Below are 63,771 nucleotides of genomic sequence, written 5' to 3'. Positions count from 1 at the left end.
TCAGGAACAAACCATCTCTTCCTCCCGGACTGTTCGACAGGCAAGATCTCTACGCAAGAAGAAGATGGAAGCAAGTGCAATACATGGCGGAAATATTCTGGAAACGATGGGCAAGGGAATATTTGCCGCAACTTCAAGAGAGGCAAAGGTGGACCCGTCCATCTCGCAACTTTTTGGTTGGAGACATTGTGCTTATTGTTGACGATGCAGCCCCACGCAACTCTTGGATTACAGGGAAGGTAATCCGTACCATCTCGGACAAGGCAGGAATGGTGCGGCAGGTTAGGCTCAAAACCAAAACGGGTGTACTGGACAGGCCCATTACGAAGATTTGCCTTCTGCAGGAATCGGACTGAAGTAATCAGCTGCAGAGACTGAAGTTTGTGTACTTTGGCTCCACAAGTTTAATTTGGTAATTGTGTAATAGAGTCACAATTAGGGGCCGGTATGTGGGAGCCAAGTTAAGATAGTTCATATGTTTTAGTAGTTATATTTCGCTGTTGTTAAGCTTGCTTGTGTAATTAATAATTTAGGAAGTAAATGCATGTTTATGGTGGAACTAAAATTATTTTATTGCTGTGTTGGTTTGGTTACGTAGTACCATGAATACATGTGCCTTAAGGACTCGTGTTTATAGTAAAATCCGGGCTTCACGGCTGTATGCAAATTAGCGCATGCGGTGCGGGAGGGGGGAGAGAGAAAAAGGAGTTAATACGGTATAAGCTATACGCGGCAGCACGGTAGAACAGAGCCACACGGTTTTCCTACCGTAGTAGGTTATTTTGTTGAGGAAGTTTGAAGTTAAACCTGACCACTCCTGTAAGACGCAAACTGTGGAATAAATTTTTGTTACAAGTTTTTACATCGGAGTCCTGTGGAGTTCTTTTTCCTCTTCAAACTGACCTACGCGAGTGAAGCACGGGAAAACTGGTCTCACGGCTTGTACATACGGACTCCTGTGGTTATTTAACTGAATTCGTTCACACGATACTCTGCAGGTATTCCTAATGTTTATACAAGCAGGGTTACAGAGTGTATTTGTGCCGCTGTGTACCTGCAGGTGCATGTAGGTGTGTTTGTGTAACTGCAACACAGATACAGTATGATAAACACATATACAATGACGAGATTATTGGCAGTCAGACACATCGGGTCCACCCGCTGGCTCATGGCCAGCGCACCTCCCAATGACTGAACTTTGTGTCCTCTTGCTTTGGCTCCCATCCAGCATCCGTCTTCTGCTCTCTTTCAGTCGTTTGTCTTCGCCAGGGATGCTGTCACCGTAGCCGAGCCTGGCATCATCGCTGGCTGTCGCCACTACTACCAGATGGCCGCTGTGTCCATTCTCTCCTTATGATGCTCTGCATTTCCGCCTTGTCTTATTTAACTGTAGTGAGATTAATCTGAATGAGTTTATCTGCTGTGAGGGCCTCAGAGTGCATCACAAAGATGGTTTACTTCTTCATTTTTATTTCACTGATTGTGGATTTCTATAGAAACAGGGACATTCTTTGTGACAGTGTTTAAGGTCACTCAGTAAATCAGGAGCATTGCTTGCCTAAGCACTGAATAGGACCAGAGAAATGACTGAAACTATAATGTACTAGACTATTTTGGTAAATGTAGCATTTCTGATGTGTTTCGGCCTTTCAGGCCACACTACAGAATGAGCTTCTAAAAGTGTCCTTCCAGGGTCAAGATGATCTGCATTTAAATGTGGACAAGAAAAACATCCAAGGCGTGCACCTTTATCTGCTTTTCTGATGTGACTGTACACCGTTTTGTTATTAGTTGGCTTTTTGTGGGCCAACATTTCTAAATAGTTATGTTCATAGTGCCACCTGTTGCTATGGCATGCTCTTGACAGCAAGTTTTTTTGAAGATTAAAATTCTCTGACCCACACTCACACAGCTCAGCTCAATGTCTTGTTTATTGCATCCAAAAATGAGGCTACGGCATGTTCACGGATCGAGCCCGAATCAGTGCTCAGCATTTAGCAAATCACAAATGCACAAACAGCTGGAGCACAGATTACAAGTTTTACAGTTTTACCACTTTTGTCCTGCACTTCCACCATCTTGGATGGTTAAGTCAGGGTTAGCGGGGGTGCCTCAACTTTCCAATTTGGAAATCTGACTTGATGGGATGTTCTGGTGGAATAGGCTGACTCAGAAGTTGAGATTTCTGATTTTTGAGTATAGATGGTGTGAAGAATTAGTCATGCCCCTATCAGCTACCTGTTAAAATTCCCAACTTTGCAGCACACATGTATGGAAGCTTGTTTACGCCACAGATTTTTCTCTTTTTTTTTTCCATCCATAAGTCAGAATTACTTAAATTTATTAAGTAAAATTTTGAGGTACAAACTTTAAGAATCAATTAAAAAATAAATTAAAAATTCAAAGTTCTGCTTCACATAACTAAACGCCCCCTTCATAATGATATAGGGGATGCACTTGACTAATTCAAGTCACTGAACCACACTTGTGCCAGACGCGTGCCTTCTGTTAGCATTTTAAAAGCATTAACATTTTTTTTTTCCTTTTTAATCAAACAGACCAACCAGTTCATCCATGTTCGCACTTTTTTACCATTCATTTTGTAAATATGTGTGTATGCACTGGACACATCTTGTTTATGGATCAATTATCCTGGCTCCTGCTTGTGTAAACTTGTGTAGACCCTGGGTGTCAAATGTTAGGCCTGGGGGCCAGAATCAGGCTGGATGAAAAAATATGAAGGAGGGCATAAATTTGGGACTTTTAACTGTATTTTTACATGGTAAATGGCCTGTATTTGTATAGCGCTTTACTTAATCCCTAAGGACCCCAAAGCGCTTTACACTACATTCAGTCATTCACCCACACATTCACACACTGGTGATGGCAAGCTACATTGTAGCCACAGCTGCCCTGGGGCGCACTGACAGAGGCGAGGCTGCCGGACACTGGCGCCACCGGGCCCTCTGACCACCACCAGTAGGCAACGGGTGAAGTGTCTTGCCAAGGACACGACGACCGAGACTGTCCGAGCCGGGGCTCGAACCGGCAACCTTCCGATTACAAGACGAACTGAGCCACGATCGCCCAGTTCTACAGCTTTTCTTGCTAATGACACACACACACGCACGCACGCACGCCCATTCATGTGTAGTATCAATGATTGGTTTGTTTTGGGTCGTTTCTGTTTTGGCGGCGTCGGGGGGCTTTTACTACTATAGAAATTTTGGCAAAAAACCCCAGAAATTTTTCATCAATCAACAAAAACTTCGATTTAAAAATCAGCTAACAGAACTTTCTTTGTAGTTTTACACATGCATTATGTAGAAAACTGTTGAAACCGCACTTCGTCTTATATTAAAATATCTCTGGTATTAAACGTGTAATCAAACAATTTTAGCTCTTCATAATCAAACACTGAGTTTCACTCGTCTTGCCTACAGTTGTCACAGTTGGCTGACACTTCTGTTTTCAGCTGTATTTTCCAAGACGCATTTACACAAAAAGTGAACTAGCGCCAAAGAGAACTAAAGTGTCAGAAAAAAAAGCAGCAGTGTAGGTTTCAGTATCTTCAGGTGTGGTTTTAGTGCCTTATTTTAATCTTTGGAGGCTTATGGTTGTCTAAACTAGCCTTAATTTTTATTCATAAAGGGAAGTGAGAGCGTGTGCAGGTGCATGTCTGGTCTCTGCGCGCTCTCATTTCTATTAATTCCTTCTGCCAGCCCGCAATCACACCTGGGCTGGGTTTAGTTACTCATCCATCTGTGGACGAAGACGATACAAGATCCCACAGGCGTCAACGGTAAGGACAGAGGAGCACGGATTTATCGGGCCGAGGAAAGCTTATTTAATTAACCCAAGTGCTGAGTGAGAGGGTCGCATTGAATGAGGCAGAGGGAGGCCTTTGAGCGAACACGGTGTTGGTTAAATTCCCGGTCAGACGAGTGATTAACTCCACCGGAGAGCGGCCAAAAAAATCGAGTCAACGATCTTATCAATGGAAGTGGCGAATGTGACTAAGGGAGCTGAAAGACGCCTTTGAAAAACGACCAGGCCATTTTCCTTTCCACAAAACAGCGTGACATCTGCGCTGTGGTCGCAGCCTCATCGAGCGAGCGTGTGTGACTCACAAAGTGTGAGAGGGGCATGAGCCCGTCTGCGTCTGTGGCATTTCTCGCAGATGTTCACACTTGCCTCAGACTGTAAATTAAAGCGTCTTCCGCTCGCAGCTCAGTAGCTCCGTTGTTTTTCTGTCACTTTTTCTTTCTTTTCTTTTTTACCAAATCATCCCCATTACATCAATCACAAACCCAGCAGCCAGTCTCAGACACAAAAGAAACCACAAGTCATTTTAGTCCTTTTGTTGTTTGACTTTTTTTTAATCCTTTTTAGTCAGATTTTGTTTTTCCTCAAGCAATAGAAGTAAACCTGTCTACATCAATGGCAAATCTCACAATATTCCCCATTCAGTACCATCCCTCGGGGGGAACAGGAGGAATACATACAATTCAGAACAGCAGCAGCAGCAGCACCTTCCTGCACATTGAATGAACACGTCTACATCCGCTAACAATGCAATGAATGAAATCATACAGCCGACCTTAAAACTGCCTGAGCGTCTCCCAGCTCCCAGAAGGAGTTCAGTTCATGATATGTGGGTGTGACAATCGAGTACGTCGCCACGGGCAGCCGAAGTTTTCCAGACTGCGGGCAGTTTGACAAGGTAAAAACGTTCATTAAGAAGCAAAAATAAAATAAAAAAAAGAATAAAATCATCAGATGCTCAGAGCTTGAGGGATGGGGGGGCTCTTAATGGCAGGATAATAACGACAGGATTGAAAGCAACTGTGTTTGTGCGCTCTTTCTAAACTCCAAAGTACCATCAAGCATTTGCGTTTTGGCTGAAAACTGCTGAGTTACATTATGAGAACATCTCCAAAAATACCATTAGAAGCATTTCTACTTATTATCGCGTGTTTGCCTGCGAGTCTGGAGTGGGTAAACACGTGACATTCATGTGTTCATGAGTCTGTTTTTTATTCTTATTCTTCCCCCCCTCTCAATTCTGAATGACTATCCTTTATTACCCGCAGTTTCCTACCACTCAAAAAAGCTCAATTGTTACGCTGTCAACCTCAAAAGTCATGTGACCAGAGGGAAAAAGTTCACGAGCATCCCGAGGCAGGCGGGCAAACACGCGAGTCCAAATTTGCAGCTACACACATACATGTGTAATTAGACGTTAAGTTATTTATTATTTTCTCCTTCTTGCTGTTTCTGTGCGGCGGCCTTTTCTTCCTCTTCGTGCACTTGTATTTTTTTTTAAAACCCTCCAGTCAGAGTCACACACAAATTCAAGGTTAAAGCATACACAAATCTTCACAATGAGCAGACAGCGAGGTGAGATATGTCACAGTTTTCCCCTCGCTGCTAAAGAAAACATCAGGGGAGGGAGAACATAAAAGGTTACATTTTTTACATTTTTTTCACCCCCCCCCCCCAAAACAAAAACAAAGCAATGTGTCCAGGCTTGAGAGCTCAAGGTCACCAGAGGAGAACAGCCGGGTTTTTTTGTGTTTTGGCACCGCAGCGATTTAGTCCTCCATTAAGGTCCAACACTTCTGGGATCAGAGCCACGGCTATCAGTCAAGTCATCGGATAGATCGCTGCCACACCGCACAAACAGAACAAGTTATTTCATGAGAACTGTACAGCCAAAAGAGATCCAAAAAAACAATAAGAGACAAAAAATAGTCAGTATACTCTGATAGGATATCTATATTAGTGCTAGTTGCTAAGAGAGAGATAGGACAGACAGGCACTTAAGTTCTAATGCATAGCAGAGATTGAAGCAAGAGCCGAGACAGAAAAGAAGGACTCGGGGCCAAAGCAAAGTGAAAACACCTCTTAAAATGTTTGGTGCTGTGTAAAAAAAACCCCCAAGTGAACAAACTGCAGTTTATTTCATACCGATGAAATGAGAACTGATCCCTGCTCAGCTGCTAAAAAGCAGTGTGCTGACGGCTACAAAGCTAGCATCAGCATGGCTATTGATAGGGCCTCTGTCCTCAGCTGTGTGCACTGTATGCTATTTAGCATCCTGAGATGAAGGGGATTAAGTGAGACACAAGTGTCTGGAGCCAGTAGCTCTAATGGGATTGCTTAGCCGTATATTTGGGGAGGGGGGGGGTCTAACCCTGAGCTGTGGTCAGCAGGACGGCGAATTTACGCCCTGGCACAATGCTAATATGTTAATCTGATCTAGCTGGTTTTAACTAGCTAGCAGGCTACTGTACTCCCTGCTACAAGTGTCTTTTGTTTGAGGCCTGTGCGCTCAATACTTATGGCTCACCGAACAGCGAAAGTATGCAGTGAAGAAGATATCAGAAGCAGAAAAATTTGAATTTTGAAGAGTAAAATCGACACACAATATTTAACAGTACACTAACAGCAGCTATGCTAGTATTTCTCACAGTAGAAAGGAAGGCTAGCAGATTGCTAGTACTTTAGGTCTCAGTCAGACAAGCCTAGTGGCTTGCTAGCGACCATTTAGCAGCTACTGGTCGCTAGGTTAAAAATATTTATTCCTCAACCAGTTGCGAGTCATTGCTAGAGGCTGCTGGCAGTTGCTGTGAAACTGATTGCAAAAGCTCCATACTCACATGGTTGGAGACTAGTTAGTGAGCCCGTTGCAACCACCGTTTTCTAAGGAAAAATGGGTATTACACGACTCTGAAATTGGTCACAAAAAGGTGTTTAAAAACATTAAAAACATCGCGATTGCTTTGCTTGCTAGAGGTTGCAAGAATAAATGCTGTTGCTGCCTGTTGCTTACATGGAAGACCACAACTTGTCTGCTAACACTTGCCATCTCTTCGCCAAGCAACTGTGAAACTGTAAGAAAAAAGTGGAAATGGAGAACTGTTTGCTTTCAAAATAAGTTGCAACTTTTGAAATGTGTTGGTTGCAACAATTACTTTGAAGGCGAACACTCTCTGCTTCTGGTTTGCTCGGGAGAGTAAGCGGTGAGTGTTTGCAGACAAATCTGCATCTTCCTTGCAAACTACAAGTGACTGCAGCAACTTGCCTGCAACCACAGCAGTGACAAGAAGGTGCAGTTTTTGGTGCAGTGATTTCCTCTAGCAACAATTCGCTGGGGAATACTAACTTTTTCCCTAGCAACCAGAAGGTGCCAGGAGGTTGCCGACCGGTCTCTAGACTTGTGGCTCTGAGGACTTAGTGAAATTTCTGCGTTCATGTCATATCAGATTTATTGTGTACAATCTCTCTCCCCCTGTTTTTCTTGATTTTACCCATCTTGGAAGACTCACATCAAGGAATATGAACTGAAACCTAAAGACATAGTGTCTATAATGTTTTTCAGCCACATACGAGCAACTCTGTAATCACAAAGCTGACGATCGCTGTGCGCACACAGCAAACCTTCAAACCTTCCATACTTTATGACATGAATGCAGTAAAAGCTCACACCAGTGCTCCCCACCTTTGTTTTTATAACTACATTAAATCAAGCTTGGAAAGAAAAACAACAAAAAACACCCCACAAAGCTTCACTGAAGTTCTCTGGAAAATGGCTACAATCTGAAAATGAGGCACTTTTTGAGCAGATGTACAATTCCACACATTTTTCTTTTTCATCAACCGTTGTATTCTTTATAATTGGAGCTCTTCCAATTAGGAAAAAAAAAGAAAAGAAAAAAGAAAACACTGTTCTCCATTTTTGTACCCTCCTCTGACGGGTTTCACTCAAGGAATGAGAGCAGCAAATAGCTTTTTAAGAATGTCATTTGGCACACATCCCTGTTGGTTTCCACAACCAACTAGATGAAAGCGAAGAGGAAAAAAAAGAGAAAAGAAGTCTTCCATCAGTCACTGACAAAGTGCTTGAGGACCGTGTCCGATCCAGCTGCTCTCTCGATGCGATAGGTTGCCACAAAATGAAGGCGGAGCCTTTGTTTTCCCCACGGACGATTCACCGACATCAGCACTCTAGAAGAAAAGCCAGAGAAGAGAGGTTTGATTACAAATCGTATAAACACACCTCAGATATGAAGAAGAAGAAATAAATATTATGTAAACAAAGTGTCTCCTCCTTATCTGGTTAATATGTAATGCGTGATATCAGCTCTGGAACACGCAGACCCTAACACGAACAACTTGAATACATAGTGCGGCTAAACGGGCTGGAAGAAAGTCTCAGAGAGGAAGAACGAGATAAAGGGAACAGCAGGGAGGAAGAAAGTGAGGACACCTATGGCTACAGGCAACTGTGTGTGTGAGAGTGTGTGTGTGCGCACAAGCCTGTACGTGGGAAAACAGAGTTCTAGATCCCATGTTGCATTTTCCTGAGCACATGCCCCACATGTGAGCACACAGGTATGTGGGAAAATGTCACTGCTGCAGTTATTCAAAATGTCAAGTCTGAACAGTAGTCATGGTTTCTTTTTTCTTTTTTTTGCACCGTTGGAAGGATTAGCTGCATAATTCTGCTCCACAGTAGAGACAGCAGCAGAATCACATGACATCCAGAGCCATCTGTCAGTCTTGGGTCCTCTGTGCCGTGTCATGTTAGGTCACCCTGGTCACAGCTTTAGTAGTCAGTGTACAGCGATGATTGTAGTGCAGAAGTGAGCTAAAATTGTTTTTATACAAGGGGGAGTCTGCACCCTCCATCCACTTACTACTACAAATGGTGCAAAAGAAACTGGTATATGGCTCAAGAAGAACGGCACCACAGCGCTTAGCACCGATGCCACGTATCAGGAACACTACAGCTCTAGCAGGTCTGTGTATTGTGTGGGTGTGTCTTATGTCATCCAGGCGCTTAGATGCCACTCATTTCTCCTTTAGGAGCCAATGCACAGGTGGCTTCATTCAGCGATCAGCCACCCAGCAGTATATAAGCTAGCGAAGAGCTGCTCACTGAGTAATGAGATTTAGTGGTTTATTCTGCTTGTGTTAACTAAGATTTGTGTTTTATTTGTGCTACTAGTCACTTTTGTGATCTGTTTGGCCTTTTCTTTTCCTGGTCATATCATTGTTGCTCTGCTCATCCTCTAGCTCTTGTTCTTGGGGAAGTCACAGGAAGGTTGAGCAGCTAGTAAGACATATGTCCATCCATCCATCCACCTTCTTCCACTTATCTGTGGCTGGGTCGCAGGGGCAGGAGCCTAAGCAGAGAAGCCTAGACCTCCCTCTGTCCGACCACCTTCTCCAGCCTTTCCAGCAGAACACCAAGGCTAGCTGAGATATAATCTCTCCAGCGTGTCCTGGGTCTGCCCCAGGGCCTCCTCCCGGTGGGGCATGCCCGGAACACCTCACCAGGAGTCATCCTTATCAGATGCCAGAACCACCTCAGCTGGCTCCTTTTGGTGTGGAGGAGCAGCGGCTCTACTCTGAGCCCCTCCCGGATGGCCGAACTCCTCAACCTATCTCTAAGGGAGACGTCAGCCACCCTTCAGAGGAAGCCCATTTCTGCCGCTAGTATCCGTGATCTCGCTCTTTCGGTCACTACCCAAAGCTTGTGACAATAGGTGAGGGTAGGGAGGCAGACTGACTGGTAAATTGAGAGGTTCGCTTTTACGCTCAAGCTCTCTCTTCACCACGACGGACCGGTACAGCATCCGCATCATGCAGCCATAGAACCAATCCGTCTGTTGATCTCCCGCTCCCTTTTCCCATCCCTCGTGAACAAGACCCCAAGATGCTTAAACTCCTCCAGTTGGGGCAGGAACTCGTCCCTGACCGGGAGTGAGTACTCCACCCTTTTCCGGCTGAGGACCATGGCCTCAGATTTGTATGTTGCATCTGAAATAGTTAAGCTGAATAAAGTTTTAAGATAGTAATTGTTCAAATGACAATTAAAGCTGGATCTTTAGTTAGCAATTTGCAGTGATGTGGTGGCCTGGAGACGATAGAAACTGAATGAGTTTTTGCAACTTCAAATGAAATAGCTGCCGGTGACACGGGAACAAAGACGAGCTTTGCTCAACTTAGAGGAGAGTAGCTGAAGTAACTACCAATGAGAGTAAAAAATATAATTGACATGTGACCTGGAAGTAAACGGGTAACTTGTGTTACCTAGGCAACTGGAGCCTGGATTATCAGTATGTGACCGGCCTTAAGATGCAAAGCGATGTGCAAGTTTGCACATTGCAATTTTAACTCATTGTATGTATTTTATGACTATTGCTTCTTTTATTAACTTTGTTCTTTTGTAAGGTGACCTTGGGTTTTTGAAAGGCGCCCTCAAATAAAATGTATTATTATTATTATTATTATTAAGTGAACAGCTTCCACAGCGGATACAGGTCAAGGGTACAAAAATTACTCATCATGGAGACGTGTTACTAGTGATGACGCAGCCTCACCAAGGAGCAAAACAAATCCTGGTTTTGCCTGCTTTTGTGACTTTACTGCCAGAACGCCCAGTAGCATCACTCCAAAGTAAAAGGATCGGATCAATAGTTTGGATGACAAATTATTTATATCCTCCATGGGGATTCTGCTTATGAGCACTGATGTTTTAACCATACGGAGCAGACATAGTACAAACTTCAACATTGTGAAATGATGGTATGTACACCGGCAACTTTGCTGTAGCGAAAACATGTTTTATTTGCAATATTGTGGAAAAGAACTATATCTACAGTCCTAAACTGAAACGGTGATAATGCTGATTGGTGGAGGTTGTTGTTGTTGTTACCATGGAAACATTGTGTCTCCCTCCTCTCACCCCCAAACGGTTGTGATAGATGGCCGCCCCTGAGTCTGGTTCTTCCCGTAAAAAGGGAGTTTTTCTTTTCCGTTGTCACCAAATGCTTGCTCAAAGAATTTCTGTATTATGGTGGAGTTTTTACCTTAGAGTAGAAAGCACCTTCAGGCCATTGTTGTGATTTGGTGCTAAATGAATAAAACTGAATTGAACTTAAGAACGTCATGTGGCATACTGAGTGTGAAACTGCCCAAAAACTGATTTCAGTGACTCCAGTCAAAAGTATATAACTTTATAACAATAACTAAGCTACTTCAACACACACACACACACAGACACACACACACACACACACACACACACACACACACACACACACACACACACCACAAACTACAACATGTATTCAAAATTATTATTATACAACACTATGATAATGAAACTGACTATATCTGAGAAGGATGGAAGCAGTTGGCTGTGAAAGCTGGGACTTGCAATGGATTATGGGATAAGTAGTTCCTCCACTGTTAAAAGTATTTATGTACACACTCTTATCTTTTTCTTCTTTTGTTATTTTTTGATGGAGATCCAATCTCTTTATGGCCACGATTCACCTCTTAGCAGGTTAGCTTGGTTCAAGGCTTAAAACTCTGTGAGGGTTTTCTGAAACGTCAGTGGAGAAAATGGACCAACCAGTCAGAATGCAGGATGAAAAGAATCAGAAAACACTGGCTGACTCAACATTGCGCAGTCTGACAGGCCTCCAGACTGATGTTGTGCAGTCTGACATAGATTGCATTAGACACATATAACTCGGTTAGATGTGCAATTATTCCTTCAAGATTTCAGTTTTCCTGTGGTGTGTATGGACCTTCAAACCAGATGTCAGGTTGTTGTATTGTGGAGTAGATAACGACCGAGTACAGGCTAACTGCTTTAAAGGTCTTGTGTGTTGTAAATAAACAATGAATGCAAGATGCGAACCACAGCTCCTGCACCTTGTACTGGAAGCACAATTATGACGACCATAAAGGTCAGTAAGTGCCCTCTAAACTGGTTCAGTCAAACGTGGTGACTCACACTGAAGGCACTCAAGCCGCCGAGTGCCAAAATAACCAAAGCACAAAGCTAGTAAAGAGGACAGGCTCAGCGAGAGTTCCCAGTCTCTTTTCTTAAAATTAAAAAAAAAAAAAAAAAATTCCCAGCCTTGCTTGACTCTCTAATTGCAATCGAGGGTACTCTGTATTTACACCCCCTCCCTCTCTCTGTCTTCCCCCCAGCTTGTCTTCTTCCTGGTGCAGTGAGCTATATTTAGCGTGCCTCAGCACAGACGGTGCCCGCCAGCCGGCCAAGCCGTGACGGCCTAAATCAGAGCGGAGCAGCTCGAAAAGCAGCAACATAACCGAGCTATCCGGCGTGAGGATCCAGAGCAGGGTGTCGCTACACGCTCTTGTTACTGCTGCAGCTCTGCCATGGATACACACATGCAAACTCTGGGAGATGCTGTAATTGCGCAGATGACATTCACTTAATAACGACCTTTCCTCTGCACAGACGCAGCAAATTATACAGGAAAAAAAATGTGAAACAGCTGTCTACACATATAGCCTTTTATACGCGGCTACATGTGAAGTGCTTCCTCTCCTGGTCACACTAATCAGATATCTTATTTTCCCCAGGCTGCCCCATGCCGGCGCCTTGGACCTGTTAATCAATCTCATCCACTTCCTAGCATCGTTTCTCCATCTGTTGGCTAATCGATAGGATAATGACCACGGTGGCGATTGTGTGAGTGTGTGTGGCTCTCTTCCCCTTTTCTCTCCCAGACTGTTTAAATCAAGAGGTTAGACAAGGCTATCTGCCTCCGGAGTACAGTGTCTAGCCAATAACTGTTCTCTAGCCGCCTGTGTGTCAGAAAGTGTGTGTGTAATTAGGAGAGTCTGGGTCTATGTGATGTCTCAATCGAGGGCTGCCTAAAATTGAAAGCCACCCTGTTCTCCTGTCGTAAATCGACTGTGTCAGTCTGTCATTTTCATGCCGCCCGGCTCCCACAAGACACGGAGGCTGCTCCCAGCAACGTGATGTGAGTCACTGAGTGCACTGGTCACTTGGTTTGGTTTAAATCATATTTTATGCTAAAGGAAATTGGCCAGACCCACGCTAGAGGTATTAGAGTCCATCATGTGTTTACAATCAATGGAAAGTGGCGCTCGTTGAAAAACAGACTGTACAAAAAGAGCAGTGTCAGTGTCACCGTCTTCATGAGAGCAAGACACACATGCACTAGATGGATCTATGAACTTTACACAGGAACAGATGAATGAAAAATCACCCGAAAGCGGCATTGCTCATCACTGCATCTCATCCTTCTGTGAGCATCTCATAGGTCGCAGAGCAGAAAATGTACAAATTCGTTCCTACTGCGTGCCTCCGGCGTGCTGCGATCTCTTTGTGCAAGACAGCAAATTCCTTCCAACTCCAAAAGTAGCCAAGAAGCCACGACCTTTGACCTACACATTGCGAGAAGCCAAGAATATTCTTCTGGAGATCATTAGTCTTTTCAAACGAGAGAATCTCTTCAGGGTTTTTCCACGATGGCTGCAATTTTTCGAGCCAGCGACTTGAGCTCCCGAAATCCTTCTCCACTGTTATTATACTTGATTCCATTAAATCATCTATCCTGCAGGCAAGGCGAGCAGCTAAGAGGCGAAACGGCGCAACATGAGCCGGGATCCAGCGTCAAAGACAGCTGCGTATACACGGATAGACGAAAACTGGCAGGCTGAACCGGCAGGACAGCTCCCGTGTCACCTCATTTTATTTCTTCCAGCGACGCCAGAAAGTCTGTCAGTTATAAGGATTTAATGTTTGCACTCTGACCACAGCGTCTGATTTCACCGTACTTATTTGTTAGTCATGAATTTGGCGCGCATGTGGATGACGGTTTGGTAAAAGTAATACTGCACCCCTAAATCTTCCTCTGAGCATCTAATGCTTGGCTCGTGGGGGCTTCAGAGGTGGGTGTGGGAAAAAAATAAATACATAAAAAAATCTGAAAATGGCTTCTTCATGGTGGGTGGCAGCTGCAACCAGCTCATCTTGCAAGAACTGCTAAAGATACTACTGTTACCATTTTAAACATTCAATGCAAGCACACTGTGGTCATTTTTGCACAGAAAAGAACAAATGGAGGAGTAATACGGAAGACCAACAGTGCCCGAATTGGAAAATAAAAAAAATGCCTACAGTAGAAATGTAGAAAGAAATACAGAAACAAAAACATTTACTACAATACACAAATGTTCTGTCTGTCCTTGAACTCCTTGTTCAATAAGGAGTTGAGCAACCAAACTTGGCACACCCAAATATTTTAGGCCGCTGCAGGTTCTTATCTAATCACATGCCTTGCAACCACCTAATAGTTGATTAAAATCACAAACCAAACATTACTGTAGCATTGGCCAGGCCAGGTGCCTCTACTCCAAACCCCTCTCAGATGGTTGAGCTCCTTACCCCTTCTCCAAGGTAGATGCCAGCCATCCTTTGGAAAAAGCTCATTTCTTCCACTGTCAGTTTTTGTCATTTCTTAAAATCAATAAGAATTATTGACTAGATTTTATTTCCAAATTTTTCATTTGATTTAAATCCTAATACTAATTGTTTTGTTCAATAACTTGTTATTCTGGCATTTTTGGGCCTCCGTACACTAAGAACAATAATTTCCTCAAAACAAACTCCTTTGTTTGAAGATAAAATGAGAAAATGCAAAAGCGTTAAAACCGGTTTCAAACAGCCACATTTTAACCTCATCTGAACTGAGCTCTTGTATTTTTCAGTTTTCTGAGATATTTGGAATCACTTAGACCTGATAAGTATAAAAACTAAGCATCATCTTTCAACAGAAAGTAATCCTTTTTTTAAAAGTATGTCTTGAAATGGGGTTTATTTTACAGCAAAAGACAATAAAGGCAAAATGCAAAGTACCCATATGAGGACACACAATATATGACAGCTGTTCAGGTAAAGAACAAGTAGCTGAGTTAAACATCAAAGAGTAATTCAAACACTAGTGTAAAGTAGTGTTTGAATCACACATGTGACAGACATGTGCACAGCCGGTTTCGGAGTCTACAGGAAACAGTCGACAGATATTTCGGGTGGAGTACTCACACCGTCTTTTGACTGAATCCTTTGAGCTGTTGCCAACAACCAGAAAACAGGTTGAAGAGATTTGTAGAAAGGTAAAAGGCGAAAAAAAATAATTCTTTATCTCCTGGTTACATCCAGAATCAGATCTCAAGCCCGTCCCCATCGTATTTAATAGTCTGCATAAACTCAGTAATTAGAAGTCAGGTGAGTACAATAAGATTGTCACCAGTAGGCCACGTCATTAAAACTCTCTTTAGGAGTGGCCCTAGCTAGGAGAGTGTGGCGCCCTGAGCAATTCCTTGAGAAATTTATGGTTTTTGTGAAGCTGTTCTGCTGCATTTTTTGCAGTGCAGCAGAAGGAGGCGGGGGGGGGGGATTTATCCCAATGGGGAAGTTGCTGCTGTTTATGAGGCGGTTGCACATGGCCCGCAAAAACGCCCATGTTGGAGTTTTAAGTAACATCCCATTAAATGGTTTTAATGTTGTGGCTGATTGAGTTACAGCACAAAACGTTACATTTTCTGCACATGCTGTTCGGTACAAACAGAGTGGGAAGGTTTTCCTGGGAAAAACTCTTCTGGGACTCGGACAGCATCGGAGTATTTGGAATCAGCATGCTCCAGAACGAGCACCTCCACGCGATGCTTAACCACCTTTAAAATAATGAGAATTAAGGCGCTAACCATCCATCTTAAATCAAACCTTTTTATCACCTGAAGACATCTCTTTCATTCGAACACAACATTTTCCTTTTATGCTCAGCTGTAAATTTCCATGCATTACACCCGTGCAGCTGACAGCGGCGAGCAGACTGCGTGGTGCTGAAAGACGAGTTGATGTGTGCGCTTATTGCATTTTCACGCCTGCCCCTTCTGTAGCTCTGCCGCCGTCAATCACGCCTCCAGCAGCTCGTAGCATAGCTGCTGTAGCTATTTAACCAGGTGTGTGCATGTGTGCAAGAGGGTAAGGTATATATACATAACATGATGCGTGCGGGGGGAGGAGGGCGTAAAGTTGCAAAGATTACATTGAAAATAACACCTGCAAAACACACACACACACACACACACACACACACACACACACACACACACACACACACACACACACACACACAAAAGGTTATGAGATGAGTGCGAAAAGCTATAACACACTTTAAATGGTATTAAAAGCTAAATGCTTATTAAAGGTGGTAATTTGTTCCTATATTCTTTGAGGTTCAGAGACAGGCCTGTATAAGGCTCCAGAGACTTTCCATTATGCAGCAGCACAGTGGGAAAGCCTGAGTGGGCGTGTTACAGCACAGGAATGTGTGGGGACAGGAAGAGATGGACAGAGACAGAGCAGCACTGCAGAGTCAGGGGGGAGAAGAACATCCACCGTCCTGTCCCATGTGCCGCTTCGCATCCGAGTATTTTTAGCTCATCCTTGAACAATATCCGAACAAGTAGTTTGTTATGCCGCCAGGCCAACATGCCGGCCTTTGCACACTACAGCTTTCTCATCACCTGAGAAATATACTGGGAAAAAAATCTTCTGTTTCATCACGTCACACTCGTCACACCTTCGCTATTTCAACACCTGCCTCAAACAAACAACAGTGAGCTTCTGAACTTTGCACTCAGCCTCGGGATCACACCTTAAACTCGTTCCCTGTACGATTCTGAATTTTGAGATCTCACTTCTGGCTTTTAAAGCTCTTCATAGCCTCTGCCCTGGTGTAAGACCTCCCTGATGTTTTAGTCACATATAAGCCCGTGTCAGCATTCACAGCCCAAAAACTAAGGAAGGAGATGCCTGAGGAAATCAGGTCTGCAGACTCAGTGGCTGCATATGTACAGCCCAAACGCTTTAGTGAGAATACACAAGCGTCTGTTTCACAGGGTGGCTTAAACCCTTTCATAGAAAATCAGTGTCAACAAGTAAAGCTGATTACTGGCTGCTTTCTTCCTGATCTAAACGCTCAAAGTGTTCCTCTGCAGAAACCCAGACGTTAATAAAGTATAAAGACAGAGAAAATAACAGCAACTCCTGCAATGAATGGGCAACGCCAAAAAGCTAAAACAGCCATTAAGGAAGATGAATGTTTCACATATTCATCACTCTATAAAAAAATAAATAAATACAACAAATCATCACCGTCTTATTAAATGCATCTTGTATCTCAGGACCAGAGCAGTAAAGACAAGTCAGTCACTAAGAACTGGACACATCTGCTTACGCTTCTGCCATTTAAGTTTGAGACACTTTTTCTCTGGCCATCCATCCATCACAGGGTCGCAGTGCGTCTAAAGTCTATCCCAGCAATCATGGGGAGGTGAGGGGATTCAAACCTGGGCCCATCTTTCTGTGAAGTGATGGTGCTAACCACTGTGCCACTTTTTGCCTGTTTTAAGTCATTATACATTGATTATCGCTGGGTTTGGACAGGAAAAATTGCATCTAAACATGTTATCTTGACCTCTGGACAACTGTAGGGAGATCGTTTGCTGTTAATTAGTAAACAAATACTCAAAAAATTTCAATTAAATTTCATTTACACAGCACAAAATCACAACAGTCGCCTCAAGGCCCCCTATATTGTAAGATGAAGACCCTATAACACCAACGATCAAACAACAATCTTTGAGCAAGCATTTGGCGACAGTGGGAAGGACAAACTTTAAAAGGAAAAAACCTGCAGTAGAACCAGGGTCAGGGAGGGGAAGTCAAAACTGGATGGTGGTGATGGGAGGGAGTCAACACAAAAGACACACTGTGGACGAGAGCCAGAGAATAATAATAACTAATGACTAAACGCAGAGCGGTGTATGAAGACACAAAAAGACGCTGCCTCCATGTAGTTTACCCATAAATAGAAATAACCATAAAAGGTCACAATTAGTCTTTTTATTGCAACAACAAACCAGTCCGGGCCTGTGCGAGTTGCTTCTTAACCTTTGACCAACTTTTAAAAGATAAAAAGTGTATTCATTTTTCATTTTTCCAAACAGTGCAGACATCAGTGTGTTGTAACCAGATGATCCCACTGCAGGTCCAAAAGTCAGACTCCCCCCTCAGGGCATTGGAGGATTTTCCTAACTTTTGAAATGAGTGACTTAAAAAAAGAAAGAAAAAACAACCACTGCAGAGAAACTCGAACCCAGTTTGAGCAGAAACTTCCTGCCGTTGCTCCAAATGCAGCGTTTAAACTGTGTAACAGAAACTGGCAACCGTAGTGAAATCTGACATGGGACGTCCTGTCCCTGGAGAGCGCAGACACAGCTAAAGCCAACGGGACCAAAGGGTTTTTGTGGACGTTATCTCATTCATTCTCCCACTCTCACTCACACACATACACACACACAGTCACTGTCTGCTGATTCAGACCGGCGATTTCTCTCCGTCTTTGTGTCGTGCCGCTCCACCAGTTCTGCCACTTTCTGCTAATGCCGATGGCCCCACTGAGCATTGACACACACACACACACACACGTATACACACGCATGACGGTGGCATCCTGAGTGAAGTGATATACTGAGTGATAACATGAGCAGGTGGGATCCTCTCTTCTGTGTAAGGCCTTTCCCAGAATGCCAGCGAACAGCTCGCTCCGGTTCTCCGATGTGGATGGACAAACGCAGTGAAACACAAGAAGCTGTTGCACCATCTTGAAGTAAAGCCGCCGAGCTGCTGCTGAGACATTTGTGTCTTTTCTTGCTTCGCTGTGTCAGAACAGCAAAATTCAGCCAAAGTGTTTTTTTGGCACATCAGTGAAGAAGATGTAAAAGGAAGGAAATCTTCTTTATTAGTCTTCAAACCACACCAACACCAATCTGGATCAAGAAATTCATTGTAAAGCCGACTAAGGCTGGTAGTTATAGTTGAACCAAAAGTGCTGCAAACATGAACATGATAATGTTAATGTTCATCCCACAGCCCACATGTGCATCTGGAGCAGAAATATAGGGAAATGCATTAACACGAATACTCTCAGCGGCCACTTTACTCAGGTCTTTAATCCTTCATGTTAAAGATTCAACAAGGTGCTGGAAACATCTTTAGAGATTTTGGTCCATGTTGACATGATAGCCATAAAAGTCTGCAACAATACTCAGGCTGGCTGTGGTGCTTAAATGATGGTCATGTGTTACTTAGGGACACAAAGTTTGCCAAGAAAATATCCCCCATACCATCACACCACCACCTGAACCGTTGATACAAGGCAGGATGGATCCATGCTTTCATGTTGTTTGCACTAAATTTAGATACCATCAACTGAATGTCGCAGCAGAAATCGAGACTAAGAACGGGCACCGTTTCTCCAATCTTCTGTTGTCCAGTTCTGTTGAGCCTGTGTAAAATTGTAACCCCACTTTCTTGTTCTTACAGGAGTGACACCCAGTGTGCTCTTGTGCTGAGGTGGCCCACAATATTTATTCATATTTACCCATCAGTGCAAGCTAACTGTTTTGGTTTTTCCATTCTGCAACTTTAATGTTTTATAATCAGTGTAACCACTTAGCTGCTGCAGGCTGTGCCTGCTTTTATTTTTAATAAACAGTGGCCTTTTCCTAATAAATTTGCCATATCAGCTCAGGTGCCAACATGTCAGTGTGGTATTTACAAAATGTTCCACCCTCAAGATATACTGAGTCTTCCATTGCAGCTGGCTTGAGTTATTATTAATTGCAAAAATGTTGTTAAAAAAAAAAAGATTGTATAAACAATTAAAAAAAAAAAAAGAAAGAAAGGTTTGCAATAGTTGAGATGACTCTCAATTAAAACCTTCACTTCCCGGTGCCATCTCGGTCAGTTCCTCTTTAGGTCTTCATCACCTGATGAAAGAGGACCCAGAGAAGAACTCGTGAACCTTTGGATCATTAAAATGACAAAAAAGGGGCTGACGGTGTGGAATCTGGAGTTCAGTTTGGAAATCGCGTCCCGTGTGTTTGGAAACTGATGCCAATCTGTGTTTCACAGTGCCTCCGTGTGTGTCTGTGTGTGTGTGTTCATGACAGCTCCTGGCCTCTGCTCCAATCTGATGATGAATTGTGTAATTATTAATAGAGACGCCTCTGCCGCTTCATACGGCAACAGCTCTGCTGGTTTTAAGTTACTATGTGCAGCTTTATTGAAAGAAGTGCAGCACTGTGTGACTGCATATATATGCGTGTGCAAACACCGAGGACGAGTGTGATCGAATGTGCAGGCATGCACGTGAGAGCGTAGGTGTGGATCTGTGTGTGTGTGTGTGACTTTGGGTAGACAGCAGACGTGGCCAACATGCACAGCAAATATTTATCTAAGAACCTTCTGGACTCTCCACTACTGACACTTGCCATCGCCTCATCTCCACAAGAGGAAACGCCTCCTCTCATTCTGTCCTAACTGCTCCCCATTATAGTTCGAAGCACCTCCTCAGCATGAGCTACACTCATCCCGAGCCGTTCCCTGCACTTGCTAAGGACTGGAGATCAAAACAGAGTTAAAAGGACTTGTACTAGACTAATATTCAACAGCTGACTGAAGTGAATGTCACTCTGTGTCTGCTGGATGTGTAAATGAGCAACCGCATGCTAACAAATTAGCCCTAAAGAAAGTTATAAGGTGATAATATGTTTGGGCACGCGTTTGTTGGCTTGCAAGGCAGCCAAAGTAGTCGATTCATGCAAGTCAAACGCTGGCAGTTTTTGCCAAATTTGATTGACGGCAGAAATGAAATGACAGGACTCGTGCGCGGCTCAAAATTAAACCACAAGTTCCTACAGACCACTCCGATCACACCAGCTTGGTTTGCAAAACGCTTTGCTGAGGTCAAACATGCAAATCCACTGCACTGGTCGCCTCACATGCGTGCTGTGTTTGGACGGTTGCACGCAGGTTGAAACAAGAAAAGGAGAGAGGCTAGAGAGGAGTGACCGAAACGTTGACATGGATACGAGTGACACAACAACAGGAGATGGAGTAAGCTCTGAATCAATGGGCTGCAATGAGCTGGAGCATGAGTATGAAATGAGTATGTGATTATATGTCTGTGTGTGTTTTGGAGAGTTGGGCAGCCATGCAGCTGTGGCGGCTGGCCTGGCCCATTATTATGGCCAGTAACTGGATAAGAAACACAGTTCATAAAAAATACATAAATAAAAATAAGAGACATGGCTGTGTTTTTACTGTTTATACACAATGTACCACACAGTGCACTGCATTCACCGACTTTTCAGTTTGTTTGAATGTCCAGTTCTGAGTATGTAAATTCAGCCAACATGGAGCACTGCCTCGGGGATTGATGGGATTTTGTTTGACTTCTGACAAGTATAAAAAAACAACAACATTACTGACACGTGCAAGAAAAACACCCGCTCGACCTCCAGCCGCCTTCCACCTCCTCATTGTTTACCATTCACTGAAATCAACACTTAAAAAGAAACTTTCTTTTAAAGTTTGCAGTGGTCACTGGCAGATGCATGCTGGGAGTCACAGTCCAACAAATATACTGTTCTTACCGGTCAGCCGTACAAAGGACGCGGTGATGCTCAATCATCCAGGTAAGTAGATCCCAAAAGGTTGATTCTGTTCATCTGGACGTAGCGCTTTCAGTGGGAGAAATGTTTCATCACTCATCCAAGTGACTTTTTCAGTCTCAGCTGACTGCAGGTTTCCCCAATCTTATAAACAGTACATTTGCGCAATGACTGAAACCAGCCCACCGAACCATTCAGTGGGCTGGTTTCAGTTATTGTGCACTTAGAAGTCACTTGGATAAGTGACGAAACGATCCTCCCTCTGAAAATGCTACATCCAGATGAACAGAATCAACCTTTTGGGACACGGTGATTATTTAATCCTAGCTGATGCAGGGAGTAGCTTCTTATTACCTGCTCCACAATTCCCAAATTCCCATGTCCAAAGTGGATTTACGCTTCCCTTCCAATTGTCCCTACCACGAGCCGCTGGGCTGGCAGACTCTGGGTTTCTGGGATCGACGCTGTGCTGAAGGATTACCCTGATCTACGGTTGATGTGAATGTCGACTTAATAGATAACTGACATTTTAATGATGTTGTCAGAGGGGACTGGCTACTTTGAGGTGTTGGTAACACTCGTGTCTGCTGTTTCTATTTGAAGTTCCTTATTTGATGAATAAATAGAAGACGAGTGATCATGTTAAACAATCTAACCTCAGTACACGCCTCGTTTTTGCCACAATGAAGCAGGTTTTTCAATCAATGGAAGAAAAATAAAGCAGGTATGTTTGCATTCACATTTCTCTGACTTAGAGCTACACTCCCTCTTCCTCACACCTGTACAAAGTAAGATTGCCGTGGATATTCAGCCCTCATGTTATGTGAATGAGCTGCGTCATGACACACGGCCAACCACCACCTCTGTGTGTGTCCCTGTCTTGTTTTGGACAGTTGGTGGTGATTCACATTCATATTCTGCCTTACTCCCACCCCAAAAAAGGAAAAAAGAAAAGCAATCAGCGTCATCAGCTCACAGCGGAAAGCAACTGCCTCGCAGCGAGCATACACAATCGCCGATGACGAGCGTGCTTTACACATCAGCAGACATCGTCGACCAGCCGTGTACGACGCACACGTGTAAAGGGGGCGCAAAAGCTTGCGTCATGTTTCTTTCGGCTCTCCTGGCTGACAACTGGTAATGAATACAAACAGTTTCATTAATGGCAAATGAAATTCAGCAAGAACATCAACAATAAACACCGCGCACATCCCTTCCTTCCCACCCCCATCCGCTCCTCTCTCCTCGACATCCATCACTTTCCATGTGCACTTGTTTGTTCTCGGCCAGGTATGACTAATGAGTAAACAGGAGAGTTAAGCGCCTTTCATTTCCTCTCCGCTGCCAAATCGAGGCTTTAACTGCTCCGGTTGGGTGCTGTGACGCCCGCGGTGGGGTAGAACATTGTGTTAACAGCTCTGTGTGAGTGTGCGTCTGTGCGCAGTTTAATTGTAGATTCCATAGATGGTCTTTATCAGACTGACAGAAGCAGTCTTCAAGACAAAAGCACTCAAGTTTCACAAACCACTCAAACCCACATACACACACACAGACAGGAGCACTTACAAGGCTTGAATCCAAACACGGTGGAGAGGTAACAGCATGTGTGGAGACGATCTGAAATCTCAAATGCCAAATACCAACTGATGCAGTGCCAGCTTGTGCCGGATGGGTGCGGTTTCCACATCATTTAAATCTGGCACACCAAAGGCACACGGCACATGCCGCTTGAGTGGCAAGAAAACAAATCCAGGCAAACATCATGACTTCAGGCTGGCTAAACTCAAACGAACGAGGCGTTTTCATCCCGACAACACTAACAATTTGGGCTTTGATGGAAGCTCGATGTGAATGATAACTGAATGCAACCAGTGATGAAGCCTTAACATATTTTATAAAACTTCTCCAATGTCATCCACCCACCTGATTCCATTCTAGAGATCACCATTTGCATCATCCGTCACCGACTCAGTGTTCTGGTGCTGTAATGCTCGCCGTTCACCCACTGTTGGGATAGCGCCAAGCAGTGAAACCAATGTCGTATCCGACAGTGCAAGCTGCAGTTTTCTGTGTCATTTCTGAGCATCGTGCACGTCTCGAGAAACGAGCGTGCCGCCTTAAAGTCATGCAAAGCAGCCAACATACAGGCTATACCAGCCTTTAATCCCCGTGCAGTTTCCTTTTTTTTAACTATCCAAGACTGTCTCCAGAGATACACCAATGAACCAAATACTGACCGTCACTTTGACACGCATCACCCACTTACAGGCTGCTGCATGCACATAACTCATTGCATGTCCTGTCACATTGCAACAATCACTCAAACATGGTCTGAGGAACACAAGAAAGAGGTCAGGGGGTCGACTCAGTCCCCAAACCTCCCAGTTCACAATCTGATTGGGCAACAGTGAGATTTAAAAAGCCCCAAAAGGTCAGAGCTGCTCTGGCAAGACGGATCTACATTGTACAATGTATATGGTTTTAATGCTTTATATTTGGCATTGAGACATTTTCTAATAAAATACTAATATTTTAACACCAATTATTTAAGATAAAAAGCACATAAATACTTTTTTAGTTAAGTTGACAACTGACAGTTCACTAAACCTGCCTAATTACCACTGTGACAAGTCACAGCCGGCTTGTCAAGCTTTAGATTTAGCTGCATACCACTAAAGCATGTATGACTCTCTAGTAATAGTACCCCTTGGCCTCTGAGGAACTTTTGTTTTCACGATCCAACATGCAATGATTGGAATGCACACGCGTTTATCAATGCTTCAGCTTCCTGAATGCTTCTTTTTTAACGGGTTGCTGGCAGTAAGATAGAGTAAGGATGCGTTTAACCACCTGCTAAAAAAAGCACATTTTCAAAGTTACAAGACAAAAGACCCAGAACCTATAATACATCCTGAACATATGTTAATTAATCAGCTTTTGATTGAGTGAGTTGAGGGTTCAGGTTCACAACAAGGCAAAACTTGACTTCAAATGAAAAGAATAAACTTAACTACAGTCAGAGAACCCATATGCTTAACTGCCTCTATAAAAACACACACACACACACACACACACACACACACACACACACACATACGTTCTGTTCCCAGCAGTAATTTGGGCAATTTAATGGGAAAAAAAACCCTGCAAAGCACAGGAAGCTGTTAGTTCTACCACCGAGGCCCGGTTATGGTGCTGACGACGAGGTGACGTCGAGGTGAGGCTGCTCTCTAAAGGTTAACGACCGCTCTCAAGCCAATAATGGCAGCAATAAGCAAACAAATCTGCTCCTTCACTCGGTCTGCACCGAGGAGTTACATAAGGCAGGTCGAAGTACTGTTTGTTCCTCCTTGCTGTTACCATAAAGAAAACTTTAAAGATCTCAGGAAAGCGATCAGCTCGGGGGCCTGCGTGTGGAGTTCACTTCATCTTCCTGCACAGTCGCAGTTGGAGGAAGTGTACGTTTGTGTGTGTAAGGGGAACAACTGGGGGGTACGGCCATATGTTAACACTGGGAAATATCGTTTCTCTGAGGTGACATCAGAGACCGAGCCCTTTGGCAGCTTGGTTTCCTGAGCTTACTGAACAGAGTTCGTTGAACTCGATTACGCAATTCAAGGCTATAGGCTCCCCTATAGGCAGTCAGGGTTGAACAACCTATATGATGTTGAAAGGCTGGCTTAACTCATACCGAGATCCTCAATTCATTGTTTGCACTTCACGGTTTTGTGTGGCAAGTATAAGAAGAGAGTAGTTTATACCAACAATAAACTACATTTTCACTTTTTTAACTCATATTTTCCTTCCCTTTTTATATGGTTTTATAAATAATTAGATGCCTCCCACTGTTTTTATGGTGCTCAAGCAAATCAATAGTGTACCCATGAGTTTTTTCCCCCCCACTCTTCTTTGTGCAATGCAACAAACTGCAGCACTACGCATAATACCAGTTTCCTCTCAAAGAAAACACAGTTTGCTAACTTTAGGGAAAAAGGAAGCAACTGCATCTGGGTTTCCGGTGTTTGCCATCATAAACTAGAAATGTCTCGCACTCGGACGCTGAACTGTGACCAGCTGCATGCAAATTTCTGCTTTTTACTTGATGCAAAAGTCAGCTGTTTCAAGACCTCGTGCTCTCTTATTGTTTTGCTCACCCTTATTAGTGGTTGAAACATATTTCTCCTGTCAACTTTACTCACTCTGAGACATCTAAATTTACCTTGTGACAGATGATTTTGTGGGCTGATTTTACGAAGGTCATATACTGTGTCCATTGTGCTTCACGTAAGAGGACTTTGAAGTGAGGATTTGGATTCTGTTTGCAAGATCTACTCAAGCAGCAACCAAGACAATGCAAACTGATTCAAAGACTTTCAGTGTAGGATTTGAGCTCTTTGATTGTGGTTTATTGAAACTAGACATGACATGATGATATTGGCGAGCCACAGCTTTTACTCTGAAGGTGACAGTTCACCATTTCTGATCTTTTCATTTCCTTTTATTAGCACTCTGTGGTTGGTTAGCAAGTAGTTGCACACAAATTGGCATCTTCAATGCGAAGTACCCGTAACCGTGGCAACTTGTTTGCCATCAAAGCAATCCCAAGGGGGTAGTCGGTGCAGCACCTTCTTTGCAACCAACTTCACCTGGAAGGAGCATTTTCAACACATTTTTAGGATAGACATATTTCCCTAGTGACCAGTGGTTGACAAACAGTTGCCAACCAGTCTGTAGGCAAGTGTGACTGAGGCTTTATGATAGCAAGTTGTCAATGAGAACGGGCGACCCTTAAAGCATAGCCTGCTTTCCCTTCTTTTGACTCAGGACCATGAGTTACACAATCAATTTTCTATTTAATAATACTTGAAACTAGTTGTTGAGACCATAAATTAATCAGGAAGGTGTTTACTGAGGTCGTAATAGAAGTGAGAAATTGGGCTGTTTTCCTAGAGATTTCTATACAATCTGATTCCCTTAACAACCAGAGTTGTTGCCCCCTACTGGCCATTAGAGGCATGTTTCACTTTTCAAAACTTTTCACTCCTGGCAAAACTATAAAAACTAAATTAATTTAAAGAATATTAAAATATTTTGAAAAACCACAGTGATTTTTTGTTGTTGTTTTTAACTTGCTTTATTTTAAGGCACTACTTAGATTATCTTTATCTGCAGTGGTCACTCGGGCACAATCACTGCAGAATCAGCAAACTCTATAAAAGCTGCTTAAACTGCATGGTTAATGTACACCTGCAAATTTCCCCTCTCTTTTATAGACTCCAGAAGAACTTCATTGCAAGTATTTTTCAGGGTTAGTTCTCAAATGTTCACATTTGACTTGCTGACAAATGAAACTTGACATGTGGTGTGGGCAGATGGCACTCGGCCATAGTGCAACTGTGCAGAGACCGTGAACAATATACCATTAATACCACGACGATACCACAAACAATACAAGCGCGTAGCAAATTAAAGTGGTAGTGCGAAGTGCCATTTGTAGGTAGAGGTCTGGCACTCTGAGATTGTATTAACTGCACTGTCCAGACAGATTAACAGTCACTTAGTGGAAAACGGCTCAGTTGGGTCCAATTCAAACATCCCAGTCAAAGCCCAAGCAAGTGAGGGAGTAAAAAAAAAAAAAAAGACTGTAAATCGGCCTCCTCTGAGAATAACTTGACCTTCTCTGCATGAGACTAAACTCTCTCCGTTTTCACCGTGAGCACTTCAGCTGACCTGCCATGCACTTTAACCTCCTCTCATCCCTCTGAACCTTCATCCCCTAATCCGTCCGGGCCTCGGTACAGCTCGACTCACAACAAACACACAAACATGCATTGCACACGGCGACGTAAATAAATAGTAATACATCCAGACAGGAGTACAATCATGGTCTCCATGTGAGAAGTGGCTCGTTAGTAGAGGGTAATCAGCTTAGTGCTCTCCAGCGCCCACCGGCACTAAGCTCTTTACAGACAAACTCAGTTAGAGAAGTAGCAGCTGAGCAACGCCGCGGCCCCAAGTCCAACAAAACACACACAAACGCGCGCACACACACACACACACACACACACACACAGTCAGACACATACAGATCATAGAGGCGACACGGGGAGATACATTGTGGAGGTGTTGACATCAACACAATTCCCTGTGCTAGAAGAGAGATGTGTACGTGGAGGGGAGAAAAGGCATTTATATGGCAGAGCAGACAGACAGAGAAAATAAGAGAGACAGGGAAACACACAGAGAGTGAGAAGAACGCCGAAACGCCACACAAAAACTCAAATAAAGCACCAGGGGAAGCTTTCCTGGGAGAGTGTATTAGGAGGGAGGGGGGCAAACAAGAATGAGTGTGTGTGAACGGAGGGAAACACTCCCTCCTTCTCCTCCTCCTCCTCTTCTGCACTCACTAACCCCAGTGGGTTGGTGGGTGGCAGCTCCGTTCTTTTAGGCAGCGCCCGACGCGCTCCGAGCCCAGCATACATCCCATACCACAGCGCACAATTGGCGCTCTGTAGCCGGGATCATGCTCATACACGGAATTGGCACACTGCCCAGAAAACACGCAAACACACACACACACGAGCTGCACAGTGAAGGAAGCACAATCTAACCTCAAAATAATCACAGGACTAATGTATAATTTTTGGCTATAAGATCAAAAACAGCAAAACCCGCTTCAGGCAAATTTCCAGAGCTTTATGTCCTGTCACTTTTTAAATTGTAACTTAAAACCACATGTTTTTCAATAAAGGAGAGCTGTCTTCAGACTGATGCATCTCAACAACTGCTGGATAGAAATTTGACATTTTGTCCTCATCTGGATTTCTTAGAACAACCGCCAAGCTACTGCACACGTGTTACCGAAGGTTAGACTGCATTAAGATGGAACGAGGCACTTGAGTGTTTTCATACATTAGCTTTTATATCGATTAAATTGTCTCAATTACCCCATTGGTACGGTAATCATAGCTCCACCTCCTTCCAGAGGTGCAGATGCAATTACTGCGTTCACATCTGGCGGTTCCACCTGCAGAGCGGTTTGTTCATCATTAAACGTGATCCGACCCGAATTACCAGGTGTGCCCTGCAAGTTTGGGCCAGGCATGCTTTGCATTCTGGGATGTGGCAGAGCACAAGAGACGTGCAGGATGCACAAAGTGCAGCAAAAAGCCGTAAAACAAACCAAGGAGTCACTTGGAAGAGAAACAAGGAACACCTTATTGCTTTATTTGGTCAGATAACTACGCTTGGTGTTGTGCCATTTTGCCTGAAATAACAACCAGACAGATACGAGGGATAGGAGTAAATCCTCCATGTTATCCACTAGTCTCAAACATAGCATCTTCTTACAACTTCAGTCATGAACCAGTTCAAATCTTAATAAACAAACTACACATCTATAAAAACCTTTAATCCCCCCGCAGTACTAGGATACTACTTGAACCACACAGTTTACAAAGCAGTAAATTATATTTTTGTCAATTTATCTACGCAGCTATGCATCATAGACTGTATTTAAAAGATCAACATAGCAAAGCATGCCTTACCACCCGGCAGCTATCTTGGTAACACGTCTGAGTACTTTAGGGGGTAGTTATCTCGAAGCATCATCTAGGTTAAGATAAGATATACTTTATTTTGATTTGTTTCTACCTAAAAGTAAAATAAAAGTAATTAGCCAGAATGTCTGATAGCGTAAAATATCTCCAATTGAACAAAAACAAATGGGATTTGAAACATTTTTTTTTAAAGAAAAAGAAAGAATTTGCCAAATCTGGGATAAATGGCATCTTAAAATATCTCAATGCAACAGTGGACATTGTAGTGTAATAATAACTTCAATTTTAGTGATTACCAGGACATAAAACTTACATATATACACATACATTTAAAAAAAAAAAAAGGTTAAAAGGATTCCTGAACCCAGCAGAGCATTAGTAGTAATTAATAGTGCAAAAATCGCCATCATTGTAATGAAGGGAGACCTAATTTTTGTAGCTGGCTATAAACACGGTAATTTCCCCACCGAAGCTAAAGACTTTAAACAGACGCGTCTGAGGGGGGATTGATGCACTTTTGGCGCCAGCCTCAAGTGGCCACTTTACAGTTTGGGGAACTTCTCTGCTGGCTTCATTTATCAGCCAGGGAGGTTTCTGATGATGCACACACATAATATGCAACATTCAAACACAGTCCTCACATTAAGTTGAAGGCAACTTCAAGAAAAAAAAGAAAAAGAAAAAAAAAAAAGAGCCAGTTGGACAAGATTTATGCTCTGCAAGTTAACTGAAATCTCGCTCTGATCTAAATAAATTTAATCATGTACTCTGTTTTATATCTGAAGGATGGCTTGGGTCCACAGTGACTCAGTCATAGGTGATTTATTTCATTTGTTCAAACACCTTGTACGCAAACACGGCTCGCACGCCCCAGAGGAACACGACTGTGAGAAAGAAAAATAAAAGTCTGGTGTGAAAATAAAAGGAGAGCGCAAAACAAAGAGCCCGCTCTGCAAGAGAGAGAAAAGACAGGAAGAGCAGAAGAAGAAAGAAGTCTGGAGCGCGGAGGAGGTAGGAATGGTGGGCCGAGGGGCTTTGTTCGAGAAGAGAATGAGCAAAAACAGTAGCGACAAAAGAGAGAGAGTGTGTGTGTGTAAGTGCGTGCATGTCTGCGCGTACGTGTGTGTGTGTTTGTGGTACACCACAGTCAGGTCACTGAAGGTTACTTTAGCTATTAATTGAGGAGATTCTGGCTGATCCCTGCTTCCTGAAAGGTGATTGGCTTGGATGATCTGTTTTGAGCCTTTCCTATTAAAAGAGGTGAGACGTCTGTCTGTGTGTGTGTCTGAGTGAGATAAGTGTGTCGTTTCAGCATGTGTGTAAACCAAACAAACTGAGACTTTTTAATGTAACTAAAGTGGTGAAAAGTGAAAAGCAAGCAAGTGTAGGTGTAGCAATCATATGCTCTTCTATCAAATCCTGTGACAGCTTCAACAGTGGAAGGCCTCAAATCACGCGCGCACACACACACACACACACACACACACACACACACACACACACACACACACACACTCTGTCCAGCGGCGCCTCTTTGACTGACCAGGCTGCCAATACAATTCACTCTGCTGCCTCTGTGTTCTTGTGTGCCGAATCCATGTGAATAAGGTACTAGTTAGTCAAAACATGACCAGAGTGCTGAGCCATTAGCCAACGTTTTACTACCTAATTATCATTCGAAGGCTGGGCAGCTCACCAGTAACACACACACAGAACAAAAAGCAGCACAATTAAGGTCCTGTCAAGGGGCTCTTGAGTAAATGATTTAAGCCCAAGCTGAGTCATTTTGTGGATGAGAGAAATAAAGAGATTCCTTAGTGAAGAAAACGAAAAAAGCCACTCCTGTGAGAATTAATATTCATTTATTTAAAATTTTTAGCATTTCATATAGCCAAAGGATTACTGAGACCCAGGAATAAAAACACCCCCCCCCCCCGAATATTCACATCTTAGACACAGGATTGCAGAGCTTTATATTTTATCATATTATTCAGTGTTTCTTTAAGCCTGACGTGACTGCTGTTGTGATATGGCGCTATATACAAATAATGAATGGAACTGAATAGAAAATGCTCACACACTTCAAACCTCTGCAGGTCTCATTAAGTTACTTCTAGTGCCAACACTTCATTATTCAAAGTGTTGCTGAACAACAGTTCGCTTGCTGCTCCTATATGCATTTTTATTGCCACGATGCTCTTCTCACATCCTTTTAGCGCACATCATCTCATCTCACCGAAACAGACTGAAGGTGTGTGGGGAGAAGGTGTAAGGGCTGGACTAAGACTGAGCTTTTGAGACCATTCCTTAACCTATGACATGAAAAACAGACTCCTTTGGTCTCAATAACACAAAGAAGTTTGAAAAACCCTGGCAGCCGCTGGTCATAAGAGAAAAATGTGTACGCCTACAATTGATTGGCGAGCGGCTGCTGAAAGATTGGTAAAATTGGTCACACAGTGGTTGCCGCATGCACAACTTGCATGGAAAAAGCCAAACACTCATCTACTATTCACTGAGCGATAGCCAAACGGCTGAGAAATACACATTTTCCCTAGAAAACAGAGGTTGCCAGGGGCTCGCCGATCAGTCTTTAGGCCCCAATGAGACCTAATGCTCATTCTGCACTAACACATTAAACAGATGACAGAAAAATGCTTCAGGGCGTGGCTACCATCCTACTGAAATTTTGCGAAATATCCCCCGATCATAGTCAAATTTAACCCTCACATGTTTATTATTAAACACTCCGTGAATAAGCTGCCCAGTATTTCCAGTAAGTAAACTTCTTTAAAGCTTTCCTTTAAGATTCAAAACTGTAAAAAAGAAAAAAACAGATGCACCTTGATAACCAACCTGACTGGCCACTGATTGCATTGGCTGATAATCTCCAAACTGCAGGTCACGCATGACAGACATGTTTTCAAAATACTGCCCTTAGCAGTCAGATGACTTTCTGAGAACCTCGTCGACCTTTGCTAACCTTACTTACTACTGCATGATTCACATCAAAGTGTGTTTAACTTTTACTGTCGTGTTGCAGTTGGATCAGTTGACAAAGTACTCACCGGTGTGTGTACTAGAGAACGTAAGCGATACATGTGAAGCGTAGTGAAGGATGTGTCCATTACATTAAGGGCCGGAAATGAGATACGAGCCCAGCAGGACGTGTGGAATTACTGGAATTAGTCCCACACACACACACGGAAACACACATTGTGTCCCATCAGGTGATCTGTCCCACTTCAGCTTCATGTGATGAGCTCAAGAATGAAGCCACTCAGGTCTGCAGCTCTCGCTCTGACCTCGTGATACTATACTGTCAAAGTCACACTCATTTATAACCCACGCGTCATTTTTTCACCTCCATCAGCAAGATCGCACCAAGCAGGATCCAGGCATGAAAGTGTGCACCACAGCCTGGTTAAGGCCTCGGGAAGAGGAGTTACTGAAAACAAAACCAGCTGTGTGATAATATATTGGCAAGGAGGGAGTGAAAAAGAGTCGAGCGATTAATGAATTAATTTTCTTTACACTTGAGCACCATAGCAACAAACACCTGCTCTCTATTCAGGCAGTATTCAGTGTGTAAAGTCCATTTTTCTTATCTTGATCCAAGTAAATTAACTTATTATCACTCATGAGTCTCCCAGATTAATCACCATTGCTCTAAAAACACCCTGAAAACCGTCCTCATTGATTCTCCACGCTTGCCGGCGTTCCAGGCTTTCGTATTTGAGAGTCAACAGCACTTTATGAAAGGGCTTTTTGATGTCCATCAAAACGTAGCAAATAGAAATAGTATGAAAGCAAATATGTAGGAGAGATGGTAAATATTACACACTCATGTATGGAAGCTGCAAATAGGAAAACAATCCGCTCAAAAGGAGAATCTACAGTCCAGGTCACCTCGTGATTGAACTGTGCTGCAAATACTGCGCTGGCTGATTCAGTTTAGGGTTTCTGAAGGTTCAACATGTGTGCGGAGAGGCTGCACGGTGACACACACACGCACAATGTCCAACACATACACCAGAGATTTAGTCTGTATTCATTCTGCAGAACCAAATCCTCCCATTTCCTCTTCTCCCTCACACCACACTCAGTGGAAGATTAGTTTGTGACGGGGAGGACAGCGGGCGACATCTGAAACAACGCACACACACACAGAAAATGGAAAGTCCAACCACCACTCCCCATGAAGGCAAAAGTCAGCAGCTATTTTTTTTTTCTTACGTAACACCGCTTAATTTATACTACTTTATATCAGGTAAAATACCGATTTAATCTGATGAGATAGCGTAATTGATCACTGAACGTACTCCAATATCAGGGCTTCTGACCCCTAACACAAGATTAGGATTTAAACCTAATAGGTGTTGAGTTAATGCTCGTTTTAAGTCGGGATGCACTGATCCAGCTTTTACTGGTTCCAATATGAAACAGATACCTTGGCTTAAACCCCAGCTGGTGACGGCAGATGGCTGCCTCTCCGTGAGCCTAGTTCCCCTTGTTAAAAGGGAGTTTTTCCTTCCCACTATTGCCAAATGCTTGCTCATAGGGGGTCGTCTGATTGTTGGGGTTTTCTCTGTCTTTAACCTATAATATTAAATGCATTGAGGCAACTGTTGTTTTGCTTGAGTGCTATATAAATAACACCGACTTGACCTGGCTTGAATTAGGGGTATCTGTCAATACTGAACACCAGTCCAACACCAGGGTTGAATTATTAACTGTAATGACTCTTTCATGTGTAGGGCAACATCAGCCTTGGTTTAAAGAGAGAGACAAAAGCCAAGAGCCATGAAAACTAATTTGATCAGTTTAATGAAAAAAAAAAAAAAACAAACCCAAAAAACATACAAACGCAAAAAGATCCCACCGATATCCCATCTAAATATCAAATCGGTGCTTCCTGCTTCTCTAGTGATCTCTATAAAGTTGTATATATTTAATGAACTAACCAGAAAGACTTCTACAAACAGCTGGAAGCAAGAAACACAACTTCAGATCCTTCATTAGACCGTGATTTTTAACGAGTCTCTTTAATAACCTTTAATAAAATTGGTCTATGTGTGTGCCTCTAGCAACTTACAAACTGTAAGCTTTGTGTTCACTGTGGAGCAAACATCTGGATACATGATCCACACGCATTCAGAATCAAATGTCTGGATTTGCTGCCCCGCCCCATCAGTAACATCATCTTAATTTCAGTTAAGATTCTCTTGTTCTTCGTTCTTATGTTGAACCTACTGACTACCACATGACCCAAGGTGAGAATACACCTATGCATGCACAGCACTGCGTGTGCAGTAATTTGTCGCAGCGTGGCTTTCCGTAACCTGATCCGAGTTTGTCTGCAGTCTTCTCTCAGCTTAAGTTACGTACTCTAAGCAGTGTTTTTAACAATGTATGAATAATACCAAAGGCCTAGGGGCAGATTTTTAAGAGAAATAAGGGGTACTGTTGCTAGTCTGGAGATTTTATACTTTCAGGCTCACACTGCTGACTGTCGCTAACCATTACCGCAGTGTAGTGAATTCTGCATTTCTGCATAGTAAGTAGGTGTGCTCACAAAGCTGTGTGGGAGTATATGTGTTAGTAATCAACCCAAATTACCCCTAAAGCTTTTGGATTCACCCAACTGGACCATGGCGATGCACACAGATGACATCATAATATGACTGAAGTCAGTGGGGGAGGTGGAGGGAGTTCTCCGACAAACACACGTGCAGTGGGACGGACACACACGCATGCACAACCTTCAACCCTCCCCCAAAACCCAAACAGAGGAGGCTTGTTGCTATGTGCGGTGTGAGTTTGGTAATTCCCTGAACGGACCACCCAAACAATGCACACCGGACTTCAGAGGGCACAACCTTGACTTAAAAACAAACCAAACCTTCTCTCAAATCCAGAAGTTATCGAAAGAATCTAAATAACCGTGGGAGGAATAATATATTTCACAAAACCCCACAGAACTAAACCTCTCAGATGTTCTTGCGCAACTACACTGCTTTTTTTCTGGATCTCATCCCGGGGGGCAAATCAGTTGCATTATTCTGGAATTAGGCTAATGAAGGAACGTTTAGTTTGCAGTGTGCAGAAATTCAAGCTAATTTCCAGCATATTATGCATTATGTAATCATGAGATGCAGGGGTGCACCTCCCACCTAATCGTGTTTGTCATCCGTACAGCCAACTGTACAACAGATGAATACCAGAGAGGAGAATCTGGGAGGCTAAGGGGTACATAAATCTGGGATTATGAAATTGCTGTAAGTAACGGTACTGCTGCTGGTCTCCCTCGAACCAGAAGGCTCTAACACTAAATAGATACATACCATTTTAACAGCAAATAACACCGGTAGCACTCAAATTCTTAACACCATCCTGATGAACTGCTAAGAATTGCAGTCACATATCATGCTTGGATTCGGCCGCCACATGTTTTGTCCTGCTGCACATCTGTGTGCAGTTACACTCTGCATAAATATGAGCCGAGTTGTGTGTCACTGCGCTCCGAGACTAACTCTTCGGAGCAGGCTGGAGCTCGGTCTGCCTCCAGCACAAACAGAAATCACAACTGATAAACAACTTGGAGCACAAATGCATACGTACACTCCGTGCCCTGAGCTTCACCCTCTCCGGCAGTCGTGTCCCAGCCACGTGGGTCTGCTTTACATAACACCACTAGTGCTGTCAGTCTAACCTGGCGCGGGTTTGGATTACATGCACAGCGAGACGAGCCTGTTGCACTCTTGAAAACTGTGAGGAATTTAGAAATGTGAGGTTTGCTGTAGATCAGAGCATCATTCAGCTGCTTAAAGAGTAGTGCTAAATAAACACTTGTATAATTCGATAACACCTTAGGCTAATTACAGTTTCCTCCATCATTCATTGGTAATAATGGCACAATAGTCATAAATTGAATTCGCTGGGATCTACAAAAATTCAGCCACGTGGTAAAAAGGAAAACAGCAACTAGAACACAAGACAAACCACTTTTAGATATATTTTAAGATATTCAGTGCATATATTTATAATGTAATCGGCCCAATCACAAGTTGCATATTGCAACATAGCTGTTTCCAAACAAGTGCTGACATTACAAAATTATGTAGCATGTAATCACAGGTTAAAGGTGAGAAGTTCATCTCTGCGATGTCTCTAAATCAAGGAATCTCTGTATGTGTGCACGATGTGGTTTGGATGAGTAGTTCTAATATTCAAGATGCTTTCTGCTAGTGAAGCATTAAGGAAACATCTGTAAATCCTTTAGCCAAACCACCCACCACCAGAAGTACATTCTCAAACCACTGGAAATACTGCAGTAAAATTAAGTCTCACCATTTGTAATAACACCACAATGTGTACTGTGCACATCATCTGTGAAAGGAGGTGCATGCTAGGGTTGGGCGATTTGCTCCGTAGTTCCCCCATCGTCCCTCATTGTGACATTGCCAATGACCAACAGCATCGCCCCAGAGTGCATCCAAACACACAAAAGAAGCACACTGGTATGAAAGAGAAACGCGTACACCTGTAGTTCATATATCATGAGGCTGATGAATTTGGCTGACTGTAATTAGTTAACATAAGTTTTTGGATATCAGCTGAGAACCACGAAGTCTTTGCAACTGTCAGTCACACATATTAATATATGTGAAAGTGCACCATGAATCTATAGTGGCAAACTCAGTTTATCATGAATCTAAGAAACGTCTCTGACATCATCGTCCATTAACTTATGCACACTTTCTTAAAGTTATAAAATAACACCATTAACAGTTTTGGTTTTTTTTACAAATGTTTTACTTGCCACGTACTGAGGAAAGTAGTGACAAATAAATAATGAATTAAAATAATAAGCTGCCTCTCCAAAGAGTCAAACTTCATGCCTGACTGCAGATGGTGACAGCAGTGGAGTCGGAATTCCTTCTAGGGGAAAAAAAATGTTTAGGACCAAAAGAATAAAGAACTTTCCAATCTGGGTGTTTTTATTTATTCCATGAGCTGCTATCCCAGCATAAAAAACCAGACACTGAATCACAATTGAAGTCACAGTGTGTCTTTTCTTCCTTTTTCCTCCCCGACCCCCAACCAGTGAGCCTGAGTCTGGTTTCTTCCTGTTAAAAGAGAGTTTTTTTCTTCCTACTGTTGCCAAGTGCTTACTCATAAAAGGTCATTGTCTGATTGCTGGGGTTTTCTCTGTATTATTGCAGGGTCTTTACCTTACAATTTACACCTACAAGCACCTTGAGGTGACTGCTGTTGTTATTTGGCCCTATACAAATAAAATTGTATGAAAAAGTCCAATTAATTCACTACAACTTTGACAGATGCTGATCCAAACAGTCACTAAGGCCACAGCAAACATATGTGAAAGGCCTTACCTCTAGGATCTCTCAGCAACAGCGTAAATGGGACTCGGACAGCAAGATAACTTCATTCAGAGTTCAGGGTAAGATGAGGAGAATACCTAGTGACTAAATTAGAGTGTGGCAGGCTTTGTATACCTCAACTTACCAATCACAGGGCTTAACTGAATACTACCGATATGTTTGGTTGAAAATTCCTATAAGGCATCCTTATGGAGCACATTTTGGGAAGCAATTTTAGGAGCTACAGGTTATTTTGGGACTGGAACAGAGATCCCCTCCAGATGGTGAAGAAATAAAATAATTGGCCTCTGAGGAAAAAGATAATAAAATTCGTTCACATGGTTTTCCTGGAGAAAATGCTGCAAGCGATCACTGATTTAATTTGTCCCCAAAAGAAAAAAAACATCCTCTCCACTTCATAATCTAATGTTTCACTCAGTTCTGCTGAAGGTCACCAAACTCCTCCATTACACGGGACAAAAAATAAATAAATAAATAAATAAATCAGCAGGACACCGGCTCAGCATCTGTAAAACGCAGCACAGATGCTCAAACAGTCTCCATAAAATTCACACAAATTTGTAGCAACTGATTCATTTTTATGTTGTTATTCTAAAAGACGAACTGGGTTTGAAGTAGCTCAGTCTGCCTTTTCCTCATTGCCCCAACCGTGACGGGTTATTTTTAAATGCTACTTATTGCGTAACTGGAGTCCAAAAGGAGTGTCTCTGGCTCTCGTCCCACTACTGATGTTCAATTTTAGCCTTTGCCCCTCAGAGCCAAAAGAATGCACCCCTGAGACATATACAGTCTCTTCCTATACAAGCTGGTGCCTGCTGGAAAAAAAAGCCCTGTAATTACAGCAGATCTGAACTCCTTAAAAAACACACACACATACTGGATTGACACAGACAAGATAATGAATCCTTTCAAAACTGTATTTTTCAGTGTAGAAGCCGACAGATTGGACGTTATGTACCATCTCTCCATGTCTGCGTTTCTTTCTCGCATTGCTGCTGCAAAACAACAACATCTCAGCTCGAGATGCGTTTTCCAAACGTGCCTGCTCTTAAAGGACTGTGCTGAAACACAGTGTGAGTGGGGAGGCAGAAAGACAAAGGACGTCTTCAGCAAAAGAAAAAAAATTGTTGAACAATAGTGCATGTAGTGAACAGAAGGGAGGGAAGGAATTTCAAAAATCCATCAGGCAAGAAGAGGAGCGAGGACAAGCAGTAGATGTGATGAAGGCAAGCTGTCCAGAGGAAAGATGAATGCAGGAATAAAGAGTAAAATAAGAAAAGAAAGTAAGTTGGAGGGCGCAAATTACAGAGTACATGAGAAAAAAAGTTTCAGGAGAGTCCAGTAGTCTTGGGGTTTTGGTCCTGCTGAGGCCTGCCAACCCACCGCGGCAAAAACACTCGAACAAAAGGATCATTTATTGGAGGAGGAGGAAAGAGGGGGAGGGATGAAAGGAGGAGGAACACTGTACAGAGGCATTTGAGAGCTGTGTGAGTGAGGACTGGCCCCATCTCAACATTCACAGCCAATGTGTAACATTCCCCCCCTCCCGCCCCAAACGCTGCACCGCTGACGTTCTCAGCAGCCAGAGCCCATATGGTCCTTCTGCGGTAGCATGCTAGCATCTCGATGTAAAATACACAGAAAACTCGTGCATCTTCCACAGAGACGGCCTCACGTCTCCAAATAAAACCAACGCAGCGAGGTATGGACACAAGCCGGTGGTTCATTTCCATCCGTGGAATGAAAACCAACTGTTGAGCCGCGCTCACTGAAGGATCCCATGATGAATTTCTGCTAATGCCTCAAATTCTTCATTGATTCCAACGTTTACCACAAAAAACAACAACAAAAAAAAGGAAAAAAAATCCCAGAGAGGATTTAGGTCCAGCACGGCCCACGGTGCAAATCACGTGGAAGCAAGCAGGGCTTCATAAGCGGCGAGGCTTGGCAGGATGCATGCATCACAAGAGACCCACTGTGGAAGCTTAAGCAAGACTACTGAGTGTTTTACTGATGCATATAAATTCCCCCCATCTCCATTTAAATGCTGCTCTATCTGCTTAAACTGCAGGCGTCCGTTGCTTAACGGGCCAATTTAGTGCAGACAGAGGTTCAAAGGGAATGTTTTTCTATGAGGAAAATGCCTCAAAGGGAGTTAGTTAAGGCATTGTTTAGCCGCGGTGGTCCCCCACAGCTAGAAAATTGCTCCACACAGGAGGAGAAAATGTAAATACAATGAAAATCCATTATCCAGCCTCGATGACCTCATTGAATGTGCAGAGAAAAAGAAAATGCTGACTTTAAATGCAGTGGGAACTCTACACACAAAGTGCATGTGATTACAGGAAAACACTCATCATAAAACATTTTTTGTTAACTCTGCAGTGGGCTCAACTAAACATTCAAAGCTTTCAGCTTAGATTAAGTAATGTACAAATCACAGCACGCAACGCTTTCAGGGCCAAATCTACAAACCTGGAACTTCTTTCGACTCTTTGCATACTTTCCTACATACGTTTTAGAGCTCTAGAAGTGCAAAAAAAAGAAGAAGAAGATGATAAAAAAAATCTGAATTATAATTCAAAATTACTTTCTCTCGCAGCAATCTCCTCAAGTGTCATAATGGAGCATTTTAATTTGACAGGTCAACAGAAAACAGGGTCAAAGTTCATCTTTTTTGAACTTAAAGCAGAACGCTTCAGTGGCAATTGTGAATGGTTTCCTTTGCTAAGAGTGGGACTGCAGCGAGATGTCTCAGACAGCTCTTCTCCTCAACAAACAATGGCTCAATCAGAGCAGAATGATTCTGATGTTTGTCATAAACGTATTAAAAACGGACCCTAGTTCTGCTTTTAAACTCCCAGCAGCACTGAGCACGCATGGACAATATTCAAGAAGCTTCAGATCAATAGCAATTTCCACAACTTCGATATTTACTGATATTTCAGGAGTCTGTCTGACCTTTAACACCTTATCTAATCATATCAGGTGAAGAGTTTCTGTACACCGAAGCTCAGAGAGGTAAATCAATTCATGATTTGTCAGAACAGCTAAGCTTTGGCTCTTACTGCAGATTATGCAGACAGTCACACAAATAAACAAGTCTCTACATTTCAATCTGGCGCCAGGTAAAGTTTGAATACAAACATCGATGGATAGGGAGGCTGTGCTCTATTGGATTATCTTGAAAGCATATTCTTTTTCATTCTGAGCCATGTGTTTTCAGGAAAAGAAAGAGAGGTAGAAAACCTATGAGCATAGTGGTGACATAGAGATCACAGAGTCTGTATGAAGACAAAGACATAAAAGGGGGAAAATAAAAATAGCAATTCTTACCAGTTCCCTCCTTGCTTCCATTTTGGTGTGTCCGCAGCTCCTCTGATTTGTAGAAGTCAATGCTGGCGTACGTGTTCAGGCTGGAGCTGCCACTGCCGCTGCTGCCGACTGATGTGCCTGCCGCCCCCACCACAGAACCAGAACCAAGTCCAGAGAAGAGGCGAGATGGGGCCTGGCTGCCAGAGGGCCCATCCAGTCCCATGTGGGGGCTCTCCTTGTTGGCCAAATCCAAGTCTATGTAGTTAAGGCCTTGCTCTGCAGATGAGGTCTGAGCATTTGTGGGAAGAGATTGCTGTCCAGGAAGGGGGAACTGAGTGGGAGATTCAGTCACAACACCATTGCCCCACAGCATGCTTTCAAAGCCCAGCCGGCGAGCTACAGACTGGTGTTCAGGAAAGAGGGAAGCAGTTGAGGAAGAAGTCGAGGTAGAGGTGGAGAGGGAAGTTGAGGCAAGGAAGGTTTCTGAGCAGTGCCGTCTGCGTCCTTGGGGGTCGGCCCGGATAACTTTAGCTCCCTGGTCTGGGTTGGGTCCTGTTTTGGATAGGGGAAAGTCTAGACCCCGTGGCAGCACAGATGTATCATCCCTGGTGGGAGATGGGCCTTTTGGGGAGACACTAGATGATGACCGGGGGACAGGGTTGTTATTCAAACTGAAGGCCATCTCTGTGTAGTCTCCACATGATGTAGGAGACTCGGATTTGGTCACTGATGGAACGCTTTCTCTGTTTTTCCTAAGTGGGGCCTCTGCCACTTCAACCTCATCTTCATGAGGTTCAGTATTATCCTCATTACAGGGTTTAGGGGCATGAGCAAGCGTTGGGGGTGTGGGAGGGGTATGGAAAGAGGGGAAAACCAGCGGGGTAAGAGAGAGGGGTGAGGGCGATGGAGAAGGGCCCAGGTCCATGTTGACGTACTCAGAGGCAGCTGGTGGAGTGATAGGGGCAGATGGGCTACGGGAAAGGGGTATAAAGTTTCCAAAGGAAGAAGATGACTTGTGTTGAGGCTGCTGGCTGCTGGAGCCATGAGGCAGCGATAAGCCATGCCTTAGACCCCTACCACGACCTAATCCTATCCCAGTCGGTTTGCTCTTCTCCCCCTTGAATTCAATGCTTACATACTCCCCAGGGCTCTTAGGTTCTGGTGGCAGAGGGTTCTCACGAACTCTAGGAAGAGTATTCGCTTTGGATACGTCAACAAACAGGCTAACAGGTCTGCTTCTAGTATAGCTACCCTGCTTGGACAACCCACCAGAGCCCCTTCTCTGCTGCTGCTTATTCCCATCCTTGGACTGAGTTCCCCCAGTCACGTTACTCAAAGCCTGGGTAGTTCGCTCGTCGCTCTCACCCAGACTTTCACTGCTGGCTGAGCTGGAGGAGTACGAGGAAGACGAGAGAGACAGGTGGCGTCCAACTACTGCATTACCAACTGCTGCTTGCTCCTGAAGCCCTCTAATAGGTTTACCGCCACCCATTCCCCTCCTAGAACTCCCATTGGGCCTTCTTCCTCGTCCAGGACCATCATCAAAGTGTCCGGTAGAGGGGTTATGTTTATAAGACCTGGGTAGGGAATAGTAAGAGTACACCATCTTGGGACCATGTTGGTGCGGACTGATCTCCAAATGTGATGAGTGCTCAGGAGGTGGGGGACTGCCGTTTACAGAACGTGCACTAATTGGAGACATGTTCATATAGTCACTGCCTGGCCTGCTGTCTGCACTGCCACTGCCCACCCAAGCCCCGCCGGAGAGACCTCCACGCTGGTCAGGGGAGCAGCTGCTATTAGGGGACATTATCATATAGCCATCAGAAGTTGGTGGAGGTCGAATCTGCTGTGGAGGAGACACGCTGTTGTTAGGAGTCATGGCCATGTAATCATCAGCAGGTTTGGTGTCTGAGTCAGGGACCGAAACGGCCAGTGACTGGGAAAGGGACGTCGGAGGCTGAGTAACTCCAGGTAGCATAGACATGTACCCATTGTCCACGCCTAAATCTACACTACCACCTGCTCCTCCACTGCCTTCAGCTTTAAACTCTCCTGCCACGTCCAAGTACCCGCCTCCTCCCCCTGCTGACCCAGCACTCATGGCAGATTCCTTCTGTGTAGAAGAGCAGGTGGAAGTAAAAGACTCTCTGCTCGTGCTTCTTGACATGATAGCGTAATCGGCCGAATCGTCATCCGCTGGCTCCTCGGCTCTGCGCTGACGTGGAGCCAGCCTTTCCAGGGCCATAGGAGGTAAGGAGGCCCGCTTGCTCAGCAGCCTGCGTTCAGCTTCACATTCTCGGCTGAAGGAGCGGCGTAGAACTCTTTTAGTTTGGGAGCCAGAGGTTGGTGTTCCTGGTGTTGGCTGGGAGCCACTTCCTTGATTACTGTTGCCACCACCACTGCTACCACGTTGGCCCATTAGGATATAGTTGGCTCCATCTTCACTGAGGGACTGACTACTGACACTGCCAACAGAGCTTCCAGGGAGGCTAGGAGAAGGTAGGAGCGTGTGATCTCCAGGACTTGAACCATACTCGTCTGAGGAGCCGTAGTCACTGGGTGAGCCTGAGACAGAGGCTCGATGAGAGGGAATACGACTGTAGGCTCCAGACCCCGGAGCACCAGCACAAGACGTTAAGCCTCCAAACTCTGAGCCATGACCAGAGCTAGAGGACAGACTTGGAGCTGGGGAAGGAGCCGGGGTCGAGATAGAGCGCATCAACCCTAAAGGAGTTTTAGCAGTTGTGGTGGGTGCTGAACGAGCTGATTTTGATCTGAGGATTGGGGTGGTAGAGCCATTGGTGGAGGGGCTGGAGTTCACACCATGGATCGGTGTGGCACCTGTTATCCCATCCTCCCCTTTCCCCCCATCACTTGCAGTGCGAGACCTTGGGAAGCTATGCCTTGGCGTGGGAGAAGCGTTGGCACAGTTGATGGGTGCTCCACTGTTAGTTCCTCCAGGGGGCTCAGTTCGGGACCGGCGGGCGAAGCCAACCTGGCTAGGAGGAGGGTTTGGATGGTGGCGGCGTGAGGGAACACTGATGGGGTTAGAAGCAGTAGCACCTCCTCCAGGGCCAGAGTTGGACTGAGACTTGCTGCGCTGGCGGAACTCCTCACTCAATGCCTTCATGGCCTCTAGCAAGGTTTCATGCATGTTTTGGGCGACTACTGAATCATCCACCTAGGACAAGAGGCAAAAAGCTTCTTATAAAGGGAATGAAATCACAATATGATCGATTTTATATTCATATAATGTATTCAAAGTTAGAAACTACTACACAGTAAACCACTAACATCTTAAAGACAAAGTGCTCTGTATTTAAATCTTAGATTGTCATGGAAACCCTGTTTAATCTCCTTTTTCAAACCCACGAAGCCTTACTCTGACAAAACTTTGACATTTCTTTCACTCTGCTGATTGCGGGCTTTTAAGATATGAGTAGGATTGGGGAATGAAAATAACCATCAACATGAACAGAACTGTAGATTACAGGCTCACCTGCATCCAGAACTCGCCCGGGCCTGTCACCGCAGAGCGTCCCACCTCAACGAAGAAGAAGTTTTCTGAATGGCCGCAGCGTCTCACGTTCATCAGCTGCAGCACCACGGCGGCAGCATCAGAGTTGAGCTTCACAAAGTTCACCGTCTTGTCAGTCAGGCAAAGGCGGTAGATGCCAACCAGGTTCTTGGCTTGACCCAGGCCTTTGGGCCATACCTTTACCTGCCATACCTCTTTGAATGCTGGACCAGGATTAGGCACTCCATAGTCTCCTGCACCGCTGCCGTCATTAGGATTCTTACCTAGAGGGACGGAACGGGGACAGAGTGAGATTAAAAGGTTACTGGGATGAAAACAAAGAGAAAAATAAGAGATTAAACTATTAAAGTGAGGATTTATGAAGAGCACTGGGAAGTACAGCTGTTGCAACAAAGGACTGACATAACTTTGATGCACCTGTAAATAAAAGAAACAACTGATAAAATCTCTATTATATGCCTGTTAGTTGAGGGCAAGCTGTCTTTATTATGTAAGCTGTGCTGTGGCCGAGCTTTCCATATATTTCTAAAACAGATCCAAGTATAAACTGGGCACGCACTGGCTTGTGAGACCGGATCATTGTACCTGCAGGCTCCATACCTGTGGTCTCATTTATCAGCTACACAGGCATCCTGACACACACAGAGGCACACATACTACCAGTGTGGGAAAATTAAACTCTTGACAACTGAAGCTGAACATAAGAACGATGACTATGGAAAGAAAAAAAAAACAGCTCTGTGGAAAACCTTAAGAGAAGCGACTTGGAAAATGCTTAAATAAGAAATGCTTCTCCAAAACAAACAATGCAAATCACTGGCAGGAATCCTAACGGCACACCCTTAAAAGCTATTTTCTCAAGCGGAACTGACAATAAAAACTGGCTTTGTAAACTAATAAATTGAAGTTTCTTTAAGCAGCAGCACAGGCAGCACATTCACCCTTTGTGTTAAGTGTGCTGTAGTCAGATACCAGAGGCCTACTGAAGCCAAAACACAAGAGAAAACGGCCCAAAGTGATATCTGATCCTAAGTTAGTAGGGGCCAAACAAAGGCATGGGACTTATCTAACCACCTAATATTTGTCTGACTATTATCCCAGGAAAGTACCTTAATACTACGTTGTACTGCAAATCATTGTTAGCGGCTAGTGACACTACCTTTGAATATATGACAGATTTACATCTAAGCTCATTTATATCCACACACAAAAGACGTCACATCTGTTGACTAGCACGGATTATAGGAACAACATTATGTGAGTCATGTTTAGGGTGGATTTCGTATTCTTCTCCAGGGAACCACCCTAAAAAGGTCCTGAAACTTATTTTCACATGTCCCACATTTCTGAGATACCTCTGTTATGTTGCCAGTTTGGATATGTCTGAGCATGATAACCATCTATGACACAGACTCAATCAAACTAATGACAAGGCTAAAGAAACAGACCTCAACATCAGAACTCACCTGTTCCCTTGAATGGAACAGGATGTTCTTTGTGCATTTATAGTGAGCTTAAGCACCTGCCTTATTAGCCTACCACATCTGGCATACTGAAGGAGACAACATATTGAAATAAGGAAAGTTCTATTTTTAAAAGGGTTATCTCATTGAAACCACTGGTTTGCTATATATTATATACATATATATACAGGTCCTTCTCAAAAAATTAGCATATTGTGATAAAGTTCATTATTTCCTGTAATGTACTGATAAACATTAGACTTTCATATATTTTAGATTCATTACACACAACTGAAGTAGTTCAAGCCTTTCATTGTTGTAATATTGATGATTTTGGCATACCTAACTCATGAAAACCCAAAATTCCTATCTCAAAAAATTAGCATATTTCATCCGACCAATAAAAGAACAGTGTTTTTAATACAAAAAAAAGTCAACCTTCAAATAATTATGTTCAGTTATGCACTCAATACTTGGTCAGGAATCCTTTTGCAGAAATGACTGCTTCATTGCGGCGTGGCATGGAGGCAATCAGCCTGTGGCACTGCTGAGGTGTTATGGAGGCCCAGGATGCTTCGATAGCGGCCTTAAGCTCATCCAGAGTGTTGGGTCTTGCGTCTCTCAACTTTCTCTTCACAATATCCCACAGATTCTCTATGGGGTTCAGGTCAGGAGAGTTGGCAGGCCAATTGAGCACAGTAATACCATGGTCAGTAAACCATTTACCAGTGGTTTTGGCACTGTGAGCAGGTGCCAGGTCGTGCTGAAAAATGAAATCTTCATCTCCATAAAGCTTTTCAGCAGATGGAAGCATGAAGTGCTCCAAAATCTCCTGATAGCTAGCTGCATTGACCCTGCCCTTGATAAAACACAGTGGACCAACACCAGCAGCTGACATGGCACCCCAGACCATCACTGACTGTGGGTACTTGACACTGGACTTCAGGCATTTTGGCATTTCCCTCTCCCCAGTCTTCCTCCAGACTCTGGCACCTTGATTTCCGAATGACATGCAAAAGTTGCTTTCATCCGAAAAAAGTACTTTGGACCACTGAGCAACAGTCCAGTGCTGCTTCTCTGTAGCCCAGGTCAGGCGCTTCTGTTTCTGGTTCAAAAGTGGCTTGACCTGGGGAATGCGGCACCTGTAGCCCATTTCCTGCACACGCCTGTACACGGTGGCTCTGGATGTTTCTACTCCAGACTCAGTCCACTTCTTCCGCAGGTCCCCCAAGGTCTGGAATCGGTCCTTCTCCACAATCTTCCTCAGGGTCCGGTCACCTCTTCTCGTTATGCAGCGTTTTCTGCCACACTTTTTCCTTCCCACAGACTTCCCACTGAGGTGCCTTGATACAGCACTCTGGGAACAGCCTATTCGTTCAGGAATTTCTTTCTGTGTCTTACCCTCTTGCTTAAGGGTGTCAATGATGGCCTTCTGGACAGCAGTCTGGTCGGCAGTCTTACCCATGATTGCGGTTTTGAGTAATGAACCAGGCTGGGAGTTTTTAAAAGCCTCAGGTATCTTTTGCAGGTGTTTAGAGTTAATTTGTTGATTCAGATGGTTAGGTTAATAGCTCGTTTAGAGAACCTTTTCATGATATGCTAATTTTTTGAGATAGGAATTTTGGGTTTTCATGAGTTATGTATGCCAAAATCATCAATATTAAAACAATGAAAGGCTTGAACTACTTCAGTTGTGTGTAATGAATCTAAAATATATGAAAGTCTAATGTTTATCAGTACATTACAGGAAATAATGAACTTTAACACAATATGCTAATTTTTTGAGAAGGACCTGTATCTGCTGATGTTCCAACAAAGCCAATGTTCAAATTTGTTCTCTAGAATCATTTTATCATCTGATTTACTTTTAGTTCACCATCAGTTAGTCGTATTTACACAGTTCTTCTAATTTATACATTTTAGCTAGCTAGCATTTTTAGCCATTTACCCACGATGTTTAGCTAACAATTTGTTTAGCCAAATGTATTTTTAGCTGTTAGCTTCATCTTAAGTTAATCATTTTGGACTTTTTAAGTCAGAATTTTAGATAATATAAAATATATAACATATATAGATATATTTATACAATAAAAAACACTGGATTTAAACGTTAATGGTCAAAGAGGCACCATATTGATGTAATACTGCAAACTGCAAGATTTTACGCAGACAAAGAAAAATATTTTTGATTTCAATAAGCACAAGAGAGAAATAATTAAGGAGTCCTGACCGATCTTCTCTCCAAGTTAGGAATTTTAATAATTACGATCAGTTCACGAAGTCGCAGCTGTTCAGCCACACGATTTAATTAATGCACATAACTCTCTTCCTGTGGAGATGCACCTGTGGATCCTGAGAAGCTTCAAACTGAAGCAGCTGGAAGGAACAAACACAACTTCAGCTTCAGTAAAAGCTGCATTTAGTGGTGAGCAATGTTCCCTCTAATTTTTCATGTGTCTGAGCGAACACACAAACTCCCTGAGCGATCTCGTGGACCACTGTGAGCGACATTAGAGGTGTGCACTGCGGTCACGCCAGCGTCAAATCCATCCAAGTTACATGGTTTATTAAAATAATAAAATTACAGCATTTACATTTCTGTTAGACTACGTTTAATTAACTGCTTTAGCCCACTTACAATGAAAATTTAAAAAAAAAAATCTTGTTCATGACCTGTGTAGTATGTTAACACTATTGGAAGTAAAAATAACTTGAACTCCAATTTTGAAAACACAACGTTTTTTTCATAAAGCTCTGACTTGTATTATGAGTCTGTGGTCTGGGAGAGAGTCCTGTAACTCTGTCTGCAAAATACAGTATATAATGACCAATGCTGGGCAATTAATTATATAGTTACTTCTTCAAAAAAGTTACTGAGTTTTGCAAACAACAAAGTTTTTTTGCAGCTGTTTACCTAAAAATGCAGCCAAGGCCTTTTTTTAAATAAACATTTCAAACTATTTACAGAACAATCAGCTGTTCTGCATCAAATTTGATGCCACACAAATTATTTGTGCCACTCCAAAAATAATTTCTGTCCACTATGAGATAAAGGAGAACAACAGCCTGATACCTACAGGCCTGACAACAGGAGATGTATGACTCCTGTAACACCTGTAACATTCAGCAGTCGCCTCATTGTTCTGACACACACAACAAAACTATTGACTACACTACACACTAACTACACAAGATTTGCGCTAAACGTTGCAAATCTCTCACTCCTAAAACTTCCTCACGTTTCTTAACAACTAAATGCCATGTTTTGATTGGTCGACATGGTACATTTTTCGACCAATGGGAAAGGTTGGGGTGTTTTGGTTTCGTCTATGCTCACAGGCAGAGAGTGCTTTCGAGCGTTTTCCTTATAAAACCGTTTTTACCGTTTCTTCCCGCAGTATATATAAACAACGATAGTATTCAGGAAGAAAACCAAACATTGCATATATTTTTTTGTCATAACTCTGGTTTTACGTGGCCTATCAACACAATTTATAAACTGGTATAAAGTCCACACTTTTTCCGTTAATTCTTCCGTCTGTCCTGCTCACATCTCCAAGGGTTGTACACGTTGTCAATAACGTGGCTTCACTCCACATCAGCCACGCCAGTTTGCTAGCTAAAACACCAGTGTCAGCACATATTTACTTTAATTTCAATTCAGGTTAGAATTTTTGTTTGTGTGCGCAACGCAGATTTTCTCTGCGCAGAGACCGTGCCAACAGTGCGCAATTGCGCACGTGCGCAGCTTAGAGGGAACATTGGTGGTGAGTCTCTGTTTAACAACCTCTTATACACAAATTTCTGTTTAACGGCCAGTTCTGGTGCTAAAATATAGAAGACGCCTCATGACTAAAAAAAAAAGTGATTTGTGCACTTATTTTACTGTCAATTCCAACTGCTTATCCATTAGCTTTTGATTTTGATTCATGTACCTCTAGCAACTGTATAAGAGCCCACAGAGTGCTTATTGGTGGTAATCACTGCCTTAAGCTATAGTTTTGATCCAACAATGCAATATTATCACAATACTTTACCCACAATATGATATTACAAGTATTGCAATAATATACATTGTAATTTATCACTTTTTAAAAAGTGCATATCACATCTTCAAAGTTAAACATTATCTTGTTTTATTTAAAAACATACAATTATCTCACTTCAGTTATTTTTTTGTTGCAAAAAGGTCATACTGGCAATTCAATGCAGCCCCTTTCTGATAATGCAACAATAAACTTTGAGAAATCGATGTTCACATGTCGGCTTCTGTCTACATATACAGAAATTCACTTTTAACTTTTATATTTGTGCTCAGCAACCTTCCTGTCCTACAGGAACATAACGTGAATACATTCAGCTCACAGCAAGTTGAGTCAAGTCTTCTCGAGTTGTGCTCATTGACAGGGACTCATTCAGGCTGATATGTCTGCATTTATAAATTAGACAGAAATTATCTGCAAACCTTCAACAATCTCTCTGAGAGAGATTGCAGTCAGTCCAAGTAAGATGGCAACTGTCTGCAGAAAGGTTGCCTCCATGGTCGTGAGTGTGAAACACCCACAAGTCTGGGCAAGTATTTAGTCAAAAGTTGCAATCTGTTATAGAATGTGAAAGAATTCATTACAATCAGTTTTTTATTTGTTATTTTTTGGCGATAAAGGAGGTCTTTATCCTTTTTTACTGATGCGACTGAGCTATTAGCTTGCTCAGAATAAGAAAGCACCTTTGTCAAGCTGTGTTTAATGTAAGTTTGCTTTGCTAACATTATATCAGGAAGATGGTGCAGACAATGAACCCCCCAGAGCGTTTATATGCACCTAAAAAAAAAATAAAAATCTGCATTTGATGTCCCTGGATCGATATAATATCACCATGCAAAACAAAGTGATTCTATGCTGTGTTGATTTTTTTTTACCCCCAGATTACGACTTTTACAGTTTCACTAATGTTTATGTACACAATCTCGGGGCTGGTGACTTCTCCGACTTTCTGAGGTGAAAATCTGTCTGTTCCACTTGAAAATTCCACCTTCGAAGTTCAAATTTCCAACAGAACAATGACCATGTTTTACACAGATTCCCTAGTTCAATTCCAAGAGGAGACACAAACCCCTTCGGGGTTTTGTCACATTGCACATCTGGTGTAAAGAAAGGGAAAAAAACCTGACAAATCAAACATGTGGAGCAGCCCGCTGCGGCGACCTCATTTGAATGAGGAACAGCCCAAAGTAGGTTTTCTATGGACGCTTCATTCTGTTTCCCCAAGCATCTGCTGGTTGAAAAGAAAAACCAACAAAAAAAAAATCCTAAAATGACAACCACATGTAGACCGGGACCCTCAGCATGCACAGCGAACATCACGTAACTGAGCTTCTGTTATGCAAACTGTTTTTCCAGATCCCAATCCCAAAACAGCTTTACATGCGATTGCACAAGAGGGAGAGGTCTGACGTGTCTCGCCGCGTCTCCGTCCACTCTTCTTACCCAAAATTGGAGGATCGCTCACGACTTGAAAGAGACCTAGAATAGATGTTTTGTTGAAAGCCAGTGAAGCTGCGGCTTCGCGGCTCTGTGTGTGTGTGTGTGTGCGTTTGTGGCACTCCCCCTATATTAGATGACTCACTCAAGGCCATGCATGGCTGTTTTCATGTGCTGCTTTTCTCTCCGTGTGTGAATGAGCGCGAGGACCTCTGTGCAAGAAGCCCTGTTTGCTTCCTCGATTTAGATTTACAACAGGAAGAGACGGTTTTGGGACTTTTCAGCGGGGACCTATGGAATGAGGGACTGCAGGAGATTGCAAGGAGATATAAGAGTGTCATTAAGAAAGGGGGTTAAAAAAAAAGGAGCTTTATTCAAAGTTTATTTTGGGATTGCTTTGCCTAAATGAATCTAATTACAGGCTTATTTCAAAATTCTTGTTTTTTTTAAAGTCCCTGCTCTCTGAGAGTGACTCAGATTGGAGTGCAGCACGATCCTTAAAGAGTATCTTTTTCTTTTCAAGAACCCATTTAAAATGTCTCGAGGAGAGTGTGAGCGTGTTGTTTGTTTTGAGTACAGCAAAGCCTTAAACCTCAGCTGTGCCCTCAACAGCACTTACACGAACACCCTTTATCTCAAGGCCGCTCTGGCTGTGTACTCTAATCGACAACCCTCAAAAAAATAAAAACCCTTAAAGTCTTTTAAAAGATTTTTTTCTAGAGTTCTACAGATTTGCAGGTGGATTCACACCTATGAAGCATTACAGAGCACAGGGCCTGATCTTACACAGTGCTGTATAAATTATGAATCGCCCCCCTCGGCTTTCCTCTTGAGTATCTTTATGGCTGTTGGTGTTTGCCGGAAAGAAAGCGGGGCATGGAGAGTTTATCAGTCAGTCAGCTTCCGTGCAGCACAACGCCCCTATACTACATAATGAACCCTCAGAAAAACACGCACACAGAGTTGGAGATAATCTAAGGACCTAAGCCGGATGCACATGAAAGCACCTGGAGGTAATGAACCATCCGCGTGAAACCTGCTGGTTGAATACGGGCAACACACACACCGAAACACTCTGACAACCTTGTCCCAACCTTCACAGATCATGCATCGGGTCCGGGAGTCCGTGCATATTTATTCGCAGTTTGAGGTGAAGATAACGTACACTGGCTTATTCACGCACCGCTTGTTTAGTCCACGTCCGCAGTGAGCACACACTGGAAGCCTGAAGCCTGAAGAGTGGGAGCCTGCGCAGGCAACACTGGCGCCTATTCACGCCGATTTATTTGCTACGCTTGAGCTGGCTCCCTCGAGATCACAGGTTGAACATAAAGAGGCCATAATCCAAGCTAATTTACTCAACTGCAATTTCAATTACGAGTTGAGTTGTTGGCACTGAGGGGAAACTTGCTTTCCTATAGCCTTTTGTGCTACAAGGGTTGTGAAGGGGTGAAGGAGGTGCCATATTTAGCCTCAAAGGCCGCTAGATCCCTTGACAGCACCTCACTGTCGTGGTTACCCCCAAAATCCTGGGGACTTGGCTACAGCAATGCAGAAGTCCAGATACAATCAAGCAGTGACAATCTACGAAAAAATGCTTGAATTTGCAGCTAAAACTTCTTAGTTCGCTAATGCCGCCTGTAAATCAGGGGAAATTAGCTGGCTGGCTCTCATTGGGTCCTATTTCAAATTTCTGACCTCACTGCCCTAGCACGCTATGCTGTAGGGCCACAAAAGACTGCACAGAGACTGGTGAGGGTAAAAACCCCCTCCATCTCAGCTACCGTGCCGCCCAGATCCACCCACACTCACTTACCAGTGTACCAGCTCAGATAGATGGGAGACAGCTGTGTACATTTTATCCCCGCACGTATTTGTGAGAGACGAGAGCCACCCGGCAGTGAAAACAGTTGGTCTAATCTCTGGCTGACATGTGTACCCGTTTTCCTCTTTTCTAACCTCTCCACTTCCTCGATCTTCATCCATCTCAAGCATCTGTAATCCCCCCCGCCCAACCCTCCTCACCCCACCCATCTCTCTAGGCCCACACTTGGGGGGCAACACCAGCATCTGCCCGGAGCTAGTTTCACATGTGGTCTCGGTTAGACAGGAGAGCGCACAGACGTACACGCACGGCTGCCTGAAATTATCGGTGACGCATTTAAGGTTCGCCGTTCCGACGGGACACGCAAGAAAGCTGCAAGAAACCCACCAAGCTGGCATCCGCCTCGGACTTTATTGGTCAGCGAGGCTCTGGGTTACTAAACTAAACTAAAATGAGACTGTGCAGAAGGAATTTTTAACAATACACAATGGGTTTGGCTTTTTATTTTTGTTTGTTTGCCTTGTTTTGTTGTTGGGTTTTTTTTTGTCTTTTTTTAACGTTTCCAAAGTGGATAACTTGTACTTTAGAAATAAATCACTACAAAGCGCAGACCGATGCTCTGAATGGTAACAGCAGCTCGTTAAAACACACACTGACTAAAAGCTTCTGCAACCTGCATTTGTTATCGTAGACTTATTAGTGCTGCTCGTGTTGCTTATGCTGATTACGGCCTGGTTAAAGCATGCTAATCTATAAAAAGCTTTAATCATCTTCTTCTTTCCGCTGCTAGTTTTAGGCGTTGCCACAGTGGATCATCTCCATCCATCTCCCTCTATCCCTACCATCCTCTGTCACACCAACCCTCTGCATGTCCTCCTTCACTACATCCATGAACCTCCTCCTTGTCTCCCTCTTTTCCTCCAGCTTCAGCATCCTTCCCATCCCTCCTGCGCTTCTCTAGCTTTATCTCAAAACCGCTTGATCTGAGCGCTCCCTAAAAGCTCTAACAATGCCAAAAATGAATCAGAGTTTACTTTTAGTTTACGATCCAAGTGTTGATGCCTGTGGTCAAAGGTATACCTCATACACAGATAAGGTATAACGAAAGGAAAAGCTTGTCATATGACTTACACCCAAATGCTGCTTTAGTTTTTGTAGTTGAGCAGTTTGCTCCTAATAGTTGTCTTTGTATTAGCGCTGTGCAGGTTTATACAGTAGTATTAAAAGACGTATTTGCATAGGGTCGTTCACAAACAACGTAACAACAGTGTCACTGTGCTCTGATGTTTTCGATGGCTTCCACTGCACAGTAATGGTTTTCCCCCGGTCCACCACAGCCGCAAAGCACTCAAGGCTGTTTTATGCTCGCCGTTCTCACCCTTTTGGACGGTGGCGTACAACAAAAGTGGCATCACATCTGCTGACACAATCTGCTTGTTGGTGACATTTCAACATCATGCGGCCGCCGTGGCCACAGCCGGGCTGAAGACACGAGCGTACGACCGAGGTTCACAGGTTACACAGAGGGAAATGTCGCAGCAGTTAGAAAAGAAAAACTCAGTCATTTCTTTTAATCCCATTCTGACATCGTCTCCGCCTCTACTAAGGCTGATGTGGAGGTCTTGTTTTTCAGTGGCGACCATTTGTCTTCTCTGATAAGCTCTCATTCCTAAAAGCAGCATTTGTACATTTTTTTTTCTATAACAAGAACTGGCACCAGGCGGGTTCACTGTGATCCATTCACTGCTGCTACATGTATATGTTACTACAGGAACAGCATGGCACTAATTAAGGTTTTTGTTTACTACCACTGTTTCTAAAGCATCCCCCATGTGCGTGATGAACATCAACCCATGAACTTCCTGACCCCCAATATAACAACGTTAATGGGATACTATCGAGCAACATTAATCAGTGAGGCCTGCTATAAAAGGTTCCTATGCATTTAAAGCCACACACGCTCCACACATTGGCACTTATTGATTAAACGGGGGCTGTTGCTGCTGGCCTCGCTTTACTGTCAGTCAAAGAGAGCTCAGCTCCAAGCTGGCCAGCGGACACAAAGCAGATTGCTCAAGGCCGACTCTGACTCACATCCGTGACGTTTTACAAGCTGCAGCATCGCTACAAACCAGATCCGGTCAGGCTGCAGCTCACCGAGTTAAAGAAATTACAAAGGGTTACTGTGCATCTAGTCGTTACGCAGGAGAAATACTCTGTGGCAGCTCAGCACGCTCCAACCGGGGCTGAGGTTCTAACAGAGAGCTGTAGTTAAGCTTCACTTCTGCAGGAAAAATGTGTTTTGTTTTGGGGGTTTTTAAGAAAAGAAAGAGACGGACATGGTGGCACTTGGAAAAAAGTTCAATTAGCACACAGCCTCTACTGTGCAAACGTCGGCCAACCCTCGAGACAATAATTACCACCTAATTAGGGAGATGAGCAGTGCTTAAGCACGGCTTAACATTTAATCGGTCGGCTCAGCGAACCAGCGGCGAGATCCAGATCTCTGAGGCCGGAGCAGCTGAACGACACTCCGAGATAAAAACAGCCTGACGGGGAGATTTGACTTCTAATTCCGACTCAGAGGGACGTCACAAAGGACGGTTCACTCAAAAACACAAGTTCTCCTCAAACCTACAGCGTGACTTACAGAAAGTAGGAAACACCTGCTGTATTCTTGGACTGAGTTCAAAAATAAATGGTTAATAAGAGAAAACACAGAATAAAAGACAATCAGAACTTATAATACGGGGACCAAAAAGATCAAAAGTGATTAAGTAAATTATTTAAATGACTCATTTATTGAGTCATTAAAAAAAATGATTTGACATATTTTGCCGTTAAATACTCAAGTAATAGTCAAAATGAATATTATTCATTAGTTAACACAGCGTGACACTTTTTTCTCCTTATATTAATTTATCTTTATAATAATCATCCAACTATTTTATTTGTTATTCATTTTCAGGGTTTATTTATGCTGCTAATTATATATTAGTTTACCTTTACAATTGAATTAAAATTTACATTTCTTTTTAATTCATTTACATCATATGTTTTTGTTTAGTTTTTTTAATATGCACTTTTTGATCCGATACATTGGCAGTTTCTGTCCTCCACAGACATAAAGTGAAGTCTATCAAATTGCCAAAGGGCCCATCAAACACATTTAGTCTCATATGAAACATAAATAAGCAAACTGCTTCACTGCAGATGCTGCAGGCAGGAACAGATCCTCCCTGCTCCGAATGTTTCCGACTGATCTTCTGCGTTTCAGAATCAGGACTAAATCAGAGACTGTCAGTCAGTCTGCTTTAATCTCTGTTTATGTTGGCACATTTAAACGTGTGTGTGTGTGTTTGTAGATGGTGTGTCTCTCTTGTTTGGTGCTGATCGCTATGAATCTTGGACTTTATCATAGTGTTTACCGAGGCCGACTACAGCTCCCAAGGTGCCGCGTTCTGCCCGGCGCACGGCGACTGAGGGTCGCGCCTCCGCTCCGTTTCATCGAGGTTAAACCTTTACACACTCAACTGCCTCCTAATAGTTGAGCAAATAGCTGCCCTGAAGCCTAATACTGTACGCGCTGCCTGAAAGGGTCTTACTGGAATCAGCTGAATAAATAAGTGGGATCCTGCCCAGCGTGGCAGCTGGCTTGTGTTTAATTACCACCAGCCTGTGCGCAATATTGAACTGTTCCTGGATGGCTTTAGGTAGTTTTCCCAGGCCTGGAGAGGAAACAGAAACTGTACAACAGCAAGGACATCCGCGGTTTTAATCGTGCTTTCACTGCACGCACGCTGCAAACTCCAGCCTTTGCAGCCGGCTGCTTTGCAGAGGGGATATGTGGAACTACACAGGTATCACACCGAGGGCGTGGTTCTGTGGAAACTAGTGAGGCAGACAGTGCAGCATCTCTTGGCTCAGCTTTAGCTTCAACTTTTCTCCAGGCTGGGATTGTTCTCCCAGCCGTGGGGGGGGGGGGGGGGGGGGGGGGTGTCACTGTGGGTAGGCGAGGCTGTAGAGCAGGGAGGCGCGAGCGAGATTTGAAACTGTGCATGGGGTGCACATACCAAAGCAGGCCGAGAATCCTCACAGAGTTGCGTGCAGCAACATCTCAGTAAACGCCTGGATCATGCATGCATATGTGCACGTTTGTGTTTGTGTGTGTGTGTGTGTGTGTGTGTGTGTGTGTGTGTGTGTGTGTGTGTGTGTGTGTGGCCTCATTTTTGTTCTAGAAGAGTAGAAACTGTGTATAGGCTGCAGCACATACCACAAGAGCGTTGGAGTTTACACTGCAGCCAGCCGCAGCCTTTTTTTTTTTAACCCATTGTCAGCGAGGGAAATTTACACAAGAAACCCAGCACTCTGGGAAAACAAAGGAAGGAGACAAGCAGCCACTGAGGGATCAGTCATTTCAAAGGCTGTCCGTGATGATGCTCGAGCCAGAGGCTCGTCGGGACAGCTTGGATTTCTTGGAAGACGGCGCGCAGGCCATGAAATGGGATTTTCTGTGCATGTGACCACGCGAGCACCTAGTACCTGTAGATTGGATTAAATGTTAGATGCTAGACAGGAGGAGTGCACATCCAGTCACTTTCCCCGTCATGAGGAGCAGCTTACACCTGCAGATTTGTGACATTATAAAACTCCTCTGGCTCCAAATAAAAAGTGGACTATCACAAAGATAAAGTTTGTCCTCATTTATTTCGGTGCTCTCCCTCAGCCCCTACATTAATCAGCTGATTTATGTAACCCAGCAGCAGGTCCTGTGCAAGGAGAAGCACCTTGAACTCTTATCATCCACGATTGCATCATGTATCCCTGGTTGCCTATCTGCTCTCTCAGAGCCAGGAAGGCTGAACAGGTGATCTGGAGTTGCTGTGCTCACCGCTGTTGCTCTAACAGCTGTGTTTACACAGCAGCTGATAGACAAGACTTGAGAAAAACCCACAGGGATTACTGTTTTTTTTCACCCCCCGGGGTACTTGAGGCCATTTGGGACAAACCTACTGCTTGATCAGCTGGATGGGACACATCAGGGCTGCTCACTCGTTACCCATCAAATCAGAAGATGGATTTCAAAGTTTAATGACTTAGCAGTGGGATACTAATGCACTTCTCTCTCCGACAGGTTTTTGGGGATGTGTTCCTCCTGCTCTGAGATCAATGCCTGATGTAATACAGAGCAGTGTCAGCAGAAAAGCAGAGCAGAGTAAACAAGAGGGCAGGGTGTGTTTGAGCAGTAAACTCGGGACAGGGAGGCCAAGCTCGTACTCAGCTGAGGCCTACTCAGAGACACCCTCCCCCTCCCGAAAGAAGTGTGCTGGACAACAAGGAACAAACTCCTAGCCTGACACCAGCGTGATAAGAAGTGCTGGAGGATACAAACCCCACCGCGCGGCTCTGAGGCGCACGTTTACGCAAACCACGGTCAGAGGCTTTAAAAAGTGCACACATGAACCTCAACCGGCCTGAAACGAGCAATGAAAGGACAACTTTGTCGTCTTGACACTGCAGTCTGTGAGGGCTTGGGAATAATCCTTAAACTGTGTAATAAAACACATCCCGGTCCACAGTGCGCTCCTTCCGCGCTGCTCTGCACGCATTGCCACGTTTCTCCTCTCGTGCAGAGCCCCAAACACACCAGTGTGTGTGTGTGTGTACATATATATATAAATACACACACACACACACACACACAGTGTGTGTGCATGCAGGAAAGCGTGCACGTGTGCGTGTTTGTGTGCAAATGTGCTTCTCTTACTCCTGCACTGCAGCTCCACCATGGCCTGGTACCACTCGTCCTGGTCCGCCTCGTTCTCCGCGGCCACGGCGAAGCTCTCTGCCCGGGTGTACAGCACGATCATATGCTTGTTCTTGGAGTCGGCCCGCTTGTTTATGTTGAAGCAGGTCTCCAGCGCCACCACTTTCTTCGGGACGGGGGCCTTGCCCCGGAATTTCTTCTCGCTCTCGTAGTACTCCAGGCGGGCCGGACCGCGCTCCGAGGCGGCGCGGAGCACGAAGTACCGCCGGTGCATGGACTTGTGCTTGCGGAGGTAGCCGCTCTTCCGCACGTCCTCGTGGCTGTGCTGCTCGCCCGCTTGGCTCTCCATGACACCCTCCGATCTCTCTCCTCCTCTCTCTCTTTATTTTAAACCCCCACGTGAAAAACCAGCGCGACTTCTTGTCGTTTTCCTCGTCGGTGTTTGTGCGAGTTCAGCGAGCTGATCCAAACATCCTCCGGCTCCTCTCCTCTGCCTCTCTCCCCCACACCGGCGCTGGCATGTGAGAGGAGAGTCAGAGGTCGGTTTGGGGTTGCTGCAACTGCGAGTCCCGGAGCTTAAATCTGAACCCGTGTTTGTTTATGACCGCCGGGTCGCTTCTTTCTCTGAAGGAGGAGGGGGTCGATTTTTGCCCAGCGCACGGAGCAAAACAAGTTCTTTCAGGCGCACACAGAAGAGCACATGCGGCGGAGCTCCCCCTGCTCTCCACTACTACTACTACTACTACTATTACTACTGCTGCTGCTGCTGTGAGTGTTTCCAAGCGCCGTCCGGTAGGTTTAATCCCAATTACTGCACATCGCGGTGCGCGGAGCCCATCCTGCTGCACGCGGTCTCTGTGCGTGTCCCCCCACCCCTGCCTCGCTCGGCTCTGCTCTGGTTTCTCTGGCGCGGAGCAGCTACCGTGGAGCAGGACTGTCACTCAGCGCTCTGCTGGTACTTTTGATCGCGATGCGTTCAAGGACTTCATCACAGCTCTGATAGCAGAGCTCCACCTCTTCCCCCTCTCACACACCACCACCAAGCCCCCTAAGTGAGCTAGAGCCCGATTTAAGGACAGCCCGTTTCGTTAATAAAGACTGGAGACAGCTGCTGAATAAAAATAAATAAAAACAGTAAGTTATAAACTGATTTTCCTGTCACTGAGTGAAATAAGTATTTGATTCCCTGTAATTCAGCCAGTATCTTGGCTAGTTTGGCTGTGTGCCCATGTGGCACAAAGATTACAGATACTACTGATCTCGCTTCGTTAAGTGTATAAAGTGCACCTGTCCAGAGACTCAACCTCTCCACCACTGTGGGACTCTCTCGGGACAGACCAAAGAGCCGTCAAAGGACAGGGGCAAGACTGTAGACCTGCAAGACCATCAGTGAGAACCTTCAGAATCAGAATACTTTATTAATCCGTGAGGTAACAGTTGTTCCAAGAAGTAAGAAGAATAACTAACTAACCTAAATTAAATAATAAAATATATTACAAAGTTATCAAATATAACCAAATAGTTCTAATAGATAATAATAGGATAGATCTAATTATTAACATGTATAACACAAATTAATTCTATGGTTGACACTTATCTCGAAATGCATGGTCAAGAAGGCATGTGTACAGCCCCATCTTAAATTTGCCAACGAACATATAAATGATTCAGAGAAGGCCTGGGAGAAGGTGCTGTGGTCAGCTCTTTGGTATCAACTCAACCTGAGATGTTTGGAGGAAGAAAAATGCTGAGTGTGAACCAAAGAACATTCAGGCACGGAGGTGGAAACATTATGGTTTGGGCTGTTTTTCTGCTAAGGGTAGAGGACAACTTCACCACACCGAGGGTCAAATGGACAGAGCCGTGTGCTGTAAAATGTTGGATGAGAAAAGAGAACAAAGGAGCAGTTAAAGAAGAAGAACATTAAGTTCATAGAGTAACCTAGCCAGTCGCCACATCTCAGTCCTACAGAAAATCTGTGGAGGGATCTCAACGTTCAAGTTGCCAAGCGTCAGCCACAAAACCAAAAGGATTTAGAGTTTCTGTAAAAAGAGGAGTGGGCCAAAATACTGAGCTCTGTGCAAATCAGGTGACCAACTACAGGAAATGACTTACTGCTGTGCTTACCAACAAGGGTTTCTCCACCAAGACCTACGTCATGTTTTACTTGGTTTTACTCAGTTGATTAAATAATTATTTCACTCAATGACATGCAGATTATAACTTTTATGTTAAGTGTTTTTTTGCCCAGTGTAAACAAACTGAAGTCATCTAGGCCTCCTCCGCCCCGGGGGCCTGGTTTTTGTGCTTGGTTGCGTCACGTTTGTGAAACACATTTGTTTTTTAAGAACACACCATGTCAGCACAAAGATAAAAACAAGACGCTGGCTCCAGATTAGATAACATGACCGGTCTAACATGTCGACATTTGACTTAAGCAGCACAATCTTCTTAAAACAGCTGCAGTTTCATCAAGATTGGGGGCCATTAAGTTCTTCCCTTCAATAATACAGTCGCTAATTCTTGTGCAATTAAAGACTTAAGTAGGCTTCAGCCAAACTTGCAGACTTACTGGGTCCTTTGTAAATGGTGCTTCATTTAAGTACAGAGGAAACTAAACTGTAACACACAATAAATATTATAATTCTCTCCAACTGTTCTTATTAACAAGGCTGTTTTATGAATGGATGCTTCATTGGCGATTAAGACTTGGAGCTATTTCTTCATATATGCTGCTCAAAAAATGAAGGAAACACTTAAATTAAACAGTGAAACATTCAAATTGAAAATCTTTACCAATACACAGAGGTCATTTACTGAGAACAAAATGATGTAACAACACTCAGCACTTCGTGCTCAACTAAAATCACCAACCATCTGAGTGCTGGTTTAAAAAAGTGCAATTTCCGAATCGCTATTAAATTATTATTATTTTTGCCAAGAAAAAGAGGGAAAAGTGCAACGACTTATTGGAATGTACACAAATAAATGGAAATAAAGTACACAAAGCAAAAACAGAGTTTGTACTGTTTTAGTGTAACGAACAAAATCTGACCCTGCTTTTCTGTGTTCAGATCGTCTCCAGCACCACTGTCAGAAACACAGACCCAAACCATGACTGAGCCACCAGTGTGTTTACAGATGGCTGTAGACACTCACTGTTGTAGCTCTGTCCTAACCTCCTCCTCCTCTATACTTTCTGACAATGATTTGACCCAAAACTTTCAAAGTTCATTACTCCATAAAACTGGTTGCCACTGATTTTTAGGTTGGTTTTTTTAGTGTGTAATTTGGCACATCTCAGCCTTTTCTCCCAGTTCCCCTTTCTTAAGAATGTCTTCTTGACACTTTAGATCAGGGATGTCAAACGCTTGGAGCAGTGAAACTCACTGAAAGAAGTTTAACTGCACTCTTCATCCCTAAGATGTCTTAGTTCTAGTATTAGTACATCTCAGTTTTTCTCCATAACAGCAAAAGCTTACCCCCCAAAAAAACCAAAAAAAAAAGTGACAGAAAAAGTCATTTTAAAAGTTGCAGTAGTTCTGTCCAGTGATTTTAAAACAGAGAGCTTTTGTTAAATCACAGAAGTTTTTCTAGTTTACTACTACTGTTGACTCGTCATAAAAAAACAAAACAAAAAAACCCAGGAAGATTTCTGTCATGTAATTGTTTATTACGTTGGTGTAATTTAAATTATCACGGGGGGAGATCTTTATCAGTGGGAAAAACCGTGAAACTTGTTAAAGTACAGTTAAAGTCCAAAAGCTATGTCCTCCTTCACATTTTTCAGTGATGTATAGTGGGCCCCACTGTAGTCTCTAGTGGGCCAATTATGGTCCCTGGGCCTTATGTTTGACACCCCTCCCTTGGTCCCCCTGTTACAACTGACTTAACATTTCCATGTTATTATACGACTTACAAATTGATTAAGTGATGTTTTGTTTTTTCGTGTTTCTCCATTCAGTTTTTGTGTGTTCCTATAAACAAAATGTTAACGCCTTCATGCGCACTCAACTAACGATCAATATCTCCCACAGCACCTGAAGGCAGCATCCCTTCCAAAGCTAGGATTTCAGTCTTGGCGCTTCCACGAGTCCGTCCTTAAAAATCCCCCTTTCTGCTGAAATGTGAACACACTGACGCATGTTTGCAGCACTCTGTGCATTCAGAACAGGGGGGGGGGGGGGGGGGGGGCATACTGATTAACACTGCAAAAGGTTGCATGACTGTAAAGAAAATCAAGAGTCACAGTAACCTCATAAATCCTTAGGGAACACAGTGATTTATATCCCTGCTACTGAGTCCCGATTAAGCTGATATAATTCGATAGATGGACCATTTCCACTCGCCATTTCTCCCCACTCTAGTCTGCCTCTGCGTGCAGTCACCCCCGAAAAAAGGAATGTAGCAGAGCTTACTTAGTGGGCATGATGTAGATTTGGATTCACACTGGATTTAATATTCCAATAAATATTGCAAAGGGGTCCCGTTGTAGTCATTCTAGCGGCTCTAAAGGGCTTCTATATTTGTGCTGCACGCTTATGCAGTATGTATGTAGTTATGCAACATGCATCCAAAAGTAACCTTGCGCATGAGGTCAGAGAAGGAAACTGGATGCCTCACGCCCCCTGCTGTTTGAAATGCTCCACACAGCCGCATGCGTGTGTCAGAGCCGCGCTTGTCACAAAAATACCACCACACACTGTTTTAAGAAGCAACAAACTGATTTTATGAACATGAATACTTGTAGTTACAAATACGCTCTTACATGAATCTCTTCTTTTTATTTTTGGCAAAATAAGAGAATTAAACTTCATGTCAACCAAAGGGGGGAAAAAAAGCAGAATAAAGGTTTTGGTCCAGTACATGAAGCGATGAAGATCTTTATACACATTTAAGTTACTCTGAAGTTGCTTTTACATTCAGTAGCTCCTTTTTAGCCCTCTAAGCGCATGCAGCCTGAGAGTGGAAAACGTAGATCATCCTTTGCAAGGAAACCTGACAACAACAAAAACAAAACAAAACAAAA

At 43.7% G+C, this 63,771-nt stretch overlaps 2 protein-coding genes across 2 annotated transcripts in view; both read right to left on the bottom strand.

Moving 5' to 3' along the window:
• Window positions 1-7,748: 7,748 nt before the first annotated feature.
• si:ch73-335l21.1 (insulin receptor substrate 1-B) lies at window positions 7,749-59,818 on the bottom strand. Its single transcript, XM_063469966.1, has 4 exons — window positions 58,743-59,818; window positions 44,169-44,470; window positions 40,688-43,850; window positions 7,749-8,010 (listed from the first exon to the last, which is right to left on the bottom strand). The coding sequence occupies exons 1-4, from the start codon at window positions 59,089-59,091 to the stop codon at window positions 8,003-8,005; spliced, it is 3,822 nt and encodes a 1,273-aa protein (XP_063326036.1). The 5' UTR covers window positions 59,092-59,818; the 3' UTR covers window positions 7,749-8,002.
• Window positions 59,819-63,448: 3,630 nt separating this feature from the next.
• Window positions 63,449-63,771, bottom strand: part of agfg2 (ArfGAP with FG repeats 2) — a 14,500-nt gene continuing 14,177 nt past the window's right edge. The window contains exon 14 of the mRNA XM_063469967.2: window positions 63,449-63,771. This exon is cut by the window's right edge and continues 759 nt beyond it. The gene's annotated coding sequence lies outside the window, so the exon portion shown is untranslated.

This window comes from Pelmatolapia mariae, linkage group LG3_W, assembly GCF_036321145.2.
Source record: "Pelmatolapia mariae isolate MD_Pm_ZW linkage group LG3_W, Pm_UMD_F_2, whole genome shotgun sequence".
NCBI lineage: Eukaryota > Metazoa > Chordata > Actinopteri > Cichliformes > Cichlidae > Pelmatolapia > Pelmatolapia mariae.
The sequence above is the reverse complement of the archived record's forward strand: the minus strand, read 5'-3'. Positions and strand labels throughout refer to the sequence as shown.

What these genes read in the sequence shown, in the direction of transcription:
- si:ch73-335l21.1 (XM_063469966.1), bottom strand. Translation starts at nt 59,091, where the DNA reads ATGGAGAGCCAAGCGGGCGAGCAGCACAGCCACGAGGACGTGCGGAAG. An exon ending in GGTGGAGCTGCAGTGCAGGA is followed by an intron (nt 44,471 to 58,742) that starts GTAAGAGAAGCA and finishes CCGTCCCTCTAG; the next exon opens with GTAAGAATCCTAATGACGGC. An exon ending in CGGGCGAGTTCTGGATGCAG is followed by an intron (nt 43,851 to 44,168) that starts GTGAGCCTGTAA and finishes CTCTTGTCCTAG; the next exon opens with GTGGATGATTCAGTAGTCGC.